Below are 71,721 nucleotides of genomic sequence, written 5' to 3' on the forward strand. Positions count from 1 at the left end.
GAGAAAGGGGGGGAGGGGGAGAAAGCATTCTTCAGGACATAATAGCAGTAACAGCAACAAATGCTGGAGAGATTGTGGGGTCAAAGGAACCCTCCTGTGTCGTCAAAGTTTGGGGCGCCAGAATGCCAGGCTAGCTTCGCGGTGGTAGACAGAGACTCAGGGACACACGGCTGAGAAGAGAAGCTGTATTTCTTTATTCAGGAGCAACGATTCAAAAACTAATCTAATCTGATCACCACAAGTTCTGTCCTGCATCCTTCTCCTCCAGCCGCAGCAGCAGGAACTCAGGAAGTACGTAGGGTAGGGGGCGGGGAGAAGGGAGAAGCCCGAAACTAGCAAGGGCTAAACCAACCAAATCTCCCGGAGACGGGGGTAATGAGACCAAACCGATGTAACAGAAAAGACCATGTAAATAGATCACTATGTCAAGCAATGTAACAGAAGCAGAACTAGATCCCAGAAGCAGAACTAGAAGCATACCAACACTCCTGCACTGCTGGTGGGAATGTAAATTGGTCCAACCTCTGTGGAGAACAGTCTGGAGAACTCTCAGAAGGCTAGAAATGGACCTACCCAATGATCCTGCAATTCCTCTCCTGGGGATATATCCTAACAAACCCAGCACACTCATCCAAAAAGATCTGTGTACACATATGTTCTTAGAAGCACAATTTATAATGGCCAAAGCCTGGAAGCAACCCAGGTGTCCAACAATAGATGAATGGCTGAGCAAGTTGTGGTATATATACACAATGGAATACTACTCAGCTATAAAAAATGGTAAGTTCACCGTTTTCAGCCGATCTTGGATGGACCTTGAAAAATTCATGTTAAGTGAAATAAATCAGAAACAGAAGGATGAATATGGGATGATCTCACTCTTAGGCAGAAGTTGAAATACAAGATCAGAAGAGAAAACACAAGTAGAACCTGAATTGGAATTGGCATGTTGCACCAAAGTAAAAGACTCTGGGGTGGGTGGGGGGAGAATACAGGTCCAAAAGGACCTAGTGGTTGTATTGTTATATGAAAAACTGGGAAATGTTTTGCATGTACAAACTATTATATTTACTGCTGAATGTAAAGCATTAATTCCCCAATAAAGAAATTTAAAAAAATTCAAGATCTACTGAAAAAAAAGAAAGAAAGAAAGAATAAATGTCAAAAAAAAATTTTTTTAAAGATCCGATCCCCATTTACATTCCCATGGTTTTAAAAGCAGTTAGCTTTTTAACTACAGGAGGGACAGGGATGGGGGGAGGCTAAGAAGAAGGACAAATTAAAGTACACTGGTGGGGTGGTGGCAGGCAGGCCAGGCTATGCCTTAAACCCTCAACATGCTCTAGTTTTCATGGGTTTTCCTTTCGCTAGTCACTTACAATTTCATAATTTAGTACAGATTATGTTAACTAGGCCCTCTGTGCTACAACAGCTTATGGTTTCCTAGGTGGCCTTTCCATTAGTTATGCACCCTCCATCCTAACATCACTGCTACCTCTGGGCCTTCCATCTTGGCCCTACTTACTAGAACAAAACTTTCATAAACACCCAGCAGCCAGCCTACCAAAAGAGACCTTGGAGACTTTCCCAACTGGTGAACATATGAATAACTGGGAAGGATGTAGTACCTCATCTACTCTGGTTCCTGTTTATTAAACAGTTTTTCCTGCTTTATATCTTACTGCCTTTCAGACACCAAGTTGCAGGTGTTTCTATGATTTCATCGTGATTTCCCTAGGCAGAAGACCTTACCAATATGTCCTGGAACCTCTCTTCTCCAGAGCCCTGCCCCACTAGGGAAAGATAGAAACAGGCTGGGGGTATGGATTAACCTGCCAATGTCCATGTCCTGTGGAGAAGTAATTACAGAAACCAGAACTCCCACCTTCTGCACTTGAAGAATTTTGGTCCACACTCCCATAGGAGGAGAAATGTTAGGGGAAGATGACTAAAGAGCTCTGAAACCTGATCCCAGCAGGACCCAGAGAGAGAAGAGGAAAAAAGGAGGAACACACAGAAGCAGTAATCAGTCTAGGTGTCACTTAGAAAGGAAGAGAAAGCAGGACCATAGAAATAATGGGCAGATATATAGAGAGATAGCTAGCTATAGAAATAATAGTCTGTGACCTTGAGGTAACTAGTATGGTTTCCAATGGAGAAAATGGGGATACAGAACTCTCATGTTGGGAACAGTGTGAAATTGTTCCCCTGTTATCTTATAATTTTGTATACCAATATCAAATCACTAATAATAAGTAAAATATTTCGAAACTCTTAAAAAAAAAAAAAAACCGTAGGTCCTCAGAACCTCACACATGAGAAAGTCCTTTGCAGTACCATTATGCTTTCTGAGTTCTAGTTGAGGTTTTTATTCTTTTATTATTACTATTATGATTGATTTAATAATAATAAACAAAACTTTAAGATAAGAGGGGTACAATGCCAAATAGTTCCCACCACCAGAGTTCTGTATCCCATCCCCTCCACTGGAAGCTTGCCTATTCTTTATCCCTCTAGGAGGACGGACCCAGGATCATTATGAAGTGCAGAAGGTGGGAGGTCTGGCTTCTGTAATTGCTTCTCCACTGGACATGGATGTTGGCAGGTCGATCCATGCTCCCAGCCTGTTTTCTATCTTTCCTTACCAGTGCAGGTGCAGGGGTCTAGCAGGGTGGGGGTTCCAAGGCACATTGGTGAGGTCGTCTGTCCAGTCAAGTCAGGTTGGTGCCATGGTAGCATCTGCAATTTGGTGGAACTCTTCTACGCCTCCTTTGTCCTTTTCAGCCTGCGCTTGCCAGCCTAAGCTGGGTTACGTGGCTCTTTCTTGGCTCCACCTTGACCTCTCCTGCATGCTTCCTTGACCACTGGCCTGGGAATCCTGCCCTCGCCCAAAATTCCCAAGTTTCTTTTAATATTTATTTATTTATTCCCTTTTGTTGTCCTTGTTGTTTTATTGTTGTAGTTATTATTGATGTCATCGTTGTTGGACAGGACAGAGAGAAATGGAGAGAGGAGGGGAAGACAGAGAGGGGCAGAGAAAGATAGACACCTGCAGACCTGCTTCACCGCCTATGAAGTGACTACCCTGCAGGTGGGGAGCCAGGGGCTCGAACCCAGATCCTTATGCCGCTCCTTGTGCTTTGCGCCACGTGCTACCGCCCGCCTTCCATTTCCCAAGTTTAAAGCATCCTCCTTGAGGAGCATATGCCAAGTGTTCTCTTCAAGCCGCCATCTTGGCTTCACCCCCCGGGGTTTTCATTCTTGACAAAAGTGATAACAACTCACATTAGCATTAACAATAAACAGCAACTGCAATTTATTGATATTTATTATTAGCGAAGAACTTGTGGATTACCTCATATCATGAAATAGCTCCAGCTATTATCTGAATTTTATAGGTAAGGAAGTGGGGACCAGACAGTATAAGCAAATTGCACAAAATGGTGAAAGCAGGGCCAGGAATTTGAATTTATGAGGGACAGAACCCAAAGTCCAGGTCTTACCCATAGACCATAGAGTAAGTAGCATGTGCAGTACAGCTGGCCAATGGCAGGCTCTATAAAAACAGCTATGCTCAAAGCCTTTTTTTTTTTTTTTTTAACTTTCTACAGTGACAAATCTAGGCTTTGATTCATATAAGTCAGCACTGAAAAGGTTCCAGAATATCTAGTGCAACGCTTTCAATTTTCTGGAAAAGGAACTGCCTTCATTAGGTTAGTGTGAAGCCCTATCGTGACTTGTAAAGCAGTTGCCTTTTTCTCTCCTAAAGATCAGTGGGGATGATCCTCAGGGCAGCTTTCTTTTTCACTTGGTCCAGGTCCCTTCCAGGGAATCTGTGCTCTGTCCCAGGGTTTGTCCCCAAAGCAAGGTTGCCACATTGAAGTTCCAGCCAGCTATTAGTGGGGAAAGAGCATACACGAGGTACCTACAGGGTCAGGCCTACAAATATATATCTAATAATGTGAAGGGTCAAAGAGAAGGAAGGCCCAAGGGCAGGAACATATGAAGAAAAAAGAGAGGTGCATGGGGGGGGGGGGAGGACATTTATTTGTTTGGGAGGTTAGAGGAAAGATTATGGGTTCAAAATAGGGAATTATCTTTACCACCACTTAAAAGGTATATATAAGGGGCCAGGTATATATAAGGGGCCAGGAACACCTGGTTGAGCACACAAGGCCCCAGGTTTGAATCCCTGGTGCTCACCTTCAGGGGGAAAGCTTCATGAGTGGTGAAGCAGGGCTGCAGGTGTCTGTCTCTCTCCCTCTCTATCTCCCCCTTCCCTCTAGATTTCTGGCTGTCTCTATCCAATAAATAAATAAAAATAATTTAAAAATTAAAAAAATCAAAATAAAATGTACATATAAATGTCAGAACTCCTTCCTGTCTCTTCCCTCCTTTTTTTCCACATTCTTTTTAAATTTTTATTTATAAAATGGAAATATTGACAAGACTATATGGCAACAAAAAGGGAAAAAATAGCCTCCAGGAGCAGTGGATTTATAGTGCAGGCACCGAGCCCCAGCATTAACCCTGGAGGCCACAAGAAAAAAATGCACCAGACCATGAAAAATATCATTCTGATCTTTGTAATAGGAAAATATTAATAGATGGGGGACAGGTGGTGCCACACCTGGTTAAGTGCATACATTATAGTGTGCAAAGACCCCAGTTCAAGCTTTCCCCTTGCCCTCCTGTAAGGGGAAATCTTCAGGAATGGTGAAGCAAGGCTGCAGGCATCTCTCAGTCTCTCTCCCTATCTATCTCCCCCTCTCAATTTCTCTGTCTTTATCCAATAATAAATAATATTAAAAATGTTTATACAAGAATGTTAATAAATGAAGAATGTCTTGTGAAAGACAAATACCAGATGATTTTGAAGATACACGAAATACAGAGAATTAAAGCACATGAGCTTGAAAAAAATACAGAAAGAAGGAAAATTAAAAAGTAATCAAAATAAAAAAAGAAAGTAATCAAACTCGGGGGTAATAGCACAAAACTCAAAGACCGGCTCAAGGATCCCGGTTAGAGCCCAGGCTCCCCACCTGCAGGGGGATCACTTCACAAGCAGTGAAGCAGGTCTGCAGGTGTCTATCTTTCTCTCCCCTTTTCTATCTTCGCCTCTCCTCTCAATTCCTCTCTGTCCTATCCAATAAAATGGGGGGGGGTAATCAAACTGCAAACTGCCTCAAAGATAACATGAGAATGATTGTGGTTGTTGGTGTGTGCTGGAGGTTGGGGAAGGGGCTTGACAAAACTTTGGTGGTGGCTGCAGTGTGGAACTATATCCCTGTCATTTTATATTCTTGTAAACCACTTCTGAAAATTACTACTGGGAGTCTGGCGGTAGCGCAGTGGGTTAAGCCCACGTGGCGTGAAGCGCAAGGACCTGCGGAAGGATCCCAGTTCGAGTCCCGGCTCCCTACCTGCAGGAGTGTCGCTTCACAGGCAGTGAAGCAGGTCTGCAGGTGTCTTTCTCTTCCTCTGTCTTCCCCTTCTCTCTCCATTTCTCTCTGTCCTAACAACAACGACATCAACAACAACAACGATAATAACCACAACAACAATAAAAAAAATAAGGGCAACAAAAGGGAAAATAAGTAACTAAATAAATAAAATTACTCTTTTTTTTAAGTACTGGATGGCAAAGCCTTTATTTGGGCCAACACGATGGGGAAATCTGGGGAAGAAACAGTCAACACTGCCAGTAATGATTCTCTCTTCCAATTAATGGTGATATAGATTATCAGATGAGGCAAAGTCAATTGCAATCAGTCACCCAGAGCTGAAATTAGATCGTTCCTGACAGCAGCGTGAAAGTCACCTGTTTCAATGTTAGGGATTTGCTGTAGGTAAAAGAGTGGCAAAGCATGCTGGGAGGTGAGTGAGTTTTTCATCCACGGAAGTGTGAAATAGCAAACAGGTGAATGTCCGGTTACACTGTTATCTAAACTGTGTGACTTGTCTTATATTCCATCATCCAAGATGTATTGGTTGTTTGCTTACCCATCATTTTCACATGGACTGTCTGTCAAAGTCTGGAAGAAATCTAAGATGTGTTACATTCAGTTTGAAGATTCCTCTGATTTATAGCTGTGGGTCTCCATTGCTGTTGTCTCTCAAAGGGCTGGAACAGCAGCAGGGAAGTTCAATAATGACATGGGGGGGGGGGGACGGCAGAGAACAGGCCAGGCGACTCAGGAGAGAATCTACACTTTCAGTGGGCCACAAGTGTGACTATATAGTAGGAGCCTGTTCACATCGTTCTCCTGGTAAATTAGGACACAGGGTTACTAGTACATTTTTAAAGACTAACTAACTTAAAATTCACATTAAGAAAATAAGAAGTTAAAAAAAAAAAGGGAGGGGAGTCGGGCAAAGCGCAAAGTGGTGGTGCAAAGCGCAAGGGCTGGCGTAAGGATTCCGGTTCGAGTCCCTGGCTCCCCACCTGCAGGAAATCGCCTCGCAAGCGGTGAAGCAGGTCTGCAGGTATATATCTTTCCTCTCTGTCTTGCCCTCTGATCTCCATTTCCCTTTGTCCTATCCAACAACAACAACAGCTATGACAATAATAACAACTACAACAAGCACAACAACAAGGGCAACAAAATGGGGGAAATAGCCTCCAGGAACAGTGGATTTGTATTGCAGAGCCCCTTGGAGGCAAAAAAAAAAAAAAAAAAAAAAAGGAAGGTCTCAAAGTAAAACAAAAAAACAAAAAGCAAGGGGCAGATAAAAGAAGGTATGTATAGGAATCTCACAGGAGTCATGAAGCAGGATGGAGATGGGTTTAATTTCAGACTTTGCTATTCCCTGGAAGGGAGAGGGTTGGGGTATCTTTCTTTTCCTTCTTCCTCTTTTTTTTTTTTAATTTGTTTTTATGAGAGAGAGAATAGTGCACTGCTTATCTCTGGCATATGGCAATGCTGAGGAATGAATGAACCTGTGCCCACTGAGGTCTCAGACATCAAAGTCAGGTGTGCTGCCCTTAGTTATCTTTGTTGTTGTTGTTGTAAGGGCTTTACGTTTTTGTTTGTTTGTTTGTTTTTCAGATAGAGACAAAACACTTTCTTGCCTGAGGCTGTGAGCTCCCTTAATCTAGAGCTGAGCAATGCTCTGGGAACAGGCATAGAAACACACACACACACACACACACACACACACACACACACACCCATCCAAAGAAATATATCTACACCTATATTCATAGCTACACACTATCTATAATTGCCCACACTTCAAAGGAACCCAGAAGCTCAGCAAAAGATGATTGGGTAAGAAAGCTGTGGTTTTGCCCAAGAACTTGGGTTCAAGCCCCTAGTCCCCACCCGCAGAGGGAAAGTTTTATGAACAGTGAAGCAATGCTGCTGGTGACTTTCTTTCTCTCTCTCTCTCTCTCCTTCTCTACCTCCTCCCTTCCCTCTCAACTTCTGTCTCTAGCCAATAAATAATAAAATTAATAAAAATTTTTAAAAAGGAAGTGGTGGCTAATGGAATACCACTCAGCTCTTAAAAACAATGAAGTTATCTCCTCTGCTTCATCTTGGATGGAACTGGAAGGTGTTATAGTAAGGGAGATAAGCCAAAAAGAGAAGGACAAATACAGAATGATTTCATTTATAGGTGGAACTTAAGAAACAAGGGCAGGGAAGGAAAACAAAGTGAAATTTGGATTGAGCAGGTTGTACTGCACTAAAGCAAAAGAAACTGGGGGGCGAGGGGGATGGAAGGGACTTAAGAGGCATGATCATAAGCAAAGAACTAAGAAGCAGGTCAGAGTGTTCTGCAGACACCTGCCACAGGGAGATGAAAAACAGTACCCACCCCCAGAAAAATAGAAAAAGAACAATGGTATCCATGTGTCAACAGCCATACTGTAAACCATTAACTTGCCCCATGAAATAATTTAAAGAAAAGAAGAAGGCTGTGGTTATATACACAATGGAATGTTTCTCAACTGAAAGAAAGAATGAAATCCTCGCCGCATCTTAGGTGGAACTTGAAGGAATCGTACTAAATAAGATAGGCCAGAAGGAGAATGAAGATCAGATGATCTCACTTCTAGGTGGAATTTAAGAAACAAGGAAGGTGTGATCAAGGACAGCAAAGCTAAGCACTGGAAAAATGGGGGGGGGGGTAGCTCTATGGGATTGGGGGCCCAGAGGGTGATGGTGGGAGAGAAATTAAGTTTATAGTGGGGATGTGTGCAGACACCTGTCATTGGAGTTTTTAAAAGATGTACTAGTGACAATAACTGTCTTTTAAAATACATTTATTTTTTAAAAGAATTTATTTATTGGGCCCTGGTGGTAGTACAGTGGGTTAGGCACACATGGCGCAAAGTGCAGGGATGGCCATAAATATCCCGGTTCCAGCCCCTGGGTCCCCACCTGCAGGGGAGTCATTTCACAGGCAGTGAAGCAGGTCTGCAGGTGTCTGTCTTTCTCTCCCCCTCTCTGTCTTCCCCTCCTCTCTTCATTTCTCTCTGTCCTATCCAAAAACAATGACAGCAGTAACAACAATAATAATAACAACAATGATAAACAATAAGGGCAGCAAAAGGGAAAAAATGGCCTCCAGGAGCAGAGAATTCATAGTGACAGCACCAAGCCCCAGCAACAACAACAACAACAAAAAGAATTTATTTATTATGAGAAAGATAGGAAGAGAGAGAGAGAGTGAGAGAAAGAACCAGACATCACTGTGGTACATGTGCTGCCAGGGACTGAACTTAGGACCTCATGGTTGAGAATCCAATGCTTTATCCACTACACCACCTCCCGGATCACATATATTTATTTTTTCATTTGTGTGTGTGTGTGTGCGTGAGAGAGAGAGAGAGAGAGAGAGAGAGAGGTGAGGAAGGGAGAGAGAGGGAGAGAGAGAGAGAGAACCAGAACATCATTTTGGCACATATGACCTTGAGATTTAACCCAGGACCTCATGTTTGAGAGGCCTAGGCACCTCTGTGCCACCTACCGGACCACAACAGTAATTCTGTAAATCATTATGTCCCTAATAAAGTGATGGAGAGAATGACAAGAGAGTCAAAGGGAGAGAAGGATGCTGCAGAGAAGCTTTTACTGGAAGCTGGGTCATATGGGTGACAAGCCAGGCACACTGGTGAGTTACCTTGCTGGGGTAGTGATTTTTGTAACCACCACTATTTTCCTGGTATACATACATGGCTCTTTGAAAACTCAACACTGCTATTAGACCAAACTCGCCTTACCACTGTGTTTGTATAAGAGACTATTTTCATTTCCTTGTGTACAATTTTACTGTTTCCTTATACAAGCAAAACCAAATACGAATATTAATTTCTGAAACAGTTTTTAGAGAAATTTCAGTTTCACAGAAAAAAACTGAGACAAAGCAATAATTTTCTTTTTTTTCTTTATTTATTTTTGCCTCCAGGGTTATCACTGGGGCTAGGTGCCTACATTATGAATCCACTGCTCCTGGAGGCCATTTTTTCCCCTTTGTTGCCCTTGTTATTTATCATCGTTATTATTATTGTTGTCATTGTTGTTGGGTAGGACAGAAAGAAATGGAGAGAGGAGGGAAAGACGTAGAAGGAGAGCGAAAGATAAGACACCTGCAGACCTGCTTCACGGCTTGTGAAGCGACTCCCCCTGCAGGTGGGGAGCCGGTGGCTCCAACCCAGATCCTGACTCCAGTCCTTGCGCTTTGCGCCGTGTACGCTTCACCCACTGCGCTACCGCCCAGCCCCTGAAAGAGATATTTTTCCACATGTCCCCACCCACACCCTGATGTAGACTCCCCCATTATTAACATGTCCTAACAGAGAAATGAATTTACTACAACCGATCAATCTACACTGACACATCATAAACACCCAGATCCCATAGTTTACATTATAGCGCATCCTTGGTATTGTACATTTGAAGGGTTTGGACAAATAAGACACCATATGACATATCTGTCATTATAGTATCTATCATTATTGTATAATATGGAGTATTTTCACTGTATTCAAAATCCTCTTCTCTGCCCATTCATTCCTTTCTCAGGCCTCAACTCCAGGCAACAACTATATATATATTGTCTCCATAGTTTTGCTTTTTCCAGAAAATTCACATAGTAGGAATCATACCAGATGTAGTCTTTTAAAAATATATTTATTTATTTATTTATTTATTTATTTATTTATTTATTATCGGATAAAGACAGAGAGAAATAGAGGAGAGGGGGAGATAAACATCTGTAGCCTGCTTCACCACTGTGAAGGGACTCCCCTGCAGGTGGGGAGCCAGGGGCTGGAACCGGGATTCTTAGGTCAGTTCTTGGGCTTCGCGCCTCCTGCGCTTAACCCGCTGTGCTACCACCCGACTTCCAAAAATATTCTCTTAAAAAATATTTATGTATGAGAAATAGAGGTGGGAGAGAGAGAACCAGAGCATCACTCTAGAGTAAGAGATGCTGGGGATCAACTTCCTGAATCCCAGAATATACAGTAAAGATAAACTTAAAATTTTTTTAATCTTTATTTATTTATTTGTCATATAGAGACAGCCAGAGATTGAGAGGAATTGAGAGATGGAGAAGGAGACAGAGGGACACCTGTAGCCCTGCTTTAGCACTCGTGATGCTTTCCCCCTGAAGGTGAGGACAGGAGGCTTGAACTGGGGTCCTTGCACATTATAATGTGTGTTTTCAACCAGATGTGCCACTACTTGGCCCCCTAAAATATATATTCTTATCCTCCCCTTTATTATACAAAAGGAATACTTTTTTTTTTGCACACAGTTATTTTGTTTTCCATCCTTTTCCCCCACTATATACTATTCTGTTAACAATCATTGATTTTTTCTTCCAAATACATTTTATGGGGGAGGCTAGGGGTGGTAAGAGTTGACAGTACAGTTGTTGACAACCATGACCAGTTCTTTTTACATTTTTTATATTTATTTATTCCCTTTTGTTGCCCTTTATTGTTGTAGTTGTTGTTGTTGTTATAGATGTCGTTGTTGGATAGAACAAAGAGAAATGGAGAGAGGAGGGGAGGACAGACAGGGAGAGAGAAAGACACCTGCAGACCTGCTTCACCATCTGTGAAGCAACTCCCCTGCAAGTGGGGAGCCGGGGGCTCCAACTGAGATCCTTACACCTGTCCTTGCGCTTTGCACCATGTGTGCTAAACCCGCTGCACTACCACCCGACTCCCAACCAGTTCCTTTTGAGATGTTTATTCCTTCCAATGTTTTGCTTTTAGAAAGTACTAATGAATAACCTTGTACATTCCTAATAGTTTACATTGTACAGGCATACCTACAGGATAAATGACTAGACATGGGATTGCTGGCATTATCGCTATATATATTATAATTTCTATAGACTTTGCCAAACCACTCTTCATAGGGCTTCAATCATTTTGCCTGTCTACTTATACTGCCTGAGCATACTGGTGGTGGACTTACCCAAGTGTGTTGTCAAGAGGAATTTTGCTAGCCCAGGTGGTGAGGAATACTGTTTCCTGGCAATATCACTTTGCATAGCTTGGTGGTAGTGGACCAGATTTGCAACCCTGAGGCTTCAGAGGCTCCCATGTTAAATGCCTGGCATTGCCATAAGCCAGAGCTGAGCAGTGCCCGAGTGTCTACTTCTTGATAGAATAATCTTCAGGGGCCAGGTGGTGGTGCACCTGGTTAGGTGCACACACTGCAGTGAACAAGGTTGCAGATTCAAGTCCCTGGTCCCTGATCCCCACAGGCAGGGAGAAAGGTTCACAAACAGTGGAGCAGGGCTGCAGGTGTCTCTCTGTCTTTCTGTCTCTCTCTCCCCTCTCAATTCCTCCCTGTCTCTATCCAATAATAAAAATAAATAAACATTTTTTAAAAAGAATAACACATCTTTTTGTGTTCTTTTTTTAAATAAAGTTTTGAATCAACAGCTATTTTGAAAAACAATCTAAACACTAGATTCAACTGGAGATATCTCCCCTTGAAAAACCCAGTGACTTGGGGGCTAGGTGGTGGTACACCTTGGTTGAGCACACATGTTACAATGCACAAAGACGCAGGTTCAAGCCCTTGGTCTCCACCTGCAGGTGGAAAGCTGTGTGAGTGGTGAAGCAGTGCTGCAGGGAAACTTCTTTCTTCTCTCTCTCAAGTAATCTCTATTTATTGGATAAAAACAGCCAGAAATCAAGAGGGAAGGAGGTGACAGAGAGGAAGAGAGACAGAGAAACACCTGCAACACTGCTTCACCACTTGCTAAGCTTTCCCCCCCTTCAGGTGAGTACCTGGGGCTCAAACCAGGTGCACCATACCTGTCCCCATCTCACTTCTTCTTTATCTCCCTTTGACTTTCTGACTGTTTCAATCCAAAAAATAAAGATAATTTTTTAAAAAATTAGTGAGCTGATCAATTACACACACACACACATACATACACACACATACATACACACACATGCACATGCACACACTTTCCACATTCTGGGAAACATCCAAAAATGTTTACCAGTTGTTCTTTGCCAGAAATCTGTGTTCAAATAAATTAGAGATACTGGGAAGGCAGAGGTTTCTTAACTGAATGACTCCTCAGCGTCTTTGTAACTCCCACGCTCACTGAGAGTCTCCAGGAGGGAGGAATTCACACTGTCAATGAGTCCTTTGCTCATAGCATTCACAAGCACTTTCCTTGGAACCTACTTCAAGAAGTAGGAGAAGCATTATGAGACTGAGTAGGGGATTTATACCTAGTCAGCAGCCAACCCTAAGAAGTGGCTTTAGTGTTTTTTTTTTTCTTGTTTTTTTTTTAAATTTTTTATTTAAGAAAGGATTAATGAACAAAACCATAAGGTAGGAGGGGTACAACTCCACACAATTCCCACCACCCAATCTCCATATCCCACCCCCTCCCCTGATAGCTTTCCCATTCTCTAGCCCTCTGGGAGCATGGACCCAGGGTCGTTGTGGTTTGCAGAAGGTAGAAGGTCTGGCTTCTGTAATTGCTTCCCCACTGAACATGGGCGTTGACTGGTCAGTCCATACTCCCAGTCTGCCTCTCTCTTTCCCTAGTAGGGTGTGTCTCTGGGGAAGCTGAGCTCCAGGACACATTGGTGGGGTCTTCAATCCAGGGAAGCCTGGCCAGCATCCTGGTGGCATCTGGAACCTGGTGATTGAAAAGAGAGTTAACATACGAAGCCAAACGAATTGTTGAGCATAGTGTTTTTTTTTAACATACTAACCCCTATTGTTTTCTTACCATCCCCCCCCCAAAAAAAAAAAAAAGTTGAGGAAAGGAATGGGTGATGACCTCAATTTAGTTTAAGGCATTTAAGAGATTAACTGAGGTACATGAGTCAGAACTCAGGCTTGCTTAGTGCTCCCATCAGGTTCAGTCCTGAGTGGAAAGAAGGACTTTTTATTCTGCTTTCTTCTTGGCTGTTTTGCTCAGTCTGCTGAGAACTGGCAGGCAGGCAGGGAAAGACATTTGGTCTAAGATACTAAGTGTTATTATTTCATTTGTTCAGTTGTTCTTTGCGCAATTTCTAAACAATGCTTTGTGCTGGGCCCCTGAATTTGTCCCACAAGAAATGGTCCTCTTTGCTGACTCTCCAGTACTTTCTAATCCAGCCAGCAAGATAAGATAGCCGCAGCAGTAACAATATCAGTATGATTAAGTGACAAGATGAGAGTTTGGATAATGCCCCTCCTCTTGTGGAACCCTTCTCTTGGGAGTCTCTACTTTTTAACCCTCTGGTAATGCTGGACTGGGAGAACTCATTTATGGAGTTTCCCTAATTCCACAAGTCCCGATAAGGTTTTTCTTTTCTTTTCTGATGGAGGAGGTGTCCTCTGGTAGTCTCCCTTCTTAGTTGGCTAGCTCCGCAGGCGTTTCTCTAGCTATAAAGCGAGCCAGTGACTGGGAAATGGAGAGACCTGACCTGCCTGAATGTCATTTTTTCCACTGGCTGACAGCTCCTCCTAAGGTTTCCCTCTGCTAATGACAATCATATTGTCAATAATGTAGAAATAAAGGTGAGAGAAGAAGGTTGAATCTATTTTTACACCCCCCCCACCCCCCATCCAACCTCTTTTTCACTTTTCCAAATGTGTCTTTAGCTCGTAGTAACCATGGCTTCCTGTTGCTGAAGGGGAAATAAATGTTCAGGTTCATGGTGAGGTACTATTTTGGAATCAGAGCAGCTTTTTTGGAGCCTTCTAAAAAGAAATGTGGTTTTTACAACAACTCAAAAGCAGATATACTGTAAATGCCAACCTGCTGTTATAAAGATCTGGCTTCTGGTGTAGCACATAGCACAAATCAACAAAGTACAAAATCTGGAACACAAATACACAAATCTGGAAAACACTAGCTGAAATGTGATCTCAAGAAGTTAGAAGAAGCAAGTCAAACAAACCAGACCAAACTCTATCTTGAATTCTGGCAGAGTTCTAAATCAAATACAACTTCTAATCCAATACTTAATTACAAAGATAGTTATTTTATCACTATTTATCATGACAAAAAAGCATGGAAGTAATTTTGTTTTATTTTTATGTAATTTTTGATGGTTTCAAGGTTTTAGACATAGATAATTCAACCACTCCTGTGCTGGTTTTTTTTTTTTCTTCATTGTTTTTACTTCAGACGGAGAAAAGGGAGAGAAAGTAAAGGAGGGGAGAGACCATAGCACAGTTTCACCACATGTGGATCTGGTGCTGCCATGGGATGCTGGGAGCTTAACCCAGGGCCTCAAGCATGATAACCACACTCTATTGGGTGAGCTCTCTTCTTCTTCTAGCGTTTGCCCTTCTTCCGTAGCCAGTCAACAGCGTCAGGTTGAGCCTGATGTAAAGTTTCGAGACCTCCTTTGAATCTGGAGAGGTGGCAGTTGTTGACTATGTGGGTCATAGTCTGTCTGGAGCCACAGGGGCAGTTCGGGTCGTCTCTGGCTCCCCAGCGATGGAACATAGAGGCGCACCGGCCACGGCCTGTTCGATAGGGATTGAGGAGGGCCCAGTCATAACGTGCTAGGTCAAAGCCGGGTTGACGCTTGCAGGGGTCTGTGATGAGGTGTTTGTTCTTTACCTCAGCTGACTGCCAACTCTGTTTCCAAGAGTCTGGAACAGAGAAGTTCAGTGTAGGCGTAGGGGACCAGATTGGATGACGAGACGTCAAGCGTTGGACAGGGTGGGCGAAGATATCCGAGTATATTGGCAGGTCCGGTCGAGCTCTCTACAACCTGGAAATAATTTTCATGCCCAGTAGAAAACAATGGTAAAAATAGATTGGGTGGGGTGTGGGGGACTTGAGTACACACTTAAATCATGTGCAAGGACCCAGGTACAAGCCCCCACTGCCCACCTGCAGGGGAAGGCAAGGCTGGAAGTGTCCCTCTTTCTCTCCCTTTCTACCACTCTCACCCCTCCCATTTCTCTCTTTCCTATCAAGTAAAATAAATAAGTAAATAAGTAGATAAAGAAATAGGCACTGAGTACCAGTGATAACCCTGGTGCTAATAAAAAAATATTAAAGAAGAAAAATTATTTTGAAAGAATTTTTGCAGAATTGAAAATGTCTTTCTCTCCCTCTCTACCTCCCCCTTCCCACTTGATTTCTGGCTGTCTCTATTCAATAAATAAATAATAAATAAAATTTTAAAAAGGAAAATGTTAAAAAAAATTAAAGCAAAGGAAAGTCACCAGAGTTTTCCATATTTCCCCCATGCCACCATAAACCAGAGCTGAGCAATGCTCTGGTAAGAAAATAATAATAGGGGGTCTGGTGGTAGCGCAGCAGGTTAAGCACACGTGGCACAAAGCGCAAGGACCCGCAGAAGGATCTCGATTGGAGCCTCCCGCTCCCCACCTGCAGGGAAGACGCTTCACAAGCGGTGAAACAAGTCTTCAGGTGTCTTTTTCTCCCCATCTCAATCTTCCCCTCCTCTCTCCATTTCTCTCTGTCCTGTCCAACAACGACAACAACAATAACTACAACAATAAAGTAAAAAGGACAACGAAAAGGGAATACATAAATACTTAAAAATAATAATAATAGTACAAATAAAATAATTTAAAATGTTAAACATTAAGCAAATAGAGAATAACCACAATTTAGGATGTGTGTATGTATCTATATACACTGGATTTCTCTACTAAAAGTAATTTCTATTTTTTCTTTTTTCATTTTTAAATATTTATTTATTTATTCCTTTTTTGTTGCCCTTGTTGTTTTATTGTTGTAGTTATTATTGATGTCATTGTTGTTGGATAGGACAGAGAGAAATGAAAAGAGGAGGGGAGGACAGAGAGAAATGGAGAGAGGAGGGAAAGACAGAGAGGAGGAGAGAAAGACAGACACCTGCAGACCTGCTTCACTGCCTGTGAAGCAACTCCCCTGCAGGTGAGGAGCCGGGAGCTCAATCCAGGATCCTTAACACTGGTCCTTGTGCTTTGCGTCACCTGGGCTTAACTGCTTCGCTACCGCCCAACTTCCTATTATTTCTTTTTAAAAAACTTCTATAGTGAGTATGTGTCATGTTCATAATTAGAAAACTTTATAATGCAGCTGGGGAGGTGGCAGAGTAATTTGAGTATTGAGTCTAAGAGTGTGAGATACGGAGGTAAGTCCCTGCTATCAGATTTACAGTAGTGCTGCTCTGGTTCCCTCTGCCTCTCTCTCCTAAAGAAAAAATTGAATCTGAGGTCAGGTTAGGTCAGGTTAGCAGGCATATGCCAGAACCGAGGTTCAAGCCCTTGGTCCCCACATGCAGGAGGGAAGCTTCATGAGTCGTGAAGCAGGTGTCTCTCCTTTTCTCTCAATTTCCCTATCTCTATCTAATAAATAGGTAAGTCAATAAATAAATAAAATAGTAAAATTAATGAATCACTAAGAACTTAATGAATATCACCATTATAACTAATTTATATTTAACGTGACTATTGTAAGTATTGATTTAAACCATGTGACTTAAATACATTGAGTTATCATTCTTATTATTTTTTTAATGTAAACACAGTTCTTGTCTTTGAGTCAGACGGGTTACCTTTGTGCTGTGAGATCTTTCTGCTCCTGTACTTGAAGATGTAAAATGTATTTATAGTAAAGAAAGCATATACATTTTTGGGTTTGTAGCGTTTTGGTTTCTCTTCTTCCCTTAGGTACTTACCTGAAGCAATTTTTCTCTTCAAATCCTTGTAGGGAAACTTAGTTGGTAAGATGGTACTGCTCAGAAAATCAAATCCTCCTTCACCTAGCTCTCCTGGGGAAAAAACAAACAAACAAACAAACAAAAAACATTGGGCTGTTGGATCTAAAAATAAAATTTAAAAAAATCCCCCAGGGCAAAAGATTAAATTGGGAACCCTGTTTAAGCTACCTAGCAAGACTGACATAGGATAGCCTTGCTACTGTTACAGTGGAAACAAAAGTGGAAAAAGAATAGAAAACTCTAGCAGTTCATGATTAGCCAGAGCAACAGGATGAATTCAGCAACTTGTAAAGTTAAAATTACCCAGGACAGCAGTCAAATTACCTAGAAAAAGGCATTTACTATCTAAGGTTTGGAGTCAACATCTTTCTTTTAAAAAAAAAATTATTTGCCTTTTGTTGCCTTTGTTGTTTTATTGTTGTAGTTATTATTGCTGTCGTCATTGTTGGACAGGACAGAGAGAAATGGAGAGAGGAGGGGAAGACAGAGAGGGGGAGAGAAAGAAAGCAGACCTGTGTCACCGCCTATGAAGGACTCCCCGCCAGGACTTATCTCCCCACCCCACCCCCGCAGGTGGGGAATCCGGAGCTCAAACCGGGATCCTTGCGCAGGTCCTGGAGCTTTGCGCCTGCACTTAACCCGCTGAGCTACTCACCCCCCACTCCCTGACAATCCTATTTCTGTGCAAGAGCACCATTATTTATTTATTTGTTTGTTTACTTTTAAAAACACAGTTGAAGCAGCAAAGCTAGACGAGGCCTTTTTATGTATAGTAGTGAACTAAGTGCTTCAATTCAGAACTAAGTCATTTACCTCAGGGTTCCAGACAGTCTGGAACCCCAAAGGAAGCCCTTCTCTTGGGTGGCAGCTGGGTGATGAGAAAAAAGAGCTTGAAAACTCAAACGCATCCAACAAATGTTTAGGGCTTATTATCTTTCTCCCCCAACTATGAAGCAGTCTAGAGAAATTAACCCTCTCATTTGTTAACCTCAATAACAGGCTTTAACGCATCTGTAGCCATAGATGGCTCAGATAATTGCCCTAATTAGTTTGGTATGGAGGGAGGCAGGGGCAGGGGATTTGGAGCTCAAGTGATTAAACCTAAATTAATAGAAAGAGAGAAAGAAAAGCAAAGAGCTTATACCTTACAAATTCGACATAAGGACTCCAGATGTTTGGGGGCAAACTTGACTGTTAATTCCTTCAGGCTACATTTTGTAGTTGAGAGGATTGGGGGAGGGGAGGGAGCCTCAGGGCAGAATTTGGTAATAAATGGCCGGGGAGATTGTACTGAGTTTAAAACAAAACAATGTGTGTGTGTGTGTGTGTGTGTGTGTGTGTCCAATGTGAAAACTAGCAAAAATTAGCATTTGAGTCTTAAAACTCCACAGCACATGCAACTGAGAGCAGTTATTTCTGAACTGACTTTCTTGTGACTTCCCTTCTTAGGTGGAAGGGATTGTTGTGTTATTCCATTGTAGTTTTCCTCAGAAATTCTGAATTTGAAGTGTTAATGAAGTTTCCCTGCAAGCCAGAGAAGGTTACTAGAATTCTGGGTCCATTTAGAAATAGAGACAGGTAATTATACCAGGAATAGAACTACACTTCAGTGATGTGTACCAAATCCTCTGTTCCTCCTTTTTCCCAAAAAAAAAAAAAAAAAGGTAAACACAGGGAAAAGGAAGAGGTGTTCCAGACCCAGAGAACCAAAATATTACAGACACACAGGAAATAACTTCTCAAATCCAGCCTGTAAACCTGTCATTTCATGGGCTGGCCTATGAGTTTAGAAGAGAGAAGCGGAGATCACAGAGAAGACATTCCAGCATTCTGAGGAGGCCACGCTCAAGGAACCTTGGAGACAGTTCCAGAATCAAGTGTTATGATTCTGTTAAGCTCAGACAAAAAATTACTCAAGTCATGGGCCCCTAGAGAATTGTAAATGGTTCATCAGAATGAGGGAAAGAACCCTTAGGACCAAGCCTATGTGATGGGACGGGCAAGCCAGAGGGCAGATTTCTAAGCTGATGCTGATGCTGCTATTCACAGGTGAAATATAGGTGGTGCGATTTTTGTCACAAGGAGTAGCTTTCGGCTTACGGTCTATGGAGACTCAGAGATGCGCGATTGGATTCACAGATCTGGGGCCTTAACGGATCTTTCTGCCAGTTATCCATACAGTGTAGGGAACTATTAGAAGTGTTGACTAGGGGCCAGGTGGTGGTGCACCTGGTTGAGCACACATGTTAACAGTGCGCAAGGATCCAGGTTCGAGGCCCTGGTCCCCACCTGCAGGGGGAAGTTTCACAAATAGAGAAGCAGGGCTGCAGGTGTCTCTCTGTCTCTCTCCCTCTCTATCTCCCCTCCCCTCTCGATTTCTGACTGTCTCTATCCAACAATAAAGATAAAAAAAAAAAGAAGTGTTGTTGACTGCGGTTACCATGAACTTAAGTTGCAGTCCAGAACTAGTATGCAGAATGAGAGCAGAAAAATAAAGGGGCGTTAGAAGAAATTTGGGCCAGAAACATATTTCACCTAAATAGCATAGCTGTTTTTTCATGAATACAGCTCAACTTTGAGCCCGGCATCCACTATATTACAAGGAACTTTAGTGTTTATTTTTATTTTTTATTTTTTCTAGTACACTGCTTCTGATGGTGCTGGGATCTCAGATTAGGCATTGAAGTCTTTTTGTATAACTACAATGCTATCTCCCTGACCCCTCCAGAATGCTTTTTCTAAAAATTGAATCCTTTTTTTTTTATTTATAAAAAGGAAACATTGACTAAACCACAGGATAAGAGGGGTACAACTTCGCACAATTCCCACCACCAGAACTCTGTAGCTTTCCTATACTTTAACCCTCTGAGAGTATGGACCCAAGGTCATTGTGGGATGCAGAAGGTGGAAGGTCTGGCTTCTGTAATTGCTTCCCTGCTGAACATGTGCCGGGATAGCCTGAGGGTGCTTCTTCCCGAGCTAGTGCTCTCTGGCTTGGAGAGAACTCAACTGGAGCCGATCTAGGCTGCTGTGTGGGAGAGGGATCAGGAACTCGTGGCGCACTAACTTCGCAGGAAATACACTCTGGAACTCTCGGAGCCGGAAAGCAATTTCCAACTGTCTTTAATCAGAAGAGCAGCTGTTTTTATACTCTCCAAGTAGGGTGGAAACAGGATGTGATATAGAGAGGGTGGAGAGAAAAGTGACTGGTGAAAATCAGAGTGTGACAAGGAGGGGACGGAGCAGGCGAGAATCCTATCACTGAACCACCAATGCCCTGGAGGGAGTGCTTTATGTAAAAGTGATTTATGTAAATAGACCAAAGCCTTGAATGGGATTAAATCTATCCCTATATAGGCATATGGTTAAGCAGAAGCCAGGAGGAGCTGGCATACTATCCAACAAACATGGGCATTGACAGGTCGATCCATACTCCCAGCCTGTCTCTCTCTTTCCCTAGTGGGGAAGGGCTCTTGGGAAGCAGGGCTCCAGGACATATTGGTGGGGTTGTCTGTCCAGGGAAGTCTGGTCAGCATGATGCTAGCGTCTGGAACCTGGTGGTTGAAAATAAAGTTAACATACAAGGTCAAACAAATTGTTGACCAATCATGGACCTTAGGGCTGGGGAATAGTGCAGATGAAGAGTTGGGGGGGTCCTCCATTTTGTAGGTAGCTAGTAGGCATATTTCAGTTAAATTCCAAAGGCCCTGTGGCTATACTAGGTTTTTGGGCTTTTTTTTCTGTTTCTTTTTGCCTCTGAGCCTGATATGCAGGTGGATCCAAGTTATTGACTGGGGAGATGATGTCATGGCTGGAAAAAGGAACAGAAAGCTGGATCAGGGAAGAGAGCAGCTCCCTGATATGGGAAAGGGGTATAAATATTGTTGACTGTAAACCCCGTCGATTTGATGTGATCTGGGGCCCATAATCAGCTTAGGAGCCTGTGTGACCTCTGCACCCCTGTAGATCTGAGCTCACATTCTGTGGTCATGAGTAGGAACATTCCAGGCTGCCCAATATCAGGACCCATCTTTTTCAGGTGTAGCATAGAGTATGTTGTCCAGTCTCCCTTCAGAGGATGGAACATTCTCTACCATTGTTGATCCAAGTTGAGGGCCAGGTTCTATGGTGGCCCACAAAGGGGTCTATTGTGTTGTTCCTGATAGAAATGACTGGTAACAATGGGTAAAGGGATTTATTCGAGGTCTAGGCCTATCAAGTCTGTTTGGGAAACTCAGGACTCCCCAATTAGGGCACCAACCTGTCTTTTCTTTCTGTCTGAAAAGCAATCCCCAGGTGGTGCAGCCCTAGTGATGACGAAAATGCTAGAAGAAATAAAGAAAAGAATAAAGAAAAGAAAAACAGAATTGCAAGAAGCTGTAGAAACTAAAGCAGGGGTACCCATCAAAGTTCCACCAAGCTTCTTTAAGAGAATAGAACAAACACTACAATCATTTATCTGGAACCTGAAAACACCTAGAATTGCCAAAACCATCTTAAGGAAAAGAAAGAGAAATGGAGGCATCACACTCCCAGACCTTAAACTATATTATAAAGCCATCATCATCAAAACAGCATGGTACTGGAACAAAAATAGGCACACAGACCAGTGGAACAGAATTGAAAGCCCAGAAGTAAATCCCAACACCTATGGGCATCTAATCTTTGATAAGGGGGCCCAAAGGATTAAATGGAAAAAAAAGGCTCTCTTCAATAAATGGTGCTGGGGAAACTGGGTTGAAACATGCAGAAGAATGAAATTGAACCACTTTATCTCGCCAGAAACAAAAATCAACTCCAAATGGATCAAAGACCTAGATGTCAGACCAGAAACAATCAAATACTTAGAGGAAAACATTGGTAAAACACTTTCCCACATACACCTCAAGGACATCTTTGATGAATCAAACCCAATTGCAAGGAAGACTAAAGCAGAAACAAACCAATGGGACTACATCAAATTGAAAAGCTTCTGCACATCCAAAGAAACTATTAAACAAACAGAGAGACCCCTCACAGAATGGGAGAAGATCTTCACATGCCAGACATCAGACAAGAAACTAATCACCAAAATATATAAAGAGCTCAGTAAACTTAGCACCAAAAAAGCAAATGACCCCATCCAAAAATGGGCAGAGGAAATGAACAAAACATTCACCACAGAGGAGATCCAAAAGGCTAACAAACATATGAAAAACTGCTCTAGGTCACTGACTGTCAGAGAAATGCAAATTAAGACAACACTAAGATACCACCTCACTCCTGTAAGAATGGCATACATCAAAAAGGACAGCAGCAACAAATACTGGAGAGGATGTGGGGACAGAGGAACCCTTTTACATTGCTGATGGGAATGTAAATTGGTACAGCCTCTTTGGAGAGCAGTCTGGAAAACTCTCAGAAGGCTAGACATGGACCTTCCATATGACCCAGTAATTCCTCTCCTGGGGTTATACCCCAAGGACTCCATAACACCCAACCAAAAAGAGGTGTGAACTCCTATGTTCATAGCAGCACAATTCATAATAGCTAAAACCTGGAAGCAACCCAGGTGCCCAACAACAGATGAGTGGCTGAGAAAGCTGTGGTATATATACACAATGGAATACTATGCAGCTGTCAAGAACAATGAACCCACCTTCTCTGACCCATCTTGGACAGAGCTAGAAGGAATTAAGTTAAGTGAACTAAGTCAGAAAGATAAAGATGAGTATGGGATGATCCCACTCATCAACAGAAGCTGACTTAGAAGATCTGAAAGGGAAACTAAAAGCAGGACCTGATCAAATTGTAAGTAGGGCACCAAAGTAAAAAACCCAGTGGTGAGGGGTAGACATGTAGCTTCCTGGGCAAGTGGGGGGTGGGAGTGGGCAGGAGGGATGGGTCACAGTCCTTTGGTGGTGGGAATGGTGTTTATGTACACTCCTAGCAAAATGTAGACATATAAATCAGTAGTTAATTAATATGAGAGGGGGAAATCAATTGTATGTCTCAAAGTTTCTCAAAAGACAAACTGAATCTTTTTAATATATAGGCTATGTATTTGATATGCGGACTCTCTCAAAAGCCTAGACCAAGTAGATTAGAAGCATCCAATAGCACAGCTATATACAAGATACTGGGTACTGTACAACAAACCATAACAAAGGGACTTTTCAAAGTTAACCCAATTAACAAATAATGTGATGATAATATTAACTATCGATTGTCTTTTTGAACCCTAAGACAGCAGGAACCTCACATCTTCACTATAGAGCCCCTACTTCCCCCAGTCCTGGAACCCTTGGATAGGGCCCACTTTCCCGTATGCATCTCCCAATCCAAACCAAATAATATTGCATCTGCCGATCACAACCTAACCAAAGCAACGATTGCCACCTCAACATGCTTCACCTCAGACTGTATCCAGAGACTTCACGTGTGGAATGACAACCCTTCAGCTTCATTACTCGGGTGAGACCTTTCCTTTTATAGTACACTCTAATTTCATCTCAGGTAGTTCACTTTCTAACAAAGTCCCATAACCTAGATATACACCAGTTTCTGTGAGAGAGAGCTTATGTGCACACGTATCCATAAACTACTGCAAAATATATACCTGAAAGCAGAAGTACACTAGAGTTTGCAGTGAGTACCTCCCTAACACTTCCTCTCTACTATTCCAAGCTTGGGATCCATTATTGCTCAACAAATTGTTTGGCTTCATATGTTAACTCTCTTTTCAATCACCAGGTTCCAGATGCCACCAGGATGCTGGCCAGGCTTCCCTGGATTGAAGACCCCACCAATGTGTCCTGGAGCTCAGCTTCCCCAGAGACACACCTTACTAGGGAAAGAGAGAGGCAGACTGGGGGTATGGACCGACCAGTCAACGCCCATGTTCAGCGGGGAAGCAATTACAGAAGCCAGACCTTCTACCTTCTGCAACCCTCAACGACCCTGGGTCCATGCTCCCAGAGGGCTAGAGAATGGGAAAGCTACCATGGGAGGGGGTGGGCTATGGGGATTGGGTGGTGGGAATTGTGTGGAGTTGTACCCCTCCTACCTTATGTTTTTGTTCACTAATCCTTTCTTAAATAAAAAATTTTAAAAAAAAGAAACTAAAGCAGGGGGAGTCGGGTGGTAGCATAGCGGGCTAAGCGCAGGTGGTGCAAAGCCCAAGGACTGGAATGAGGATCCCGGTTCCAGCCCCCACCCAGCTCCCCACCTGCAGGGGGTCACTTTACAAGTGGCGAAGCAGGTCTGCAGGTGTCTGTCTTTCTCACCCCCTCTCTTTCTTCCCCTCCTCTCTCCATTTCTCTCTGTCTTATCCAACAACAGTAACAATAATAAAACAACAAGGGCAACAAAAGGGAATGAATAAACATTATAAAAAAAAAAGAAAAGAAACTACTGTGAGTGGCTAAAGAACTGTACTTGAAGTACAAGGTCCTAAATTTGATCCCTGGCATTGCATGTGCCGGAGTGCTACTCTAGTTTACTTTTTTTTTAATTATCTTTTTTTAATTATCTCTTTATCTATTTGATAGAGTCAGCCAGAAATAAAGAGGAAGGGGAATATAGAGGGAGAGAGACACAGAAACACCTGGAGCACTGCTTCACCACTGTGAAACTTTCTTCTAGCAGGTGGGGACTGGGGGTTTGAACCCCGTCCTTGTGCATTGTAACATGCACTCAACCAGGTACGCCACCGCCTGGCCCCTTCTCTACTATTAATAATAAATAGATCTTTCTTTTTATAAAGAGCTTCACATCAATTAAATTATTTTGACTGATAATGACAGAAAGTTCAACCTGGGTTTTGTTGTTGTTGTTTTCCCTCCAGGGTTATTGCTATGACTCAGTGCCAGCACTAGGAAGGAATCCACTGCTCCTGGCAGCCATTTTTCCCATTTTATTGGATAGGACAGAGAGAATTTGAGAGAGGAGGGGAAGACAAGGAGGGAGAGAGAAAGATAAACACCTGCAGACGTGCTTCACCACTTGTGAGGTGGACCCCCTTGCAGGTGGGGAGCGAGGGCTCGAACCCGGATCCTTGCATGGTCGCTGTGCTTAGTACTATATGCGCTCAACCAGGAGTACCACTGCCTGGCTCTTGCCAATCTGGTTTTAATGGCCCTTTATTGCCCATATAACTGAAAATATAACCTTATGAAGGATCACTCTTAAATTGGGGGTGAGGGATTCAGCTAAATATTAAACTTAGGAGCTGAGTGTCTACTATGTGCAAAGTGCATCTAATCAATGAGCATACATAATAGGCAAAACTCAGTTTTTTTTTTTTGCTACACACACACACACATACACATACATATCATTAAAATACAAATATAGTTGGGAGTCGGGCTGTAGCATAGCAGGTTAAGCGCGCAGGTGGTGCAAAGCACAAGGACTGGCATTAACGATCCTGGTTCAAGCCCCTGGCTCCCCACCTGCAGGGGAGTCACTTCACAAGTGGTGAAGCAAGTCTGCAGGTGTCTATCTTTCTCTCCCCCTCTGTCTTCCCCTCCTCTCTCCATTTCTCTCTGTACTACCCAACAACAACTACAACAATGAAAAACAACAAGGGCAACAAAAGGGAATAAATAAATAATACAAATATAGTGCATTTGGGAAAAAACAATGTGAATGAAGATGAAGAACTTAAGTGAAAAATTCAAAACATCTGCTGGAATTAATAGTTTTTTGTAGCAATACCTAGAACTTCTGTTCTAAGAGGTGGTGGTGGTGGGGAAGGTGAAAGCAGTTCAGTATGGATACGGAACTCCAAAACTCCAAATACCTTCATGCATATATTTTCAGCTTCATTTATGGAGTCAAAGTTGTCGGACTAGCTTCACGAGCAGAGACAGACGACCTGGGACTCATGGCTGAGTTGTAGGCAGTATCTCTTTATTCATGCAGAACGCAGCACAATCTAAGTCGAGCTAAGCTAAACTAAAAACTAAAACGAACAATGTTGTCTTTATATATACTTCCCAAGTAGGGTGTGAACAGGATGTGACATAGAGAGGGTGGAGAGAAAAGTGACTGGTGGAAGATCAGGGTGTGACGAGGAGAGGGGGCGGAGCAGGTGAGAATTCTACCACTGAACCACCAATGCCCTGGAGGGAAGGTGGTGCTTTATGTAAATGTAAAAGTGATTTATGTAAATAGACGGCAGCTTTGAGTGGGATCAAACCAATCTCATACAGACATACTGGTGTTTAAGCTGGGGGGAGCTGGCATACGATCCAACAAAAGTCATTTGATTTTTCTTTATCTGACTAAAGCCCATCTCAGCTATGGCTATTGGTGGTACCATGGATCTGAACCTGGGACCTCTGGAGATGTGCAAGGTCTTTCTACTATTACTGCACCACTTCCCAAGGTCCATTCATGGATTTAAGATGAAATTTACTTACAGTAATTATATTTCTCTTTTCTTTAATTAAAAGATTTTTTTATTATCGTTATTGGATAGGGACAGCCAGAAATCGAGAGGGAGAGATAGATATGGAGAAAGAGAGACACCGGCAACACTTGCTTTGCCATTAACAAAGCTTTCCCCCTGCAGGTGGGGACCAGGGGCTTAAACCCAGGTTCTTACACATTGTAATGTGTGCTTAACCAGGTGCACCACCACCAGGCCCCAGTAGTTATATTTTTCAAATATACATGACAGGACTTTGTATCTTATTTACTTATGTGGTAGTGTGTGAGGTCCAAACCTTGATGACTCTATTTTCATTTGCAAGAAAACTGTTCAGCCATTATATCCAAGAAAACACTAGCAGTTTCTCTGAATGTCTCTTCTCCGATGCCGTGGCTCACTCAGATACTGCTGGGCTAGCATGGGGGTGCTTCTTCCCCAGGTGCGTGCTCTCTGGGTTAGAGAGAACTCGACCAGACTCAGCCTGGGCTGCTACTCACTCAGCGATGGGAGATAGATGACTCAGGAACTCGTGGAAGTGTGGTCATACAATTCTTTATTCATGAGGGAGCTCCAGAGTCACTCATGAGTGCAGTGGGTTAGGCCACGTGGAGCCAAAAACTGCAATGGAGCCAAAAACTGCAATGTCCGGTGTCCGCCTCTCCTGCCCACCTACCCTCCTCTAGGTCTGGACGGGGAAGAAGAAATCAGAAATAGAAGTGGCTTTATAGGATAAAACGGAAGTGGCAAGTCGGAAAGGGAAATGGCTAGGGAAGGGGGTGGAGAAAGGCAAAAGTGCGCTGGGAAGATGGACGCTTCCTTAGCAACTGTTGCGAGGGTTTTAGCTGGTGGGATTAATGTTACCCTGCAGGAAGGGCAGGTCTTGAGGTCGAAAGAAGATAGATATGAGCAATGCAGGATGGAGCAGGAGGAGTTGGCTTAATGCCCAACAAGATACATCCCTCTACTTCAGTCAATCTTTAACAAAAAGCAAAAAAAAAAATTTTTTTTTTTTTTAGTATTCTCTTTACTAAATGCTGAATACAGGGCCTCATGTATGTATTGCATGGCTGAGCCATCTCCTTAGCCCAATTTTTATATTTCTTTTTCTTTTTTAGAAACAAGGGCACACAAATCAAATGGGGAATAAGAGGAACAAGTGAAAAGAGAAGAATCTTCATTCAGGATGGAGATTGTTTCCAGAGATTTGTTTTTGTTTTTGTTTTTGTTTTTGCCTCCAGGGTTATTTCTGGGGCTCGGTGCTTGCATTACTAATCCACTGCTCCTGGAGGCTATTTTTTCCCCATTTTGTTGCCCTTTTGCCACTAATGTTGTTGGAAAGGAGAGAAATCGAGAGAGGAGGGGAAACAGAGAGGGGGAGAGAAAAATAGACACCTGCAGACCTGCTTCACCGCTTGTGGCTCCAACCGGGATCCTTACTCTGGTCCTTGCGCTTGGCATCATGTGTGCTTAACCTGCTGTGCAAAGGCCCGGATCCCCCCCCCCCAATTTTGAATTTTTTGAATAACAGACACACCAAAGCACTGCTCCACTACCTATGGTGTTCCCAGGCAATTTTCCCCCATGATTTGTAGTAGTGTCTACAGGATTGTAGGGCTATAGGGTAGTCCCACACAGCACCAAAATTCAGTGACACACAACTATTGTGACTGAGCATTGTAAACTTGATGGTATTATATACCACCCTCCCAATATTAACCACCATAGTCTTTTGTTCGTTTGTTTCACCAGAGCACTGCTCAGCTCTGGCTTATGGTGGTGTTATGGGGGATTGAGCCTGGGACTTTGGAGCCTCAGGCTTAAGTCTCTTTGCATAGCCATTATGCTATCTACTCCCGCTCCACCACTATAGTTCTTACAAAGTCTTAGAGGCAGTTTGCTTGCTTCTACTGTAAAACTAAGTGCCACTCCTGGGGCAATCTATTTTTTAATTAGTAATTTAATATTTACAAAATTATAAGGTAACAGGGAGTATAATTCCACACTGTTCCCACCACCAGAGTTCTGTGTAGTTAGAACTCCATTAGAAAATGCAGTAAGGGGACCAGGTGGTGGCACACCAGACTGGGTACATGTTACATACACGAGGACCTGGGTTCGAGCCCCTGGACCCCACCTGCAGGGGGAAAGCTTTGCAAATGGTGAAGCAGGGCTGCAGGTGTCTCCATCTCTCTCCGTATCACCCCTTTCCCTCTCAATTTCTGGCTGTCTCTATCTCATAATAAAGATAATACAAAAATAAAATAATTAAAAGGAAACTGCAGTAGATGGGGGAGAGTACAGGTCCTGGTAAAGGATGACAGAGGACATAGTGGGGGATGTATTGTTATGTGGAAAACTGAGAAACGTTATGCGTGTACAAACTATTGTATTCACTGTCCTATGTTAGACATTTACCCCCCAAGAAAGGAAAAAAATATAATAATAAAGAAAAAGAAACTGTAGTTCTCCCAAGATCATGCGTATGGGTTAACTACTGTTTATTTATATATATTTGCCCATTATGTCTATGGTCCTGTTTTTCTTTCTTTTTATTTATTTTCCCTTTTGTTGCCCTTGTCTTTTTGTTGTTGTAGTTATTGTTGTTACTGATGTCATCGTTGTTAGGTAGGACGGAGAGAAATGGAGAGAGGAGGGGAAGACAGAGAGGGGGAGAGAAAGACAGACACCTGCAGACCTGCTTCACCGCCTGTGAAGCGACCCCCCTGCAGGTGGGGAGCCGGGGGCTCGAGCTGGGATCCTTATGCTTTGCACCACGTGCGCTTAACCCGCTGCACTACTGCCCGATTCTTTCTTTTTAAGTCTCTCTGGGTCCTGATGGAATTGGAGTTCAGAGCCCTCTGGTTATCTTCCCCTAACATTTTGCCCTCTCTGAGGGTATGGACCAAAATTATATTGAGGGTACAGAAGACGGAAGAAAGACTGGCTTCTGTAATTGCTTATTTGCTGGGCATGGACACTGGCAGGTTGATTCATACCCCCAGCCTGTTTCTCTCTCTCTAGTTGGGTAGGGTTCTGGAGAGGTGAGCTTCCTGGACACATTGGTGAGGTCATCATCTGCCCAGGGCAGGATGAAATAAATCATAGTAGCACCTGAAACTTGGTGGCTGAAAGGCAGTAAGATATAAAGCAGGACAAAATGTTTAATAAGACTTCTGGAGGCAGGGCTACAGAGTAGCAGCTCCCCCACCCCCCCCACCCCCCACTAAGAATAAGATGCTCACCTGAGAACACAGGACTCAGAATACTTTGGGAACCCACCAAGTCACGGGTGAGTGCAAACACATGTGGCTCATACACAGAGAGGGGCCTAAGGAGAGACTCCTGGGGCTGAAAGGCCGTATCTGCTCAGACTGGTAACAGTCCAGCAGTTTGCCAGTCGGGGCACCACCTCCAGTCTGAGTTTTATCAACAAATAAACTGTTGATGGGAGGAGAGGATCCCCTTAAGCTCACCAAATGTAACAGTGAGTCTCCACTGCTACTGTCCCTTGGAGGCTAGAGCAGCAGCAGGGAGGTCTCTTATAATCACATCATCACTATAAACATACAATATATCAGAATACTCTGTATCATCATTCTAGAATATCAATGTCAATGGCCTGAATTCACCTATTAAAAGGCACAGAGTAGGAAGATGGGTCAAAAAACACAACCATATATTGTCTGCAGGAGTCCCACCTTGTTGGTATGCTTCTAATTCTGCTTCTAAAAACCCCTTCTGTTTCATTTGATTTAATCCCCCCTGCTTAACACTGTATTCTATTTACATAACCACTGTTAACTAAGCACAACATGCCTGCATGGCATTGGTTTGATCCCACTTGGGGCTGCGGTCTGACCGCTGTTAACTAAGCACCACCCTCCCTCCAGGGCATTGGTGGTTCAGTGGTAGAATTCTCACCTGCCCTGCCCCCTCTCCTTGTCACACCCTGATTTCCACCAATCTCTTTTTGCTCCACCCTCTCTACGTCACATCCTGTTTACAGCCTGCTTGGCAAGTATATATATAAGGACAGGATTGTGATTAGAGTTTAGTTTAGCTTAGCTTGGCTTAGATTGTGCTACGTTCTGCATGAAAAAAAGAGATACTGCGTACAGCTCAGCCATGAGTCCCTGGTCATCTGTCTCCGCCCGCGAAGCTAGTCCGGCACCACCTAACTCAACAAGAGAAACACAGACTCAAAGTAAAAGGATGAAAAACTACCATACAAGTCAATGGACCGCAAAAAAGGGCAGTAACAGCTATTTTCAATCTAACACAATAGCCCTTAAAATAAATAAAATTTTAAAAGATAGGTATGGATATACTTTATGCTCAGAGGATCAATTAAGAGGTCTTAATGACATCTATGCACCCAATGAAAAGCCATCTAAATACATCAAACATCTACTAAAAGAGCTACAGCAATATATTAACAGCAACACAGTAATAGTAGATTTCAACACCCCTTGAATGTTAGACCAGAAACTACCAAATACTTGAGGAAAATACTGGCAGAACTCTTTTCCACCTAAATTTTAAAGTCGTCTTCAATGAAACAAATCCAATTATCAAAAAAAGTTGAATAAACAGAAAGCAGAATTTGGACTGGGTCTGGTGTATTGCACTAAAGTAAAGGACTCTGGGGTGGGGGGGTCAGGTCTGGAACATTGTCAGAGTAAGACCTATAGGGGAGTTGAACAGGTATGTGGAAAACTGAGAGATGTAAACTGGGGTAGATGGCATAATGGTTATGCAAAGAGACTCATATTCTGAGGCTCCGAAGTCTCAGGTTCATGGTGAATTCACCTTCTTTACCCTCATCTTAGATGGAGCTTGAAAATGTTAAGTGAGATAAATCAGAAACAAAAGGATGAATATGGGTTGATCTCACTCATAGAAGTTGAAAAACAACATCAGAAGGGAAAACTCTTAAGCAGAACTTGAACTGGAGTCTGTGTATTGCAACAAAGTAAAAGACTGGGGTAGGGGGAGGGTTCATGTCCTGAAACATAATGGCAGAGGACCAAATGGGGGCTGTATTCTTTATTTTCCCTTTTGTTGCCCTTTTAATTGTTGTAGTTATTGTTATTTATGTCGTCAGTAGGACAGAAATGTAGAGAGAAGACGACAGTAAGGAGAGAAAGACACCTGCAGACCTGCTTCACCGCCTGTGAAGCGACCCCCCCTGCAGGTGGGGAGCCAGGGGCTTGAACCGGGATCCTGACTCCGGTCCTTGCGCTTTGTGCCATGTGCACTTAACCTGCTGCGCTACCTACCGCCTGACTCCCCTGGGGGTTGTATTATGTGGAAATGTTAAGCATGTACAACCTATTGTTATTTTACTGTTGACTGTGAACCATTAATCCCCCAATAAAGAAATTTTTAAAAAGTTTAATAAACAGGAACCAAAAAGTAGGAATAGAACTGATGAGGGGAGTCAGGTGTTAGCTCAGAGGGTTAAGCACTCATGACTCGAAGAGCAAGGACTGGCATAAGGATCCCGGTTCCCGGTTCGAGCCCCTGGCTCCCCACCTGCAAAGGAGGGGGTTGCTTCACAGGCGGTGAAGCAGGTCTTCAGGTGTCTCTCTCCCCCTCCTCTCTCTATCTCTCTGTCCTAGCCAATAACGACAGCAATAATAACAATAAACAAAAGCAACAAAAAAGGGGAAAAAATAGCTTCCAGGAGCAGTAGACTCGTAGTGCACACAGCTCCAGCGATAACCCTGGGGGCAAAAAAACTGATGAGAATAGAAATTTTAGGGCAGAAAGAAGCTAGGAAGTCTATTATAGGTATGTTCCTAGGGGTCCAAGACTATGGTAGTTTTTGCTGGAGTTTGAGAGCCAACATGCAGATGTAAAAATATTGTCTGGGTAGATGGTGTCATCTTAGATCTTATAAAGGGCTAGAAAGCTGAATCACGGCAGAGTAGTTTCCAAACCTGAAGACATTTTGTAAATACAATTAACTGCTTACCAAGTCAATCTGAACCAAAGCCCATATATATTCGTATTCAGCACAGGAGCCAGTAAAGCCTCTGAGTCTCAGTCAGTCAGTCTCTGTCTGCCATTCATGGTCACATGTGAGAAGACTCAGGACTGAACTCATTAAGAGCTGAGAGGACAAAGGCATAGGAGTAGGCTTTCCAGATAAAATATGAGGCTCTAGCCAAAGCTTCAGTATAAGCATTTTACAAATACAGCATATATAAAACATTCAGTTTGTCTAAAATTTCACTTCAACTGGATGGCCCATATTTTGTTACACCTAATGTAACGAAATTTATGTAGAAGATCCTTATCATAAGTAAATTACCAAGAAAATCAGATAACAGTTGTAACACAAGGCTTACATAGTACACTAATAACCCCCACCACTTACCACACAATACCTGGAAGAGACGGCAATTGTAGCTCCCCCAAAGCAACTGCGTTCTGATGGGCTGACAAGCAGTTTTATGATTTCAGAATTCACGTGTCCCGAGTTAAAACCCCAAATTCATCCCTTACCTCAGACAACTCTAACTCTATTGTAAAACATGATTACTAGCATTGCTTTACAAGGCTGTTTAAGATCAGAAACACAGTCACCTAGAACAGATGTTTTCCTTAAATACATACGATTATGATTTAAAATAATAATACAACAAAGGGGGTATTTGCTATAAATATTCAAATGCTAATGTTATGCAGTAACAGCAATATTGAATATGCAATTTTATTTTCATGATCTATTTACACTGTACACTGTTGAAAGCACCCCACAAGTTCACAGTACAATATTCATATTAAAAATAATTCCTTTATAAAAGGTTCATAGAACATGGGCATATCAACATGTGACAAAAGTCTCAAAACACGTCACCAATCCTGGGCAGCAAGAATGCTTCCCAATGTCATTAATTTCACAATCACAAGTCACCACTGGAGTTTTAAATACATATTAAATTTTTTTTTTTTTTTTTTAAAAAAAAGCAAATTCTACAGTGGGAAGTTCCCGCAGCAATGCTTGTTAATCCGTGTGTACTTTCATAAACAGGCTCCATCAGTAATTTATAATCAGCAGCTTAGTCTGGCTCCAGTAGCCATTTGCAGTCCAGAAGTTCTTGAGGTTTTCTACTTTTTCTTCTTTATTGGTTCTCCTGGCTCTGTTTTACGCTTCTTAGAAGTATGCTCATCTTTTTCATCATCTTTAAATAGGAAAAGAAAATTGTTAGTAACAATAATAATAATAATAAAACCCACTAAGCATTATAATTTCAACAGCTTTATAGCAAAGTTACTACCTTCATTAACTCATATTGATTTCAAATTTTCCAGTAAAAACAACACATTTCCTTTAAGAATTTTGATTTTGGAAAGCTGGGTATAAGTGATAGGTGATCAAGAGATCTGAGTTTCCAGTCATAAGATAAACCCTGGGAATGTAATATGCTGAATGGGGTCACAGTAATGTATTATAGACGTTGAAGTTGCTAGAGAGAAAAGCTTAAAACTAATCACTAATCACAAGAAAAAATGCTATGTGTATGATGGATGTTAAGCAGACTTACTGTGATGAATTCACAATCAAGTAATTGTGCTGAAAATAAGCATGAAACTAATGTTAAATGTCAATTATCTCTCAATTAAAAGAGATGAAAAGAGTGGTCCAGGAGGTGGCGCAGTGGTAAAGCTTTGGACTCTCAAGCTTGATGTCCCATGTTTGATCCCCGGCAGCACATGTGCCAGAGTGATGTCTGGTTCTTTCTCTATCTTTCTCATTAATAAATAAAATCTTTAAAAAAAAAAAAAAGATGAAAAGAATCTCAGGAGTGCAGGTACAGAAAAACTGGGTTTAATTTTTTCTTTAAAATTTATTTTATTTTAATAAGAAAGAGATACAGAGAAATTCAGAGAAAAATAGCAGAGCACGGCTCAGCTCTGGCTTATGGTGGTGCTGGGTGACTGAACCCGAGATCCTGGAGCCTCAGGTATTAAAGTCTTTTGCATAATCCTTTATGCTGTCTCCTCAGTCCCCAAAATTAGGGTTTATAACTGCTGGAGGAGTAAGTTTCCTCTTTACTCAAGGAGGAAAGAACCAGCTTGCAACAATTTTTCATACTTGAGAAAATGCTAAACTCGGCTTTGAAAACTGAAATGGAGAAATGATGCCATACTAGGTTGTGTCGGACAGCAAGAGTACAAGTGAAGGTAGGGGCACATAATAGTTATGCAAAGAGACTCTCTTGCCTGAGGCTACGAAGTCACAGGTTCAATCAGTCCCCTGCACCACCACAAGCCAGTGCTGAACAGTGCTCTGGTAAAAAAAAAAAAAAAAAGAGAAAAAGAAAACAAGTAGAAAAACAAACAGATTTTAAAGGGGTCACACTTTACCATCTGCAAGGACCTGGGTTCAAGCCCTTAGTCCCCCCAGCTGCATGGGTGTGTGTGTGGGGAGGAGCACTCCATGCTTCATGAGTGGAGAAGCAGTGCTGAAGATGTCTTTCTTTCACTCTCTATCTCCCCTTCCTCCTTTAATTTCTCTGTCCTATCAAATTAAATAAAAAATGAAAGAACTTCAAAATGAAGTAAATTTAACTTCAGATATATTATAAACAATTCACAAAGCAGTCCTTTAGTGCTATTAAAAGCTTAAAATGAGATATCAGATTTGTTCCGAAAAGGCTACTCCCCAACTATTCATAGCACATAACCTGCATTTTAAGAAAAACACTTTTATAAAAACAGGCAACAATTTAGCCATGATACTTAAGTAGCTGCCAGGTATCCTCTCCCTTTTCCTTTCTCATCTGCTTTCACTCCACCCTTCCCCAAGCATGATGGGGGGGGGGGGTTGTCAACTTCATAGTGTGTGAATGGTATTAGAACTTTGGTGGTGGGTGTAGTGAGGTTTATACACATATCAAGTTGACAAGGTAAACCCCCCAAAGTTATACATAATATTGCAAACCAATGGTAAATCAGTTAACATTTTTAAAAGAAAGCACTCACAGGAAGGCATGTCATCGAAATCTTTCAAGTAGATAGTTCTGCTTCTATTTCCACCCATTCCTAGGAGACTCAGAATATTCTAATGGCAACAGAAAAAATAAATAAACAAACAGGTCTCCTCCTCTCTTCATATTGAAGAAGTTAGGGGAAGGTAGAGGAGCTCTCACAGTACTTTTACTTTTCCAAAATGTTGTTGGGGTGCGCAGCCAGAGGAACCTTTCTATTAATGAAAAATTCTCAAACTAGAAAAATACAACTATAGCTCATTAAAACAAGGGTAGTACGGACCATTTGCTAATGTTTTTCTTTACTAGAGGGATTAGTGGTCAACAGTAAAATAACAGGAGTTTGTACATGTGTCACATTTCTGTTTTCCACATAACAATTCAACCACCCAGCTGCTAATTTTGAACTTTGTAATGGTATGATTTTTCATATCTATTTATTTATTTTCCCTTTTTGTTGCCCTTGTTGTTTTATTGTTGTAGTTATTATTGATTTCATCATTGTTGGATAGGACAGAGAGAAATGGAGAGAGAAGGGGAAGACAGAGAGGGGAGAGAAAGACAGACACCTGCAGACCTGCTTCACCGCCTGTGAAGTGACTTCCCCAGCATGTGGGGAGCCGGGGGCTCGAACCGGGATCCTTACGCTGGTCCCTGCTCTTCGCACCACGTGTACCTAGCCCGCTGTGCTACCGCTTGGCTCCAAAGGTCTGTTTTTCTTTTTAAACAAAAAAATCTTTTTATTTTTGGGATAGAGGCAGAGAGAAATTGGGGGGGGGGGGACACCTGCAGCCCTGCTTCACCAATGGTGAAGGCTTCCCCCTAAAGATAGGAAACACGGGCTTAAACCTGGGTCTTTGCCTCCTGAAACGTGTATGTTTGACCAGGTATGCCCCTGTCTGGCCCCCAAGGAATGAACTTGTTTAGATAAAATGTGTAGCTGATACAATGATTTCTAAGATACAAATTTATTTTAAAGGTATTACTAAATTCATAATTGTAGCTTTTGCCTATTTCTTCATCAGCCAGCATTCAAAAGTTCAACAATTATCATATGACACTCTGTATATCTTCATGTTGGAAAAGCTTTCCTCTTAAAAAAACTTTGGGGGAACTGCTGATATCAGATCATCAATATGAAAAAAACTTCATGTATTTATTTCTTATGAGAGAAAGGCCCCTGGCATGGTAACAAGGGTCAGGTTTAGCACCGTGCCAAGTTCTGCATGCGACTTTCTGTGCACTTACCCTTCCACTAGGTCCCAAACTCTGAAGAAAATATATTTTAAGACTTTAAGCCTTTCCGTTTCGTTTGGCTCGCTATACCACACTATTCCTTCTGCTGACGCTGACAATATGGGGTAACTACACCAGCAGGTGTTTGGTCTTCAAACATACCATGGTGATTATCATTGAGCATGAGGGATTTATAGATACTAATATAAAACACAAGGTAGATCAACGGCTCGCCCACCAGGAATGTATAAAGCAGTTTTAATCAGGAGTGTCTCACATGCACACAAAAGCAATGGCTACTCAAACCAAGTGACAGGGTGCACGCAGCTCAAATCAAAGCTTTTGTTCTTGAGTGAAGTTTAATTATCACCATTTTTTGACTTCTGAAAAATTTTCAGTAGTCATAATATGTAGAAGTTGAAGTTACTTTGCAACTCTACTAAAGAATCTAGTTAGCATATATTGGGTTGTTGAAAAAGTCATGGCACATTTTTTTGCACCAAAAAACAGGACTTTTCTGACAACCCAATGCTTATTAAGATATTAAAAATATTTACCGTTAGTGAGAGGCCAGGGCACTAGAGCATCATTCCAGCACACAGGAAGCTGGGATGGAGCACACCTCATCCCCGGAAGTCTAACACCTTAGCAACTATCTCTCTTCCCAGGCCACTCTTAACATGTATTTCAAAGTTGAATCTTAAGACATTTCTGTGTTTAAATTGGTATCAATCAAACATTTATTTACTGAATACAGTGGAGCAGTGGCATATATGTGTGTGTACAACTATTAACATCCCATAAAAGAGTAAAAGTCTGAGGGGAGGAAGTTTACTGATTAGCAAACATACAAACTATTACAATTCAGTGGTTTGAAGAGCTTATGCCATCTAGTGACATAACAAGGCAGTGCCTTAAAAAAAAAAAAGTGCAGAGCTTAGCTGCAGGAAATGATGAAATCATCTCTTTTGCTCCAGCTTGGAGGGATCTTGAGAATCATGTTAAGTGAGGTAAGCCAGAAGAAGAAGGTGAGGGGCAGATTATCTCACTTACAGGTGAATTTAAGAAAGGAGGGAAAACACGGGATAAAATCTGGACTGGGTGTGGTGTCCTGCGGTCAAGCCATGGGCTCTGGGAGAGCAGGAAGATGGAGGGGTGCAGAGAAGACACTGGGGACCCGGTGCACGAGGGTGGGGGAGGAATTAAGTCAGCACTGTGAGTGGTGTACGGACACCTATCACAGGAAGCTAAGTTATGTACCAGCAACTGTACTGTGAACCGTTATTCCCCAATAAAATGATTTGGGGGGTACAAAGAAAAACCAAACCCACACCCCACCCTGAATGGTCACCCTTTTGTTACACGTTCCGTTTCAGTTTCCACTCTGTCTTGCAGATGCACAAGTGAAGGAACAACTTTTACTGTTTTGAAACCCATGTCTCTGGAGATAAGTAGGTTTACGTTAGTAACAAAAACTCTTTTCACGTTTTATTTTTAAAATTCCTTTTACAAAAAAAGGTGACTATGCTAGCTGTTTTCACAATTATACACTAAAAAAAGTTCTAAGACTAAATGACAAATATTGAAATCTACTCCAGTGGCAACTAAAATATGTGTAGAAAATTAGGTCAGAAAATGTAAAGAGTAATCTGATATTCTGAAAACTAGGTATTTTAAGGGAATGGAGAGTTTCTAAGAAAAGATATTTTCTAGTGCTGAGGAGACAGCATAGTGGTTAGGTAAAAGACTTTCACACCTTAAGCTCTGAGTTCTCACGGTTAGTCCATGGCACCACCACAAGCCAGGGCTGACCAGTGCTCTGTATCTTTTTCCATTAAAAACAACAACAAAGAACAAACAGTATTTTCCTAAGCAAAAAAAAAAAAAAAGGGGGGGGGGAGTTGGGAGGTAGCACAGCAGGTTAAGTGCAGGTGGCGCAAAGCGCAAGGACAGAAGTAAGGATCCTGGTTCTAGTCCCGGGCTCCCCACCTGCAGGGGGAGTCACTTCACAGGCGGTGAAGCAGGTCTGCAGGTGTCTGTCTTTCTCTCCCCCATCTTCCCCATCTCTCTCCATTTCTCTCTGTCCTATCCAACAACGACATCAATAACAACAACAATAATAAGTACAATAAAACAAGGGCAACAAAAGGTAATAAATAAATATTTTTTAAAAAGTAAAGCAAAGATTGGTAGGTAGCTTAATAGCTGGAGCATTGGACTTGGAAGCATGAGAACCCCCCATACCTATGGTCATCTACGTTTTTGACAAGGGGGCCCAAATCTTAAGATGAAGAAAGGACAGTCTCTTCAACAAATGGTGTTAAGAATACTGGGTTGAAACAAGCGTAAGAATGAAACTGAACCTAAGGTAGACTCCCAATAGATCAAGGGCTTGGATGTGAGACCAGAAACTATCAAATACTTCAGTGACTCAAGTCCAATTGCAAGGAAGACAACAATAAACCAAGGGGACTACACCAAATTGAAACGTTCCTGCACAGCAGAAAAACTACATCCCTAAACAGAGACTCCTCAGCGAATGGCATACACCAGAAAGAGGGCTAATAACCTGTTGTGACCCCAATAGGAGTTTGGGACTATTAGCACATAAATGATGTCAGAAGGGAATGTATAAGCAGCCCGCTCTCTTTGGCTGCTGCTTCTCCTCGTCAGAAGCACCTCGGTGGAGGTGCTCCTGGTATCCGCCATGGCTGCTTCTTCTGGAAATGAACACGTTGTGACTCTGCTAGCCGGTAAACTTTTTTTTTTTTTTCCTCCAGGGTTATTGCTGGGGCTCAGTGCCTGCACCACGAATCCACTGCTCCTGGAGGCCATTTTTCCCCCTTTGTTACCCTGGTTGTTTTACCATTGTTGTGGTTATTATTATTGTTGTTATTGATGTCACTGTTGTTGGACAGGACAGAGAGAAATGGAGAGAGGAGGGGAAGACAGAGAGGGGGAGAGAAAGACAGATACCTGCAGACCTGCTTCACGGCTTGTGAAGCGACTCCCCTGCAGGTGCGGAGCCAGGGGCTCAAACCAGGATCCGGGATCCTTCAGTGAGTCCTTGCGCTTTGCGCCACCTGTGCTTAACCCACAGTGCTACCACCCGACCCCCGTCGGGAAACTTTTAAGACCATGCTACAGCCATGAGCAACCTATACCTCAGCTGATAATTGTTTCTCTATGGGACTAAACTTTTGATAATTATACTCAGACTTTATGGACCTAGCATATTCTTAACCCCTGACGGTAACTGCTTATTTGGTGTATCTAAATATATGCCCCATGCTTTTGTAATGCCCTGATAAACTTTGTATTGTTTAAACACGTTCCCAGCTCCCCATTGGTTGTGAATCCTTTTATGTGCTACAGCTCCCCAAGCCCCCTTTAAGTCAGTTTCAACAATAACCAAAATATACAAAGATCTCACCAAACTCAGAACACACACACACACACACACACACACAAATGACCCTATCCAAAAGTGGGGGGAGAGTGTGTGAACAGTATGTATACCAAAGAAGAGATCCGAAAGGCCGAGAGACAAGAAAAAAATGCTCCAAGTCACTGATTGTCAGAGAATTGCAAATGAAGATAGCAATGAGATACCACTTCACTCCTGTGAGAATGTCACACATCAGAAAGGAGAGTAACAGCAAAAGCTGAAGAGCCTGTGGGGTCAAAGGAACCCTCCTGCACTGCTGGTGGGAATGTCAACTGGCCCAACTCCTGTGGAGAGTAGTCTGGAGAACTCTCAGGTTAGAAGAGGACCTACCCTACGACCCTGCAATTCCTCTCCTGGGGATAGATCCAAATGATGCAAATACACTCATTCAAAAAGATCTGTGTATACACATGTTCATAGCAGCACAATTAGTAATAGTCAAAACCTGAGAGCAAGCCAGGTGTTCAACAACAGATGAGTGGTTAAGAAAGTTATAGCACAGCGGGTTAAGCGCACATGGCACAAAGCGCAAGAACTGGCATGAGGATCCTGGTTCGAGCCCCAGCTCCCCACCTGCAGGGGATTCGCTTCACAGGCGGTGAAGCAGGTCTGCAGGTGTCTATCTTTCTCTCTCCCTCTCTGTCTTCCCCTCCTCTCTCCATTTCTCTCTGTCTTATCTAACAACGACAATATCAGTAACAACAATAACTACACCACCAATGAAAAACAACAAGGGCAACAAAAGGGAAAATAAATAAATGTAAAAAAAAATAATAATAAAGTTGTGGTATATATACACACAATGAAATACTACTCAGCTATCAGGAATGATGAATTCACCTTCTTCACCTCATTGTAGATGGAGCTTAAAGGAGGCATATTAAGTGAAGTCAGAAAGAGAAGAATGAATATGGGGTGATCTTAGTCATGGAGAGAAGTTGAGAAATAAGAACAGAAAGGGGAAACACCATGTAGAATTGTTGTGTCACACCAAAGTAAAGGACTAAGGGTTCTGGGGAAGGGACTTCCAGGTATGATGGTGCATGATGGTGGAAGAGGACGTAGGCTGGGGGTTGAGAGTGTTTTGCAGAAAAGTGTACACCATTAATCCCCCCAATTAAAAAAAATACATATAATATACATATCACACACACACATATATATCATGAGAACCTGAGTTTTATTTCTAACATGGCATTTGCCAGTGATTCTCTGGTTCCCTCCTCTCTCGAACAAATAAGTCATTGGAAAAAAAGAAGAGGCTAAAACTGTCAAGAAAATAAATTTTACTGTGATCCTGTGAATAAGGTAGGTAAGTCTTGAATGGCAAAAATAAAAAAATTTAAAAAATCACTCATAAAAAGAACGTGGGGCCAGGCAGTGGTACACCTGGTTAAGCACACATGTTACCATGTATAAGGACTCAGGTTCAAGGCCCTACTCTTCACCTGTAAGGAGGAAGCTTCAAAAGCAGTGAAGCAAGCACTACAGGTGTCTCTGTCGAGCTTCCTCTCTACACCTGCTCAGTTTTTCTGTCCTATCAAATAAAGGGGAAAAATATATATATTTCCTATAAAACATATAGTCAACAACCAACTCTGAAGTAAGGACTGATGATTGCAGAATTACGCTTGAGCTTTGGGTAGGGCCACTTGTTTAATGTGACCTATATTCATTTTCTGATATCCAACCATCATGTGATCAAAACCACGGAAATGCTCTCTGGAAATAGCAGTTATTTGCCGCATATTTAAAATTCCTCCTAACTGAACTTGAGAGGCACACTGGAAAATTCTCTCTGCTTGCTAACCCTGTTATATAATCCTTGCTTTTTCTACATAGGAACAAAAAGTATTAAGATAGAAAAGCACCAGGTTAGGGGCCGGGTGGTGGTGCACCAGGTTGAGTGCACAAGGAGCTGGGTTTGAGCCCCTGGTCCCCACCTGCAGGGGGAAAGCTTCGCGGGTGGTGAAGCAGTGCTGCAGGTATCTGTCTATCTCCCCTTTCCCTCTCCATTTCTGACTTTCTATACAACAAAGGTAATTAAAAAAAGAAAAGAAAAAAAAAGGAAGAGCACCAGCTTACTGAAGCCTAGTTTGAGTATCAATTCTAGTGACCTTATTGCAGTTCTTTCTACTGGACAGTTATTTCTCAAACTTGGAAACATCTGAAAGGCTATAATGCAGCACTGAAAACACCTGTAATGCCTTGTGCTAACTGTGAACTTGGCAAATTCTAACACTGCCTTTGACAATGTGTGTATATATATATATATATATATATATATATATATATATGTGGCAAAATAACTCACTTGGATAGTGTGTATGCTTTGCCTGTCCACAACTCAGGTTCAAGCTGGGTCCACACTGCAATGGAGGAAGCGCTGGTACTATCTTTCTCTCTTTCCATATGAAAAAGTCAGCTTGAAGGGGTGAAATCCCAGCAACGATTAAAATAGTAATAAATCGGGGCTGGAGAGTGGTGTACTGGGTTAAGCGCACATAGTACGAAGTACAAGGACCGGTGCAAGGATCCCAGTTCAAGCCCCTTGTTCCCCATCTGCAAGGGGGCTACTTCACAAGTGCTGAAGCAGGTCTGCAGATGTCTTTCTCTCCCCCCTCTCAATTTCTCTGTCCTGTTTTTTTTTTTTTTTAATCAAATAAATGGCCTCCAGGAACAGTGGATTCGTAATGCAGGCACCAAGCCCCAGTGATAACCCTGGGGATAGCCCCCCAAAAAGGGTAATAAACCATTCACAATGTAAGAGGTTGCTAAGTGTAGTAAGAAAACCTGTGTGCAAGTATCTATTTCAGAAATATGCCCAGTTTTGTGACTTTGGGGAAGTCATAGAAGATCTCATTTCCACGTTTTCCTATCTTGTTGGTATGCATGAGACCCCTTCTGTTTCATTTGGTTTAAATCCCCCCTGCTTAACACTATTCTATTTACATAACCACTTCATTCTATTTACATAACCACTGTTAACAAGCACCTCCCTCCAGGGCATTGGTTCAATCCCCACTGTTTCATGATATGTTTTTGCTCCAACCCCCCTCCTTGTCACACCCTGATCCCTTCTTTGTAACACCCTGATTTTCACCAGTCACTTTTCTCTCCACCCTCTCTATGTCACATCCTGTTTCCACCCTACTTGGGAAGTATATATAAAGACAGCATTGTGAGTTTTAGAGTACTGTACTTTGAGTTTAACTTAGCTCGTCTTGGATTGTGCTGCATCCTGCATGAATAAAGAGATACTGCGTACAACCCAGCCATGAGTCCCTGGTCGTCTGTTACCCGCCCGTGAAGCCAGCCTGGCGAAAACAACATAACCTGTCGAAAACAACACTATCTGGCTCTACAAGGGGTTCAAACATTATACAATTTATTTCTCTACTTGTTAAGGCCATCAAATTGAAGTGATTAAAAATACCCACTTCACTGAGCATCTCCAAAACGATGCCATTTACTGAAGATACACCTTTAGTAGTAACTTCTAATCCATAATGTGGAAAAGTAAAAGAAATGCTAAGTCTAGGCAAAATCGATACTGAATTTAATAATTTCTACAGGATAGTTATTCTGTCATAAAATGCTGCTTGGTTGTAAAAGGAGTTAACTAAGCAGCTTTTGTCCCTGGGGGAGATCAGAAATTTATGCAATGCTAATGGCCCATCATTGTAAAGAAATGACAGTTCAAAATACGTAGTTCAATTTGACAATTATCCATTGAATATTTACAACACACTAGAAACTCAGATATAATATAAATAAGACCAGAAATCTACTATTTGGGAAACTCATGGGCTTAGGCTTATTTTAAGCGAGTGATTTGATGAAAGATGTTATGTGTGGCCCACAGCACTGCATATCCAAGGTGTAACAGAGGGAGATAATGTCTCATATTTTTCCTCTGAGTAGGATTTTGAAAGATGGGATAATGTTGACCAATTAAGGAGCGAGAAGAGCATTCCAGACAAAGGTATAATGTACTGGAAAGAATTATCATCTAAAAGAGTCCCGGCTGTCTGGTTCTAAGTTTCAAGTTCTTACAAGACTGGAAGGGAGGGAGCAATGTGCAAAATAAGGGTGGAGAGACAGGGTCGATCCTAGAAGATTTTATTCTATTTTGCTACAGATGAGTTGTATAATCAATTGTGAGTTTTTCAAAGTGGATACTGGCTGTCAAATGTGGAATGGGACTGGGGAAGGAAAGGTTGGAAGGCAAGGCATAAAGTACTTATAATTCAAAGAAGAGATAAAATCATGAACGAGACAGTTAAGTCGCTACCTTCCAGTGACTATGCAGCTATCCTCAGTTAAATCACTCTGTAGCTATTCTCAAGTTAAATCCCCTTCGCACTCTTTTTAGCTCTAAAGAAGGACGGCGTTAGCATGAAGCCATCAACACCTCACAGCTGCAATCACAAGAGTTCATGAGTTAACACCCACCGTTCTCAGAATGGCACTAGAACACCACCTGAGTCACATTTACTAACTCCGTTCCCAGCCGGGATACTGCACGCTCGCTCTACACTGAAAATGCCTCTGCTCTGACATGTGCGGTATGGGAGTGGCCAGGTGTAAACTCTGCAATCGACCCTGGGAGCCACCTCCCTCACCAATCATCTTAAAAAACAAACAAACAACAACAACAACAACAAAAACGGTCTGAGCCCCCAACTCCACACTTGCGGTGCGGGGGGTGGGGGGTGGGGGGGGGTCACTTCACAGGCGGTGAAGCAGGTCTGCAGGTGTCTATCCTTCTCTCCCCCTCTCTGTCTTCCCCTCCTCTCTCCATTTCTCTCTATCCTATTCAACATCATCATCAATAATAAAACAACAAGGGCAACAAAAAGGGGGGAAAAAAGTCTCCAGGAGCAGAGGATTCGTGGTGCAGGCACTGAGCCCCAGCAATAACCCTGGCGGAAAAAACAAAAAACAAAAAACCCACCATGGTGGGGACGTGCAGTGGCGCAGCTGGTTGAGCACACATGTTACAATGCACAAGGACCCAGGTTCGAGCCCCGGGCCCCCAACCTGTAGGGGGAATGCTGCGAGAGATGAAGCAGGGTTGCAGGTGTCTTTCTTTATCTCTTCCTCTCTATCATCCAACCCTTCCCTCTTGATTTCTGGCTGTCTCCATCCAATAAATAAAAGATTAAAAGAACTAAGAGCCCACAGGAATCTGAACGGCCTTACCAGATTCCACCGTCTGCTCTCCTTCCGGTGGAAGCCTCGCTTTCTTAGCATTCTGCGGGGCATCATCGCCATTGTCCTCGTAGATGTTAGACCATTTTATCGCCATATCCAGTTCTGGCGGCGGCGGCGCTTTCTTCTCGGCCGTGTAAGTCTCCGGAGGCGGCGCGTAGCTTGACTTCCAGACTCTGAACTCTTTGGGAGGCTGCCGAGCAAGCACAGGGGGCGGCACTGTGACCCACCCAGGCGCCCGGGCGGCCACACGGACACATGCACCGCCCTGCCCTGCCGTTCCCTCGCTTCCTGTCCACGCTGACTAAATTTTTACGTTTTTATTTTTCTATATATTTTTTAATTTTCTAAAAATATTTACTTGTTTCCTTGTTTTTATTGTTGTTGTAGTTATTATTGCTGATGTCGTCGTTGTTGGATAGGACAGAGAGAAATGGAGAGAGGAGGGGAAGACAGAGAGCGGGAGAGAAAGACAGACACCTGCAGACCTGCTGCACCGCCTGTGAAGCGACTCCCCTGCAGGTGGGGGGCCGGGGGCTCGAACCGGGATCCTTACGCCGGTCCCGCGCTTAACCCGCTGCGCTACCGCCGGACACCTTTTTACTTTCCTATTTTTCTCATCAACGAAAAAACCCAAAACAAACAAAAAGCACAAGACTGTTCACTGGAAACAAACAAAACAAAAAAAAAAAACAGAAAGAAAAGAAACCAAAGAGTTCCCTAGAAGAATAAAAGCTAATTAACTTTTTTTTTTTTTTTTTTTTTTTTTTTTTAGTTACCAAAGAAGAATCCAGTCCCAGTTACTACGCCAAGGCTGACCCCTCCGGGAGGCTGCAGCAGACACTGTCTCGGAGGCAGCAGCGCAGGTGCTTCGGCGTCAAGGGGAAGGGGGTCTCGGGGGTCTCGGGGAGCAGCTGCAGCGGGGAGGGGGGCGGGGGAGTCACCACCGTTAGTCCTCGCCGCGAGGGGGTCGGGGCACCGGGCACCGAGGTCGGGGCTCCTCTCGGGGCGGTGGGGGGTGCAGGTCTGGTCTGAAGCCCCCCCCCCAACACACACACACACACAGCGGGGTCGGGGTGCCCGGGGCTGCAGGGGGCCAGGGGCCTGGCTGCGTGCAGGGAAGGAGAGGCCCGAGGCCGGGGTGCAGACCGGGACCCCGGCCGGGGGTGGCCTCACCTCCTCGGGAGCCTTGACGACGTGCCTCTCCCAGTCGATCTGCTTGTTGAGCGGATTGTAGAGAAAGGCCGGGCGAGTCACGCTGCGGAACAGCTCGTCGGGGCCCGGCAGCCGTTTCTTCGCCCTGTTCCCGCAGCTGCCCGCCGCCTTGTCCTGATCCGGAGCGCGGCGACTCGTCTCTTCCGGCTCGCTGTTATCCTCCTCGTCCGAGGAGCCAGAGCTGCTGCTTCCATAAGCCGCGAAATAGCTCAGAGGGTCTTTCTCCTCGGCTGCCATGACGGCGGCGCGCGGCTACCCCCGGGGATCCGCCGGAAGCCGGAAGTGACTCTACAGCCCGACCCGCGATTGGTTCCGCCGCAGAGTTGGCTCCGCCCTAAATCGTGCAGAAGGGTTCGCGGTCTGCGCCCCCTGGCGACTGTGCAGCGCACCTACTACCTGACTGAGATTGAGGCTTTTATTTCGCTGATTCCTTAAACACAGTGCCAAATTTTCAGCACACAAAAAAATTAAAAAATAAAATGAAAGGTAAAAAAGAGCCTTTCATTACCACTCTGTTTTAGCTCTGGTCCAGAGAGATCAGAATTTCTTACTGATCTTGCTGCATTTTCTTCTCCAAAATTAAAAACAACCCCCGGTGTCCTAGAAGACCAACAGGGTTAAGTGAACCTTCCTTCTCTCTTGCTGACTTCATCCCAGTAGACTCTGAGCTATTTTTTTTTCTTTCATGAAATCTTTTGGTTGCATCGCACCACACTGCACCATTCCACATCCTTCCAATACTTGACCACCCAGTGTAAGTCGTTTTTCATGCATTCTTGCTTTCCTTGATAAGGCCTAAACTTTGGTGAGTTCCAACATATTATGTTATCTTTCTTTCATTTATAATACCTTATCTGATGAATTTATTTTGGAAAGACACTGGGAGAAATTGAGCGGGAAAGGGGAGACAGAGAGGGAGAGAGAGAGAGAGAGAGAGAGAGAGAGAGAGACACCTGCGGCAATTCCTCACTACCTGGGAAGCTTCCCCCCAAAGGTGTGCATTGTAGCAGGTGTGCATTGTAGCAGGTGCACACTGTAGCAGGTGTGCACTGTAGCAGGTGAGCACTGTAGCAGGTGAGCACTGTAGCAGGTGTGCACTGCAGCAGGTGAGCACTGCAGAGGTGAGCACTGTAGCAGGTGTACATTGTAGCAGGTGTACATTGTAGCAGGTGTGCATAGTAGCAGAAAAGCACAGTAGCAGGTGTGCTTTGTAGCAGGTGAGCATTGTAGCAGGAGAGCATTGTAGCAGGAGTGCACTGTGGCAGGTGAGGACTGTAGCAGGTGTGTAATGTAGCAGGTGAGCATTGTAGCAGATGTGCATTGCAGCAGGTGTGCACTGTAGCAGGTGTGCACTGTAACAACAGAGCATTATAGGAGGTGTGCACTGTAGCAGGTGTGCACTGTAGCAGGTGAGCATTGTAGCAGGTGTGCATTGTAGCAGGTGTGCACTGTAGCAGGTGTGCACTGTAGCAACAGAGCATTGTAGCAGGTGTGCACTGTAGCAGGTGTGCACTGTAGCAGGTGAGCATTGCAGCAGGTGTGCATTGCAGCAGGTATGCACTGCAGCAACAGAGCATTGTAGCAGGTGTGCACTGTAGCAAGTGTAAACTGTAGCAAGCGTGCAAGTAGCAACTGAGCATTGTAGCAGGTGTGCATTGTAGCAGGAGAGCATTGTAGCAGGAGTGCACTGTAGCAGGTGAGAACCGTAGCAGGTGTGCAATGTCTCAGGTGAGCACTATAGCAGGTGAGCATCGTAGCAGGTGAGCACTGTAGTAGGTGTGCACTGTAGCGGGTGTGCACTGTAGCAGGTGAGCATTGTAGCAGGTGTGCATTGTAGCAGGTGTGCACTGTAGCAGGCGTGCACTGTAGCAGTTGTGCATTGTAGCAGGTGTGCACTGTAGCAGGTGTGTGCTGTAGCAGGTGTGCACTGTAGCAGTTGTGCATTGTAGCAGGTGTGCATTGTAGCAGGTGTGCACTGTAGCAGGTGTGCACTGTAGCTGGTGAGCATTGCAGCAGGTGTGCATTGAAGCAGGTATGCACTGCAGCAACTGAGCATTGTAGCAGGTGTGCATTGAAGCAGGTGTGCACTGTGGCAAGTGTAAACTGTAGCAAGTGTGCAAGTAGCAACTGAGCATTGTAGCGGGTGTGCAGTGTAGCAGATGTGCACTGTAGCAGGTGAGCACTGTAACAGGTGTACGTTGTAGTAGGGGTGCATTGAGGCAGGTGTGCACCATAGCAGGTGAGCATTGTACCAGATGAGCATTGTAACACTTGTGCATTGTAGCAGTTGTGCATTGAAGCAGGTGTGCACTGTAGCAAGTGAGCACTGTAGCAGGTGAGCACTGTATCAGGTTGCACTGTATCAGGTGTGCATTATAGCAGGTGTGCATTAAAACAGGTGTGCATTCTGGGAGATGTGCACTGTAGCTAGAGAGCACTTTAGCAGGTGAGCATTGTACCAAGTGTGCACTGTAGCAGGTTAGCAATGTAGCAGATGAGCATTGTAGCAGGTGTGCACTGTATCAGGTGTGCACTGTAGAAGGTGAGAATTGTACCAGGTGTGCACTGTAGCAGGTGTGCACTGTAGCAAGTGAGCAGTGTAGCAGTGTGCACTGTAGCAGGTGTGCACAGCACAAGGTGTGCACTGTAGCAGGCATGCACTATAGCAGGCATGCACAGTAGCTGGTGTGTATTGTAGCAGGTGTGCATTGTAGCAGGAGTGCATTACAGCAGGTATGCACACCACAAGGTGTGAACTGTAGCAGGCATGCACTGAGGCAGGCGTGCACAATACCTGGTGTGCCTTGTAGCAAGTGTGCATTGTAGCAGGTGTGCATTGTATCAGGAGTGCATTGTAACCAGTGTGCACTGTAGCAAGTGTGCACAGCACAAGGTGCGCACTGTAGCAGGCATACAATGTAGCAGGTGTGCACAGTAGCTGGTGTGCACAGTAGCAGGTGTGCATTGTAACAGGTGTGCATTTTAGCAGGAGTGCATTGCAACAGGTGTGCACTGTAGCAGGTGTGCCCTGTAGCAGGCGTGCAGTGTAGAAGGCTTGGACTGTAGCAGGTGTGCGTTGTAGCCTGTGAGCATTGTAGCAACTGTGAATTGTAGCAGGTGAGCATTGTAGCAGGTTTGCACTGTAGCAGGTGTGCACAGCACAAGGTGTGCACTGTAGCAGGCATGCACTATAGCAGGCATGCACAGTAGCTGGTGTGTATTGTAGCAGGTGTGCATTGTATCAGGAGTGCATTACAGCAGGTGTGCACAGCACAAAGTGTGCACTGTAGCAGGCATGCACTGTAGCAGGCGTGCACAATAGCTGGTGTGCATTGTAGCAGGTGTGCATTGTAGCAGGTGTGCATTGTATCAGGAATGCATTGTAACCAGTATGCACTGTAGCAAGTGTGCACAGCACAAGGTGTGCACTGTAGCAGGCATGCATGTAGCAGACGTGCACAGTAGCTGGTGTGCATTGTAGCAGGTGTGCATTGTAGCAGGAGTGCACTGCAACAGGTGTGCACTGTAGCAGGTGTACAGTGTAGCAGGCATGCAGTGTAGAAGGCTTGGACTGTAGCTGGTGTGCGTTGTAGCCTATGAGCATTGTAGCAACTGTGAATTGTAGCAGGTGAGCATTGTAGCAGGTGTGCACTGTAGCAAGTGAGCATTGTAGCAGGTGTGCACTGTAGCAGGTGTGCACAGCACCAGTTGTGCACTGTAGCAGGTGTGCACTGTAGCAGGCGTGCACAGTAGCAGGTGTGCATTGTAGCAGGTGTGGATTGTAGAAGGTGTGCATTGTAGGAGGTGTGCATTGTAACAGGTGTGCACTGTAGCAAGTGAGCACTGTAGCAGGTGTGCAATATAGCAGGTGTGCACTGTAGCAGGTGTGCACTGTAGCAGGCAAGGAGTGTAGCAGGCTTTGACTGTAGGAGGTGTACATGGTAGACTTTGAGCATTGTAGCAACTGTGAATTGTAGAAGGTGAGTATTGTAGCAGGTGTGCACTTTAGCAAGTGAGGAGTGTAGCAGGTGTGCATGGTAGCTGGTGTGCACAGCACCAGGTGTGCACTGTTACAGGCGTGCACTGTAGCACGTGTGCACAGTAGCAAGTGTGCATTGTAGCGCTGTTCACTGTAGCAGGTGTACATATTAGCAGGTGTGCATTGTAGCCTGTGAACATTGTAGCAGGTGTGCACTATAGCAGGAATGCACTGTAGCAGGAATGCACTGTAGCAGGCGTGCACTGTAGCAGGTGTGCACTGTAGCAGGTGAGCATTGTAGCAGGTGTTCATTGTAGCAGGTGTGCATTGTAACAGGTGAGCATTGTAGCAGGTGTGCACTGTAGCAGGCATGCACTGTAGCCGGTGTGCACTGTAGAAAGTGTGCATTGTAGCAGGTGAGCACTGGAGTTGGTGAACATTGTAGAAGGTTCACATTATAGCTGGTGTGCATTGAATCAGGTGAGCACTGTAGCAGGTCTGCAGCGTAGCAAGTGAGCACTGTAGCAGGTGTGCACTGTAGCAGGTGTGCACTGTAGCATGCGTGCAATGTAGCAGGCTAGCACAAGGTGTGCATTGAAGCAGGTGTTCACTGTAGAAGGTGAGCATTGTAGCAGGTGTGCATTGAAGCAGGTGTACAATGTAGCAGATGTCTAATATAGCTGGTGTGCTTTGAAGCAGGTGTGCAGTATAGCAGGTGTGCACTATAGTAGGTGAGCATTGGAGCAGGTGTGAACTGTAGAAGGTGTGCATTGTAGCAGGTGAGCATTGTAGCAGGTGAGCATTGTAGCAGGTGAGCACTGTTGCAGGTGTGCATTATATCTGGTGTGCATTGAAGCAGGTGTGCATTGTAGCAGGTGTGCATTGAAGCAGGTGTGCATTGTAGCAGGTGTACATTGAAGCAGGTGTGCATTGTAGCAGGTGAGCACTGTAGCAGGTGTGCATTACAGCAGGTGTGCATTGAAGCAGGTGTGCATTGTAGCAGGTGAGCATTGTAGCAGGAGAGCATTGTAACAGCTGTGCATTGTAGCAGGTGAGCACTGTGGTAGGTGAGCATTGTAGGAAGTGTGCATTGTAGCAGGTGATCATCGAAGCAGGTACGCATTGTAGCAGGTGAGCACTGTAGCTGGTGTGCACTGTGGCAGGTGTGCATTACAGCAGGTGTGCATTGAAGCAGGTGTGCATTTAGCAGGTGAGCATTGTAGCAGGAGAGCATTGTAACAGCTGTGCATTGTAGCAGGTGAGCACCGTAGCAGGTGAGCACTGTGGTAGGTGAGCATTGTAGGAAGTGTGCATTGTAGCAGGTGTGCATTGAAGCAGGTTGCATTGTAGCGGGTTATCACTGTAGCAGGTGTGCACTGTGGCAGGTGTGCATTACAGCAGGTGTGCATTGAACCAGGTGTGCATTGTAACAGGTGAGCATTGTAGCAGGAGAGCATTGTAACGTGTGCATTGTAGCAGGTGAGCACTGTAGCAGGTGAGCACTTTGGTAGGTGAGCACTGTAGCTGGTGTGCACTATAGTAGGTGAGCATTGTAGCAGATGCACATTAGAGCCGGTGTGCATTGTAGCAAGTGTGCATAGTAGCAGGCGTGCACTGTAGCAGGTGTGCATTGTAGCGGGTGTGCACTGAAGCAGGTGAGCACTATAGCAGGTGAGCATAGAAGCAGGTTTTGACTGTAGCAGGTGTGCACTATAACAGGTGAGCATTATAGCAGGTGTGCACTGTAGTAGGTATGTACTGTAGCAGGTGTGCATTGTAGCAGGTGTCTTTGAAGCAGACGTGCATTATAGCAGGTTAGCACTATAGCAAGTGTGCACTGTAATAGGAGTGCACTGTAGCTGGTGTGCATTGTAGCAGATGTTCATGGTAGGAGGTTAGCATTGTAGCAGGTGTGCACTGTAGCAAATGAGCATTGTAGCAGTTGTGCATTTTAGCAGGTGTGCACTCTAGCAGGTTAGCACTGTAGCAGGTGAGCATAGTAGCATGTGTACATTGTAGTAGGAGTGCATTGTAACAGGAGTACATTGTAGCAGGTGTGCATTGTAGCAGGTGTACATTGTAGCAGCTGTGTACTGTAGCAGGTGAGCACCATAGCATGTGTGCAGTGTACCAGGTGTGCACTGTAGCAGGTGAGCACTGTAGCAGGTGTGCATTGTAGCAGTTATCCATTGAGGCAGATGAGCACTGTAGCAGGTGTGCATTTTTGCCGTTGTGAACTGTCGCAGGTGTGCAATGTAGTAGGTGTGCATTGTAGTCGTTGTGTATTGAACAGATGAGCACTGTAGCAGGTGTGCACTTTAGTATGTGTGCACTGTAGTAGGTGTGCTCAGTAGCAGCTTGCATTGTAGCAGATGTGCAATGTAGCAGGTGAGCATTGTTGCAGGTGTTCATTGTAGCAGGTTTGCATTGAAGCAGGTGTGCATTGCAGCAGGAGTGGGCTGAAGCAGGTGTGCATTATAGCAGGTGAGCACTGGAGCAGGTGAACATTGTAGAAGGTGCTCATTATAGCAGGAGTGCAATGAAGCAGGTGAGCACTGTAGCAGGTGTGCAGTGTAGCAAGTGAGAACTTTAGCAGGTGTGCACTGTAGCATGAGTGCACTGCACCAGGTTTGCACTGTAGCAGGCGTGCACTGTAGCAGGCATGCACAGTAGCAGGTGTGCATTGTAGCAGGTGTTCACTGTAGCAGGTGAGCATTGTAGCAGGTTTGCATTGAAACAGGTGTGCATTGTAGCAGGTGTGCATTGAAGCAGGCGAGCACTGTAGCAGGAGAGCACTGTAGCAGGTGTGCACTGTGGTAGGGGTGCACTATAGCAGGAGTGCATTGTAGCAGGTGTGCACTGTAGCGGTTGTGCACAGTAGCAGCTGTGTAATGTAGCAGGTGTGCACTATAGCAAATGAGTATTGTATCCGGAGTGCATTGTAGCAGGTGTGTCTTGTAGCAGGCGAGCACTGTAGCATGTTTTCATTGTAGCACGTGTTCATTGAAGGAGGTGTGCACTGGAGCAGGAAAGCACTATAGAAGGTGAGCATTGTAGCAGGTGTGCATTGCAGCAGGTGAATACTGTAGCAGGTGTGCACTGTACCATGTGCACATTTTAGGAGGTGTGCATTGTAGGAGGTGTGTATTGTAGCAGGTGTGCATTGTAGCAGGTATGCACTGTAGCAGATGAGCACTGTAGCATGTGTGCACTGTAGTTGGTATGCACTGTAGTAGTGTTCACTCTATCAGCTTGCATTGTAGAAGATGTGCATTGTAACAGATGTGCACTATAGCTGGTGAGCACTGTAGCTGGTGAACATTGTAGCAGGTGTGCTTGTATGTGCATTGAAGCAGGTGTGCATTGAAGCAGTTGTGCATTGTAGCAGGTGACCACTGTAGCAGGTGAGCATTGTATCAGTTGCACATTGAGGCAGGTGTGCATTGTAGCAGGTGTGCATAGTAGCAGGCATGCACTTTAGTGGGTGTGCATTGTAGTAGGTGTGCATTGTAGTGGGTGAGCACTGTAGCTGGTGTGCACTGTAGCAGGTGTACAATGTAGCAGATGTCTAATATAGCTGGTGTGCTTTGAAGCAGGTGTGCAGTGTAGCAGGTGTGCATTGTAGTAGGTGAGCATTGCAGCAGGTGAATACTGTAGCAGGTCTGCACTGTACCATGTGTACATTTTATGTGGTGTGCGTTGTAGGAGGTGTGTATTGTAGCAGGTGTGCATTGTAGCAGGTATGCACTGTAGCAGGTGAGCACTGTAGCAGGTGTGCACTGTAGTAGGTATGCATTGTAGTAGTTGTGCATTGAAGCAGATGAGCACTGTAGCATGTGTGCACTGTAGTAGGTGTGCACTGTGGTATGTGTGCACTCTACCAGCTTGCATTGTAGAAGATGTGCACTGTAGCAGGTGAGCACTGTAGCAGGTGAGCATTATAGCAGGTGTGCTTGTAGCAGGTGTGCATTGAAGCAGGTGTGCATTGAAGCAGTTGTGCATTGTAGCAGGTGACCACTGTAGCAGGTAAGCATTGTATCAGTTGCACATTGAGGCAGGTGTGCATTGTAGCAGGTGTGCATAGTAGCAGGCATGCACTGTAGTGGGTGTGCTTTGTAGCAGGTGTGCATTGTAGCTGGTGAGCACTGTAGCAGGTGTGCACTGTAGCATGTGTGCAATGTAGCAGGCAAGCACATGAAGGTGTGCATTGTAGCAGGTGTTCACTGTAGAAGGTGAGCATTATAGCAGGTGTGCATTGCACCAGGTGTGCATTTTAGGAGGTGTGCATTGATACAGGTGAGCATTGTAGCAGGAGAACACTTTAGCAAGTGTGCACTGTAGTAGGTTTGCATTGAAGCAGGTGTGCACTGTAGCAGTTGTGCATTGTAGCAGGTTGCACTGTAGCAGGTGTACAATGTAGCAGATGTCTAATATAGCTGGTGTGCTTTGAAGCATTTGTGCAGTGTAGCAGGTGTGCATTGTAGTAGGTGAGCATTGAAGCTGGTGTGCACTATAGCAGGTGTGCATTGTAGCAGGTGAGCACTCTAGCAGGTGAGCACTGTTGCAGGTGTCCATTATATCAGGTGTGCATTGTAGCAGGTGAGCACTGTAGCAGGTGTGCACTGTGGCAGGGGTGTTTATAGCAGGTGTGCATTGAAGCAGGTGTGCATTGTAGCAGGTGAGCACTATAGCAGGTGAGCATTGAAGCAGGTTTGCACTGTAGCAGGTGTACACTATAACAGGTGTAGCATGTATGCACTGTAGCAGGTGTACACTATAACAGGTGTAGCATGTATGCATTGTAGCACGTGTTCATTGTAGCAGGTGAGCACTGGATCAGGCGAGCACTGTAGCAGGTGAGCATTATAGCAGGAGTGCATTGCAGCAGGTGAATACTGTAGCAGGTGTGCACTGTACCATGTGTACATTTTAGGAGGTGTGCATTGTAGGAGGTGTGTATTGTAGCAGGTGTGCATTGTAGCAGGTATGCACTGTAGAAGGTGAGCACTGTAGCAGGTGTACACTGTAGTAGGTATGCATTGTAGTAGTTGTGCATTGAAGCAGATGAGCACTGTAGCATGTGTGCACTGTAGCAGGTGTGCACTGTGGTAGGTGTGCACTCTACCAGCTTGCATTGTAGAAGATGTGCATTGTAACAGATGTGCACTGTAGCAGGTGAGCACTGTAGCTGGTGAGCATTGTAGAAGGTGTGCTTGTAGCAGGTGTGCATTGAAGCAGGTGTGCATTGAAGCAGTTGTGCATTGTAGCAGGTGACCACTGTAGCAGGTGAGCATTGTATCAGTTGCACATTGAGGCAGGTGTGCATTGTAGCAGGTGTGCATAGTAGCAGGCATGCACTGTAGTGGGTGTGCATTGTAGCAGGTGTGCATTGTAGTGGGCAAGCACTGTAGCAGGTGTGCACTGTAGCATGTGTGCATTGCACCATGTGTGCACTGTAGCAGGTGAGCACTGTAGTATATGTGCATTTTAGCAGGTGTGTGTTGTAGGAGGTGTGCGTTGTAGGAAGTGTGCATTGTAGCAGGTGTGCACTGTAGCAGGTTTGCACTGTAGTAGTTGTGCATTGTAGCTGGTGAGCACTGTAGCAGGTGTGCACTATAGCATGCGTGCAATGTAGCAGGTGAGCACATGAAGGTGTGCATTGTAGCAGGTGTTCACTGTAGAAGGTGAGCATTGTAGCAGGTGTGCATTGAACGAGGTGTGCATTTTAGGAGGTGTGCATTGATACAGGTGAGACTTGTAGCAGGAGAACACTGTAGCAGGTGTGCACTGTAGTAGGGGTGCACTGTAGCAGGTTTGCATTGAAGCAGGTTTGCATTGCAGCAGGTGTGCACTGTAGCAGTTGTGCATTGTAGCAGGTGTACAATGTAGCAGATGTCTAATATAGCTGGTGTGCTTTGAAGCAGTTGTGCAGTGTAGCAGGTGTGCATTGTAGTAGGTGAGCATTGCAGCAGGTGAATACTGTAGCAGGTCTGCACTGTACCATGTGTATATTTTAGGAGGTTTGCATTGTAGGAGGTGTGTATTGTAGCAGGTGTGCATTGTAGCAGGTATGCACTGTAGCAGGTGAGCACTGTAGAAGGTGTGCACTGTAGTAGGTATGCATTGTAGTAGTTGTGCATTGAAGCAGATGAGCACTGTAGCTTGTGTGCACTGTAATAGGTGTGCACTCTACCAGCTTGCATTGTAGAAGATGTGCATTGTAACAGATGTGCACTGTAGCAGGTGAGCGCTGTAGCAGGTGAACATTGTAGCAGTTGTGCTTGTAGCGGGTGTGCATTAAAGCAGGTGTGCATGGAAGCTGTTGTGCATTGTAGCTTGTGACCACTGTAGCAGGTGAGCATTGTATCAGTTGCACATTGAAGCAGGTGTGCATTGTAGCAGGTGTGCATAGTAGCAGGCATGCACTGTAGTGGGTGTGCATTGTAGCAGGTGTGCATTGTAGTGGGTGAGCACTGTAGCAGGTGTGCACTGTAGCATGTGTGCATTGCATCATGTGTGCACTGTAGCAGGTGAGCACTGTGGTATATGTGCATTTTAGCTGGTGTGCATCGTAGGAGGTGTGTATTGTAGCAGGTGTGCATTGTAGCAGGTGTGGGTTGTAGCAGGTGTGTATTGAAGAATGTGTGCATTGTAGCAAATGTACACTGTAGCAGGTGCGTATTGTAGCAGGTGTATACTGTAGCAGGTGAGCACTGTAGCAGGTATGCACTCTGCCATATGTGCATTTTAGCAGGAGTGCATTGTAGAAGGTGAGCACTGTAGCAGATGTGCACTGTAGTAGGTGTTCACTAGCAGGTGTGCATTGTGGCATGTGTGCATTGTAGCAGGTGACCACAACAGCATGTGTGCACTGTAGTATGTAAGCACTGTAACAGGTGTGCATTATAGATGCTGTGCACTGTAGTAGGTGTGCATTGTAGAGGTGAGCATTATGGCAGGTGGCACTGTAGTAGGTGAGCACTGTAGCAGGTGTGCGTTGTAGCAGGTGTGCATTGTAGCAGGGGTGCATAGTAGCCGGCATGCACTGTAGCATGTGTGCATTGTAGCAGGTGTGCACTGTAGCAGGAGAGCACTGTAGAAGTTGTGCACTGTAGCAGGCGTGTAATGTAGCAGGTGTGCACTACAGCAAATGAGCATTGTAGCAGGAGTGCATTGTAGTAGGTGTGCACTGTAGGAGGATAGCACTTTAGCTGGTGAGCATAGTAGCAGTTGTACATTGTAACAAGTGTGCATTGTAGCAGGTGTCCTATGTAGCTGGTGAGCACTGTGGTAAGTGAGCATTGTAGCAGCTGTGCATTGTAGCAGGTGAGTACTGTAGCAGGTGTGCACTATACCATGTGTGCATTTTAGCAGGTGTGCGTTGTAGGTGCTGTGCATTGTAGCAGGTGTGCATTGTAGCAGTTGTGCACTGTAGCTGTTGAGCACTGTAGCAGGTGTGCACTGTAATAGATATGCATTGTAGTAGTTGTGCATTCAAACAGATGAGCACTGTAGCAGGTATGCACTGTAGTAGCTGTGCACTGTAGTAGGTGTGCACCCTAGCATCTTGCTTTGTAGAAGATGTGCATTGTAACAGATTGTTGTTGTGAGCCACAGAGAAGAGAGAGAGGAGGTCCAGAGCGAAGAGGGAACACAAATCTTTATTTGTGCTGGCACCTCAGAGTTGGGTGCTAGAGAAGCAGGTCGGGCCACGTGGAGGTGGTGAAAATGGCCGCCTCACGCAGTAACCTTTCCTGCGTCTGAACACCAAAGTGAAGCGCTGGCAAAAGAGCAAGGTACGGAAGAAGAAGGGCTTTTATATGACCAGCTTTCGCGAGAATGGGAAGGGGGAGGAGTAACCATAGCACTCCAGGATAGGATAATAACTCTCGTGAGAATGTGAAGGAGGAGTGACCAAAGCATTCCAAATATCGTGGGGAAATAGACAATGCCCTGAGGGCACAACATGGCGAAACAGGCACTCCAAGAATGTCCCAACTCTCATGGGAACTAGCAGTAGCCTGAGGGGACAACATGGCAGATATGACTGCATCTGCACAATATCCCAGCAACAGATGTGCACTGTAGCAGGTGACCACTATAGCAGGTGAGCATTGTAGCAGGTGCACATTGAGGCAGGTGTGCATTGTAGCAGATGTGCATAGTATCAGGCATGCGCTGTAGCAGGTATGCATTGTAGCAGGTGTGCATTGTAGTGGGTTGTTGGTATGCATGAGACCCCTTCTGTTTCATTTGGTTTAAATCCCCCCTGCTTAACACTATTCTATTTACATAACCACTTCATTCTATTTATATAACCGCTGTTAACAAGCACTTCCCTCCAGGGCATTGGTTCAATCCCCACTGTTTCATGATATGTTTTTGCTCCACCCCCCCTCCTTGTCACACTCTGATTGTCACCAGTCACTTTTCTCTCCACCCTCTCTATGTCACACCCTGTTTCCACCCTACTTGTCAAGTATATATAAAGACAGCATTGTGAGTTTTAGAGTACTTTACCTTTAGTTTAGCTCAGCTCAGCTCGGCTTAGATTGTGCTGCGTCCTGCATGAATAAAGAGATACTGCCTACAGCTCAACTATGAGTCCCTGGTCGTCTGTTACCTGCCCGTGAAGCCAGCCCGGCGAAAACAACCTAACCCGTCGAAAACGACATATGGCGCAACAACGTGGGACCAGACCTGCGCAACTCCCAGATAAGTGAAGACTTTGCCTACCTATGCACTATGGTCTTCTCTTCTACTTACGAAGAGGTTTGCCAAAGTCTCTACTGTTTCATTATGAGACAGTTTCTCTGTCTCTGGAACATTTTACTCTGGGCCACACTTCGGTTCCCTCACCGGGAACTTTGGTTTCTTATGACCGGGATCATAGAGCTTGGGAGATGCACGGAGATTTCTCCTTGGACTTTCTGGATTCCCTCTCCCATGTTTCCTGAGGAAAAGGACTACATTTTGCTCCGGGCCACAGTTTGGTTCTTTATGACCGTGATCGTAGACCTTGGGATATGCATGGGGATTTCCCCTGGAACTTTCTGGACTTCTTCTCGAATGTTTCCCATGGAGAAGGACTACTCTAATTTGAAGAACATTCTCGAGTACCCTGGCAGTTCCCAAGTATGGAGACATGTGGTTAGTTCTACTCTCCTGATTGGATTCTTTCTTCAATGGGAAGACGCTTTTAAAAATGGGTGCCTGAAGCAATCCAGCAGGAACAGTCAGAAACACCCTAAATGGAATTTTGAGGACCTTTTTGAACTAGGTCGCCCTCCGGGGATTCTTAATCCTACATGGTGAGATCTTGATAATCTGGTTCAAGTTGCGTTTCATAAGAGAATGATTTGAATGACTGAATTTTTGTTTGACATTGACTTAAAAAAAAATGCTGGACGCAGCCATGATTTCTAGAGACATCCAGAAACAATTCAAAAATTGTTTTTTCCCTCCTATGATTTCTCTTTTACGTCTTGACATGAATCTGAAACGTTTAATCCTGAAAACTGTATGAGTTATGGGTGGGGCAGATAGTGCAATGATTATGTTAATTATTCTCATGCCTAAGGCTTTTAACCATGGTTCTTCTGTTTACCTTTCCACATTTTATTGAGTTTAAAGTGTTTTAACAACCTTGAAATGATACTAGAAAGGACTTCCAATTATAATGGAGTTATCAATGATAGTAAACTTCTAATCTGCTACAAGTTTTGTTTGACAAGTAAGTGAATTTCAGCTGTCAAGTCTTCACATGAAAAAGCATCTACTCAAATGGAATTCCCGGAAATCCATTTGGACCCCTGTTCTCTGACATCGCCCCCGGAAACCAATGATGTGACCTGGCACGACCTGAAGAAACAGATTCACAGACTCGAAAGCTCACTCTCTACAGAAAAGCAGAATTCTGGTGGCCAACATTCCCCATCGAGACAGACGTACAGCATTTCATCCTCTGACATTTTCTTCTGTGGTCAGCTACTTTGGACTGACACCTCCATCGGACTTACTGGTACACGCTGCTGTGTTTCTCAAAGACTAACTTCAGCCAATTGCCTTGAGACTTTATAGACCATGTCCCCTCGCCTGCAGGCTCTGTCCCAGAGGCAGAAAACTCCCCCTCCTTATTAGGTTATGCCCACAGAGGCATGAAGCGCCCCAAGAGGCAAGAGATGCCCACAGAGGCAGGAAACGCCCTTTGAGGCAAGAGATGCCCCCAGAGGCATGAAGCGTTCCCAGAGGCAAGAAATGCCCTTTCGCCTGCTAGGCCTTGCCCTTTGAGGCAAGAAAAGCTCCACTTGGCATCACACTGGTTATTGCTGCTCGCCTATTTTGTTTTCCATGTCATATGCCAATTCTTTTGAAAACGCCTGTACAATATACATTTCTGTTCACCCCGCAATGGCCATTAGTTAAAAAGAAAGGGGGAATTGTTGGTATGCATGAGACCCCTTCTGTTTCATTTGGTTTAAATCCCCCCTGCTTAACACTATTCTATTTACATAACCACTTCATTCTATTTATATAACCGCTGTTAACAAGCACTTCCCTCCAGGGCATTGGTTCAATCCCCACTGTTTCATGATATGTTTTTGCTCCACCCCCCCTCCTTGTCACACTCTGATTGTCACCAGTCACTTTTCTCTCCACCCTCTCTATGTCACACCCTGTTTCCACCCTACTTGTCAAGTATATATAAAGACAGCATTGTGAGTTTTAGAGTACTTTACCTTTAGTTTAGCTCAGCTCAGCTCGGCTTAGATTGTGCTGCGTCCTGCATGAATAAAGAGATACTGCCTACAGCTCAACTATGAGTCCCTGGTCGTCTGTTACCTGCCCGTGAAGCCAGCCCGGCGAAAACAACCTAACCCGTCGAAAACGACATATGGCGCAACAACGTGGGACCAGACCTGCGCAACTCCCAGATAAGTGAAGACTTTGCCTACCTATGCACTATGGTCTTCTCTTCTACTTACGAAGAGGTTTGCCAAAGTCTCTACTGTTTCATTATGAGACAGTTTCTCTGTCTCTGGAACATTTTACTCTGGGCCACACTTCGGTTCCCTCACCGGGAACTTTGGTTTCTTATGACCGGGATCATAGAGCTTGGGAGATGCACGGAGATTTCTCCTTGGACTTTCTGGATTCCCTCTCCCATGTTTCCTGAGGAAAAGGACTACATTTTGCTCCGGGCCACAGTTTGGTTCTTTATGACCGTGATCGTAGACCTTGGGATATGCATGGGGATTTCCCCTGGAACTTTCTGGACTTCTTCTCGAATGTTTCCCATGGAGAAGGACTACTCTAATTTGAAGAACATTCTCGAGTACCCTGGCAGTTCCCAAGTATGGAGACATGTGGTTAGTTCTACTCTCCTGATTGGATTCTTTCTTCAATGGGAAGACGCTTTTAAAAATGGGTGCCTGAAGCAATCCAGCAGGAACAGTCAGAAACACCCTAAATGGAATTTTGAGGACCTTTTTGAACTAGGTCGCCCTCCGGGGATTCTTAATCCTACATGGTGAGATCTTGATAATCTGGTTCAAGTTGCGTTTCATAAGAGAATGATTTGAATGACTGAATTTTTGTTTGACATTGACTTAAAAAAAAATGCTGGACGCAGCCATGATTTCTAGAGACATCCAGAAACAATTCAAAAATTGTTTTTTCCCTCCTATGATTTCTCTTTTACGTCTTGACATGAATCTGAAACGTTTAATCCTGAAAACTGTATGAGTTATGGGTGGGGCAGATAGTGCAATGATTATGTTAATTATTCTCATGCCTAAGGCTTTTAACCATGGTTCTTCTGTTTACCTTTCCACATTTTATTGAGTTTAAAGTGTTTTAACAACCTTGAAATGATACTAGAAAGGACTTCCAATTATAATGGAGTTATCAATGATAGTAAACTTCTAATCTGCTACAAGTTTTGTTTGACAAGTAAGTGAATTTCGGCTGTCAAGTCTTCACATGAAAAAGCATCTACTCAAATGGAATTCCCGGAAATCCATTTGGACCCCTGTTCTCTGACATCGCCCCCGGAAACCAATGATGTGACCTGGCACGACCTGAAGAAACAGATTCACAGACTCGAAAGCTCACTCTCTACAGAAAAGCAGAATTCTGGTGGCCAACATTCCCCATCGAGACAGACGTACAGCATTTCATCCTCTGACATTTTCTTCTGTGGTCAGCTACTTTGGACTGACACCTCCATCGGACTTACTGGTACACGCTGCTGTGTTTCTCAAAGACTAACTTCAGCCAATTGCCTTGAGACTTTATAGACCATGTCCCCTCGCCTGCAGGCTCTGTCCCAGAGGCAGAAAACTCCCCCTCCTTATTAGGTTATGCCCACAGAGGCATGAAGCGCCCCAAGAGGCAAGAGATGCCCACAGAGGCAGGAAACGCCCTTTGAGGCAAGAGATGCCCCCAGAGGCATGAAGCGTTCCCAGAGGCAAGAAATGCCCTTTCGCCTGCTAGGCCTTGCCCTTTGAGGCAAGAAAAGCTCCACTTGGCATCACACTGGTTATTGCTGCTCGCCTATTTTGTTTTCCATGTCATATGCCAATTCTTTTGAAAACGCCTGTACAATATACATTTCTGTTCACCCCGCAATGGCCATTAGTTAAAAAGAAAGGGGGAATTGTTGGTATGCATGAGACCCCTTCTGTTTCATTTGGTTTAAATCCCCCCTGCTTAACACTATTCTATTTACATAACCACTTCATTCTATTTATATAACCGCTGTTAACAAGCACTTCCCTCCAGGGCATTGGTTCAATCCCCACTGTTTCATGATATGTTTTTGCTCCACCCCCCCTCCTTGTCACACTCTGATTGTCACCAGTCACTTTTCTCTCCACCCTCTCTATGTCACACCCTGTTTCCACCCTACTTGTCAAGTATATATAAAGACAGCATTGTGAGTTTTAGAGTACTTTACCTTTAGTTTAGCTCAGCTCAGCTCGGCTTAGATTGTGCTGCGTCCTGCATGAATAAAGAGATACTGCCTACAGCTCAACTATGAGTCCCTGGTCGTCTGTTACCTGCCCGTGAAGCCAGCCCGGCGAAAACAACCTAACCCGTCGAAAACGACAGTGGGTGAGCACTATAGCAGTTGAGCACTGTAGCATGTGTGCATTGTAGCAGGTGTGCAATGTAGGAGTGTGTATTGTAGCAGGTTTGCACTGTAGCAGTTGTGCATTGTAGCAGGTGAGCACTGTAGCAGGTGTGCATTGTAGCAGGTGTGCGTTGTAGTAGGTGTGCATTGCAGCAGGTGTGCATAGTAGCAAATGAGCACTGTAGCAGGTCAGCATTGTAGAAGGTGCACATTGTAGCAGGTGTGCCTAGTAGCAGGTGTGCGTTGTAGCATGTGTGCACTGTAGCAAGTGTACACTGTAGTAGGTGAGCACTGTAGCCGGTATGCACTCTACCATGTGTGCATTTTAGCAGGAGAGCGTTGTAGGAGGTGTGCATTGTAGCAGGTGAGCACTGTAGCAGGTGTGCATTGTATCAGATGTGTATTGTAGCAGGTGTGCACTGTAACAGGTGTGCATTGTAGCAGGTGAGCACTTTAGTACATGTGCATTTTAGCAGATGTGCATTGTAGCAGGTGTGCATTGTAGCTGGTGAGCACTGTAGCAGGTGTTCACTGTAGCAGGTGTGCACTGTAGCAGGTGTGCAATATAGCAGATGTGTAATTTAGCTGGTGTGCACTGAAGCAGGTGTACACCGTTGCAGGTGTGCGTTGTAGTAGATGAGTATAGTATCTGGTGTGCATTTTATCAGGTGTGCACTGTAGCAGTTTTGCATTGTAGCAGGTGAGCATTGTAGCAGTTGTGCACTGTAGCAGGTGAGAAATGTAGCAGTTGAGCAGTGTAGCAGGTCTGCATTAGAGCAGGTGAACACAGTATCTGGTGTACACTGTAGCAGTTGTGCACTGTAACAGGTGTGCACTCTAGCAGTTTTGCATTGTAGCAGATTTCATTTTAGTTGGTTTGCATTGTAGCAGGTGAGCACTGTAGTATGTGTGCACTGTAGTAGGTGTGCACTATAGCAGGTGTGCATTGAAGCAGGTGTACATTCTAGTAGGTCAGCACTGTAAAAGGTGTGCGCTGTAGTAGGTGTGCACTTCAGCAGGTTGAATTGTAGCAGGTGTGCATTGTAGCTTGTGAGCACTGTCATAGGTGTGCACTATAGCAGGTGAGCACTGTAGCAGGTGTGCATTGTAACGTGTTGCACTGTAGCAGGTTGCACTGTAGTAGGTGTGCACTATAGGAGATATGTACTGTAGCCGGTGTCAACTGTAACAGGTTAGCATTGTTGCAGGTGTGCATTGTAGCTGGTGTGCATTGTAGAAGGTGTGGACTGTAAGAGGTGAGCATTGTAGCAGGTGTGCATTGTAGCAGGAGTGCATTGTAGAAGGTGAGCACTGTACAAGATATTCACTGTAGTAGTTGTTCATTAAGCAGGTGTGCATTGTAGCAGATGTGAACTGTAGCAGGTGTTCATTGTTGCAGGTTTGCACTGCAGCAGGTGTGAGTTGTAGGAGATGTACATTGTAGCAGGTGTGCACTGTAGCAGGTATGCATAGTTGCAGAAGTGCACTGTAGCAGGTGTGCACTGTAGCATGTGAGCACTGTAGCAGGTGTGCATTTTAACAGATGTGCACTGTAGCAGGTGTGCATTGTAGCAGGTGAGCACTGTAGCAGGTGAGCATTGTAGCAGGTGTACACTGTAGCAAGTGTGCACTGTAGCAGGTGTTCTTTGTATCAGGTATGCATTATAGCAGGTGCACACTATAGCATTGTGCATTCTAACATGTGTGCATTGTATCAGGTGTGTATTTTAGCAGGTGTGCACTGTAGCAAGTGTGCACTGTAGCAGGTGAGCTTTGTAGCTGGTGTGTATTGTAGCAGGTGTGCATTGTAGCAGGTGAGCATTGTTGCAGGTATACACTGTACTAACTGTGTCAAACCATAGCTGTGAATGTAGCAGGTGTTCATTGTAGTGGGTATGCATTATAGCAAGTGCGCACTGTAGTGTGTGTGCATTCTAGTGTGTGTGCATTCTAGTGTGTGTGCATTGTAGCAGTTGTGCACTGTAGCAGGTGAGCACTGTAGCAGGTGTGCACCGTTGCAGGTGTGCATTGTAGTAGATGAGCATAGTATCTGGCATGCATTTTATCAGGTGTGCAGTTTAGCAGTTTTTCATTGTAGCAGGTGAGCACTGTAGCAGTTGTGCATTGTAACAGTTGTGCACTGTAGCAGGTTAGCACTCTAGCAGGTGTGCATTGTAGCAGGTGAGCACTGTAGCAGGTGAGCATTGTAGCAGGTGTACACTGTAGCAAGTGTGCACTGTAGCAGGTGTTCTTTGTATCAGGTATGCATTATAGCAGGTGCACACTATAGCATTGTGCATTCTAACATGTGTGCATTGTATCAGGTGTGTATTTTAGCAGGTGTGCACTGTAGCAAGTGTGCACTGTAGCAGGTGAGCTTTGTAGCTGGTGTGTATTGTAGCAGGTGTGCATTGTAGCAGGTGAGCACTGTAGCAGGTGAGCATTGTTGCAGGTATACACTGTAGTAACTGTGTCAAACCATAGCTGTGAATGTAGCAGGTGTTCATTGTAGTGGGTATGCATTATAGCAAGTGCGCACTGTAGTGTGTGTGCATTCTAGTGTGTGTGCATTGTAGCAGTTGTGCACTGTAGCAGGTGAGCACTGAAGCAGGTGTGCACCGTTGCAGGTGTGCATTGTAGTAGATGAGCATAGTATCTGGCATGCATTTTATCAGGTGTGCAGTTTAGCAGTTTTTCATTGTAGCAGGTGAGCACTGTAGCAGTTGTGCATTGTAACAGTTGTGCACTGTAGCAGGTTAGCACTCTAGCAGGTGTGCATTGTAGCAGGTGAGCACAGTAGTAGGTGTGCATTGTATCAGGTGTGCATTGAACCAGGTGTTCAATGTAGCAGGTGAGCACTGTAGCGGGTGTGCATTGTAGCAAATGTGCATTGTAGCAGGTGTGCACTGTTTTGGGTGTGCACTGTAGCACTGTGTACTGTAGCAGGCATGCACTGTAGCATGTGTGAATTGTAGCAGGCGTGTACTGTAGCATGTGTGCACTGTAGCAGGTGAGCACTGTAGAAGGTTTGCATTGTAGCAGGTGTGCATTGTAACAGATGTACATTGTAGCAGGTGTGCATTGTTGCTGGTTTGCATTGTAGTTGGTGTGCATTGTAGCGGGTGTGCAAAGTTGCAGTTGTGTGTTGTAGCTAGTGAGCACTGTAGCATGTGTGCATTGTAGCAGGGTGTACTGCAGCAGGTGTGCACTGTAGCAGATGAGGATTGTAGCAGATTTGCATAGTAGCTGGTGTGCACTGTAGCAGGTTTGTACTGTAGCCGGTGAACATTGTAGCATGTGTGCATTCTCGCAGGGGTGCATCTATTCAAGTGTGCATTGTAGCGAGAGTGCACTGTTGCAGGTGTGCATTGTAGCAGATGTGCATTGTAGCAGGTGTGCACTATAGCAAATGAGCATCGTTGCAGGTGAGAATTGTAGCAGGTGTGCATTGTAGTAGGTTTGCATTGAAGCAGGTGTGCATTGTAGTAGTTGTGCATTGAAACTGGTGAGCACTGTACCAGGTGAGCACTGTAGCATTGTGCACTGTAGCAGGTGTGCACTGTAGTAGGAGTGCACTGAATAATGTTTGCATTGTAGCAGGTGTGCATTGTAGCCGGTGAGCAGTGCTGCATGTGTGCACTGTAGTAGGATAGCGCTTAACTGGTGTGCATTGTAGTAGGAGTGCATTGTAACAGGTGTGCATTGTAGCAGCTGTGCACTGTAGCTGGTGTGCATTGTAGCAGATGTGCATTGTACCTGGTGTCCAATGTAGCTGGTGTGCATTGTAGCAGATTTACATTGTATCAGGTGTGCACTGTAGCAGGTGGGCATGGTAGTAGGTGTGCGCTGTAGCAGGTGTGCATTGTAGTAGGTTTGCATTGTAGCCAGTTTGCATTGAAGCAGGTTTGCATTGTAGCAGGTGAGCACTGTAGCAAGTGTGCACTGTGTCAGTTGTGCACTGTAGCAGGTGTACATTGTAGCAGGAGAGCACTGTAGCAGGTGAGAACTGTATCAGGTGTACATTGTATCAGGTGTGCATTGTAGGAGGTGTGCACTGTAGCAGGTGTGCACTGTAGAATGGTTTGCACTGTAGCAGGTGTGCACTGTTGCAGGTGTGCACTGTAGCAAATGTGCATTGTAGCAGGTGTGCACTGTAGCAGGTGAGAACTGTAGCAGGTGTGCATTGTAGGAGGTGTGCACTGTAGAAGGGTTTGCACTGTAGCAGGTGTGCACTGTTGCAGGTGTGCACTGTAGCAAATGTGCATTGTAGCAGGTGTGCAATGTAGTAGGTGTGTACTGTAGAAGGTGTGTATTGTAGCTTTTTTGCACTGTAGCAGCATTGTAGTACATGAGCATCATAGCAGGTGTGCATTATAGTAGGTCAGCAGTGTAGCTGTTGTGTACTGTAGATGGTATGCATTGTAGCAGGTTTGCATTCTAGCTGATGTGCACTGTAGCAGGTGTGCATTGTAGCATGTGTGTACTGTAGCAGGTGTGCACTGTAGTAGGTGTGCAATTTATCATGTGAGCTCTGTAGTAAGTCAGCATTGTAGCATGTGAGCACTGTAGAAGTTTGTCGTTAGTGTTCGGGGCTCCAGTAGGCCGGGCTAGCTTCGCAGCAGTAGACAGAGACTCGAGGACACATGGCCTGGCAGAGAAGCTGTATTTCTTTATTCAGGAGCAACGATTCACAAACTAACCTAAAACTAATCACCACACAGATCTGTCCTGCATCCTTCTCCTCTTCCAGCTGCGTCAGGAACTCCAGAAGTACGTAGGATAGGGGGCGGGGAGAAGGAAGAAGTGCGAAAAGGCAAAGACTAAACCACAATCTCCTGGAGGCGGTGGCGGGGGGGAGTGAAACCAAACCATATTAAGCATACCAACAATTCCCCCTTTTCTTTTTAACTAATTGACCATAGCATCGGAAGTGTGGGGTGAACAGAAACCTATATCATACAGGCATTTTCAAAAAGAAACTGGCGCAAACATGGAGGAACTTGTAAGCGAGCAACAAGAACCAGTGTGCTGCCAAGGGAAGGCCTGGGGGGGGGGGCGTTTTTGCCTCTGTGGGCAAGGCTTTATCAGCTAAAAAAACATTTCCTGCCTCTGGGGGGCGTTACTTGCCTTGACGGGCATGGGGTTGGGGGTATGGCCTAGAGTCCCAAGGCAGCTGGCTGAAGTCAGTCTTTGAGAAACCCAGCAGCATAAAGGGAAGCTGCTAGTTTTGTGCAAAGTGTCCAAGAGGTGAACCAGTGAGTCTGATAGAAGTACCAGTCCAAAGCAGATGTCCACCGAAGAATTGCCAGGGGGTGATTTGTTGTACGTCTGTTTCAATGGGGAATGTCAGCCATCGGAATTCCGCTTTTCTGTAGAAAACTTGACAGCTGCAATTCACTTACTTATGAAACAAAACTTGTAGCAGGGGGAGTTGGGCTGTAGTGCAGCATGTTTGAACGCAGGTGGCGCAAAGCACAAGGACCGGCATAAGGATCCCAGTTCGAGCTCTGGCTCCCCACCTGCAGGGGAGTCGCTTCACAGGCAGTGAAGCAGGTCTGCAGGTGTCTATCTTTCTCTCCCCCTCTCTATCTTCCCTTCCTCTCCCCATTTCTCTCTGTCCTATCCAACGATGATGACAACAATAATAACTACAACAATAAAACAACAAGGGAAACAAAAGGAAATAAATAAATAACATAAATATTAAAAAAAAAAACTTGTAGCAGGTTAGTTTACCACAATTGATAACTCTATTACAATTAGAAGTCTTTTTTAGTATGATTTTAAGGTTGTTTAAAGTTTAAGCAATAAAATGTGAAAAGGTAAATAGAAGAACCATGGAAAAAAGCCTCAGGCATGAGAATCATTAGCATAACCATTGTGTAATCTACCATTTATAATTGAGAGGGTAATCAAGAGTTTCACATATCAACAAGTCTATTTAACCTTTTGTTACACCCATTTAAGATGGAGACACACCCTAGGTGTGCGCAGGTTTTTTTTTAGACCAACTTAGTTAAAATATATTGATTTTTAACTAATTTTTACCTCAGACTTTAAATATAAGTTAATGTTACCTTTATGAGAACTATGTTGAAAACCTTTTTCATTTAACTTTGCCTGGTAAGAATGTAGCCTTAAAGTTACATTTCTAACCTTAAAGTTAATGTTACCAAACTTTAAACACACACATAAACATGGTCTTCAGTACACAAGGAGAAAAACTTTTGTTATGAAGACATGTCATTTTAAACACGAGTTTGGATCTATATTGCCTTAGTTGTTGTGTGTGTGTGTGTGGGGGGGTCACCATCTGAAGTGGCCTCCTGCGCAGCTCCACTTCTAGGAATTGTAGGTTGCCATCACTGCACGAATCTCTGTGTATTCTAGCTCCTACGCCTTCAGAGCCGAGTTGGGGATCTCGGCCAGGGGGCCCAGTCCTGGCAAGGAGCCCATGGTCTCCAGGTGGTCCGGGATCTGCCCAGACTTCATAGCAGGAGGGTAGGCGGGCCAGCCGTGCAGAAGGCAAGGGCCAAGGTGCCCCGGAGTGGCGGCCAGGATAGGCTGCAGCCCTGTCCACCATGTCTGCTGCCTGGCTTCTGGTGGCCGAGCAGCATGGAGGGAGCCCACGCCCAATGCCCCGCGCCACGAGGTGGTGAGCTGATTCATGTGGGCGGGCGGCAGGCAGAAACCAGAGAGAAAAGTTCCAGAAACACAGAAACAGTCTCATGAAGAAAGGGGAGAGGCCTTTGGAAACCGCTTCACAAGCAGAAAAGCAGCCCATAATGGATTCACTTATCTGGAGGATGCGCAGGTTAGGTCCCACGTGGGCGCCATATGTCGTTAGTGTTCGGGACTTCAGTAGGCCATGCTAGCTTCGTGGCAGTAGACAGAGACTCGAGGACACATGGCTGGGCAGAGAAGCTGTATTTCTTTATTCAGGAGCAATGATTCACAAACTAACCTAAAACTAATCACCACACAGATCTGTCCTGCATCCTTCTCCTCCTCTGGCTGCATCGGAAACTCCGGAAGTATGTAGGATAGGAGGCAGGGAGAAGGAAGAAGCATGAAAAGGCAAATTCTAAACCACAATCTCCTGGAGGCGGTGGGGGGGGAGTGAGACCAAACCATATTAAGCATACCAACAGAAGGTGAGCATTGTAGCAGGTGTGCATTGTAGTAGGTGTGCATTGTAGCAGGAGTGCACTGTAGTAGGTGAGCACTTTAGTAGGTGTGCATTGTACCAGGTTTTCATTGTCGCAGGTGTGCATTGTAGCAGGTGAGCACTGTAGCAGGTGTGAACTGTAACAAGTGTGCACTGTAGCAGGTGTGTATTGTAGCAGGTTTGCATTGTAGCAGGTGTTCAGAGTAGCAGGTGTGCACTGTAGCAGGCATGCATTGTAGCAGGAGAGAATTTTAGCAGGTTTGCACTGTAGTGGGTGTGCACTGTAGCAGTTCTGCATTGTAGCAGGTGTGCACTGCAGGAGGTGAGCACTGTTGCAGGTGTGCACTGTAGCAGGTGTGCACTGAAGCAGGTGTCCACTGTAGCAGGTGTGCATTGTAGCAGGTGAGCACTGTAGCAGGTGTGCAATGTAGTAGATGTGTAAGTTAGGTGGTGTGCACTGAAGCATGTGTGCACTGTAGCAGGTGTGCATTGTAGTAGGTGTGCACTGTAACAGGTGTGCATTGTAGCCGGTGTTCAATGTAGAAGGTAAGCACTGTAGCAGGTGTGCATTTTAGCAAGTGTGCATTGTAGCGGTTGTGCATCATAGCAGGTGTGCATTGTAGCAGGTGAACACTGTAGCAGGTTTGTACTCTAGTAGGTGTGCACTGTAGCAGGTTTGCATTTAGTGGGTGTGCATTGTAGCCACTGTGCATTGAAGCGGGTTTGC

At 44.5% G+C, this 71,721-nt stretch overlaps 1 protein-coding gene across 3 annotated transcripts; it reads right to left on the reverse strand.

The window, feature by feature from the left end:
* Window positions 1-33,297: 33,297 nt before the first annotated feature.
* On the reverse strand, window positions 33,298-46,968 carry C11H1orf52 (chromosome 11 C1orf52 homolog). 3 transcript variants are annotated; one of them, XR_009552645.1, is made up of 4 exons: window positions 46,674-46,968; window positions 45,489-45,690; window positions 41,732-41,820; window positions 33,298-33,790 (listed from the first exon to the last, which is right to left on the reverse strand). XR_009552645.1 is itself a non-coding variant. In XM_060202271.1 (4 exons), the coding sequence occupies exons 1-3, from the start codon at window positions 46,947-46,949 to the stop codon at window positions 35,639-35,641; spliced, it is 513 nt and encodes a 170-aa protein (XP_060058254.1). In that variant the 5' UTR covers window positions 46,950-46,968; the 3' UTR covers window positions 33,298-33,790; window positions 35,595-35,638. The 3 variants fall into 3 exon arrangements, 2 of the variants coding, with proteins under 2 accessions (XP_060058254.1, XP_007524805.1); XM_060202271.1 differs by lacking the exon at window positions 41,732-41,820 and adding an exon at window positions 35,595-35,673; XM_007524743.3 differs by lacking the exon at window positions 41,732-41,820.
* Between the last annotated feature and the right edge of the window lie 24,753 nt (window positions 46,969-71,721).

Source organism: Erinaceus europaeus, chromosome 11, assembly GCF_950295315.1.
Source record: "Erinaceus europaeus chromosome 11, mEriEur2.1, whole genome shotgun sequence".
In the NCBI taxonomy this organism is placed as follows: domain Eukaryota; kingdom Metazoa; phylum Chordata; class Mammalia; order Eulipotyphla; family Erinaceidae; genus Erinaceus; species Erinaceus europaeus.

What these genes read in the sequence shown, in the direction of transcription:
- C11H1orf52 (XM_007524743.3), bottom strand. Translation starts at nt 46,949, where the DNA reads ATGGCAGCCGAGGAGAAAGACCCTCTGAGCTATTTCGCGGCTTATGGA. An exon ending in TCGTCAAGGCTCCCGAGGAG is followed by an intron (nt 45,691 to 46,673) that starts GTGAGGCCACCC and finishes CTTGCTCGGCAG; the next exon opens with CCTCCCAAAGAGTTCAGAGT. An exon ending in AGAGCAGACGGTGGAATCTG is followed by an intron (nt 33,791 to 45,488) that starts GTAAGGCCGTTC and finishes TCCTATTTAAAG; the next exon opens with ATGATGAAAAAGATGAGCAT.